This window comes from Bombina bombina, chromosome 7, assembly GCF_027579735.1.
Source record: "Bombina bombina isolate aBomBom1 chromosome 7, aBomBom1.pri, whole genome shotgun sequence".
In the NCBI taxonomy this organism is placed as follows: domain Eukaryota; kingdom Metazoa; phylum Chordata; class Amphibia; order Anura; family Bombinatoridae; genus Bombina; species Bombina bombina.
Window position 1 is genome coordinate 494,890,436 of NC_069505.1, and position 72,089 is coordinate 494,962,524.

Here is a 72,089-nt window from a genome sequence, read left to right on the forward strand (position 1 = left end):
CATGGTTCCACTGGATAATGTATAATGCACAGAATTGAGATACATAACGAACAAGTTGTATATTGTGTAGGACAAGTATATAAAGACAGTTTTAGATACACAACCAACTAAATAAGTCACGTCGGCTCGATGGGGGACCCCAATGTGAGGGAGATACTCAGGTAGGCATCTGTTACAGTTCCTCTTCCTCTCTTTACTTTCTTTCTTTCTCTTTTCTTCTCTTCTTTCATTCTTCACTTTCGTATGGTTACCTCTTCCTTTTTTTTTTCTTCTTTCAAATGACAAGTAAGAACCTGTATTTGATGGTCATACTAATATTTGCCCATTGTGCCTAAATCTAACATTCTGTTATCTTAAAATGACATGCTAACCAGTGCTATAATAAGAGATTTAGCAAGTTTGTTGTCATTGTTTTTTGAGATATTATGATGAATAGACTCATTTACAAACTGATGCCATACACTAGATGACTATAATAAGTTTTGGGTTCTTTTCTTTTCTTTATTTTTTCCTTCTTGTCATTGTTTCTACTATGTAAAACTTAATAAAAATTATTTCAACTTAAAACTAGATTGCAATTAGGAGGGGTTACACAGGTACAGAGAGAAAACTGGCCCAGCTCTTAAAATATCCATTGATTGCAAAAAAATACATATGATGCCCTGATTACATGTTATATTTGCAATTATTCCTGCTCAGAATAATAATACATTTACACTATATACATATAGTGGTATAAATAAACACAGAGATATGAACAACATTGTTTAGAACAAAAAAAAAGGAATTTAGGGACATGTAAATATGTTTGCAAAAGATTTTTGACATAACACACACACGCACACATATATATATATATATATATACATATATACAAGTATGTGCAAAGATATATGTACAAATTCTAGCATTAATAATCAGTTATAAAAAAAAACATGAGATAAAAGCATATCATGACTTCTAGAAATACAAATACACATTAATTTATGTAAAAGTAATATATAACAGATTTTTTTGTATAACAAATAAATATAAAAATAACTTTCTATGAGATATTGTTTGTTGAGGTATAAATGTAGCTATTTCTTGGACATTAACAGTTGAAAAATAAAACAATAGCTTTAGAGAAATGTGCTTGTTCATGGACAGTAATGAAATGGTATAAATAAAGTTGGGAAAAACCTGAATAACCGCAACATCGATGACTGTTAGTTAACAACAGTCAGATGCTCTTTGCACCGTACTTGACGCGCGTGTTTTTGATGTTTTTTTGATAAGTAAGGGTATCTGTCAGGGTGCCAGGAATCAGACTGAAACAAGAAGTGCAAAAATAATCACACCTTTATTAATTGCAAAAAATAATAAAAAGTCCACAAGTCAAATAACAAGTCAGGAGTCAAAACCAGAGCTGGTAGTCAGACGAGCCGAGTCAGGAGCCAAAGCGAATAGTCAGACGAGCCGGAATCAGGAACAAGGAAAACAGCAGAGTCAGGAACAAGCCAGGGATAAGGAACCAGGAAGGACATCAGGCAGCCAGGTAATACACAGGAACTCTCACAAACAGGTCTGAGGCAACGCAAAGACAAAGCATAATGAACAGAGGCCCTTTAAATAATAAGTGATGACATCACAATTCTGAGACTGCATCCTGTCTCACATGGATGATGCACACCAGTCTGGCCATAAAAGGAAGTGTAGGAAATGAGCAGCATCCCCCACAATGCACCATAGTCAGGAAGAGAGGTGAGTAAAATGGCTGCCAGCAGCACATGGCAAACACAACAGGGAAAAAACCCTGACAGTATCGTATTCAGATCCGCGTCTGCAATGTCTGGCAAGCGTATTGACGCCGGCGAATGAACTGAGATTGATGCTTTGATAAATTGACCCCAAACACTCTACGTGTAGTGTTCTTTTTCAAAATTGATCTGGGTTCATCTGTTTTTGCAGAGGATCTTTCATCTCCACTTGGTCTTCTTTAATAAGATTTCTTTGGCTTATTACGGAACCTCGGCCAATTATAAATCTTCTTGTAATAATAGTCCTGTTTGTCCCTGCCAAACTTAATGCCTTTGCATTGTGCTATCTCTTGATCAGCTTTTTTTCAAATGGAACTTCATGTTTTTCTAATGTACAGCATACTGTTCATCAGATTTTTGTGACTTAAGCTCCACCTTTTTACTTTCAATCTGGTCTGTCAGAACAACACATTTTTTTTCTTTGTTTTTTACAAGAACATCCATTAAATTCATGTAGCATATTGTCAAAGCCTCATTCCATTCATTGGTTAGGTTTTGATCAACCAGATTGTAAGTAGGATACTTTTTAATACGTATGCCTCTGGGAATTCTTTTGGCCTCAGCATAATGTTGAAAAGCAGCAATATCCGACATCTGGCATACAGTACAATTTGGACATGACCACTATATGTGGAGTAGGGAACTTTCTCTGTTGCATCCACTCCAGCACTTTGCACTTAAGGAGGGATAGCACTTCTCGTAGGAGTCAAGTACCATCTGCACAGCAGTTTGATTTCTTGGATATTGGATTAGACCAAGGAGTTTGTTGCTAACTCAAAGACTTTAAGCCAAAGTTTGTAATTGTTGTCAATGCCAAAATTCCTGTTCCAAATAATTGACTTGAATAACTTGAGAGTGTTGTGGTATTAGGATAATCTTATATATTAGTGAAATCAGATGTCTTGGTGGCTCAGTCATTGTGCATAGTTATTCGAACAAGGTGAGGTTTCTGATTAAATCTATCTTATATTTGTGGTGTGAGATATAGGCGCCGAATTATCAAGCTCCGAATGGAGCTTGATGCCCCCGTTTTATCATATGCGTATGCTGTCGGCATTTATCAATGTACCGCGGACATGATACGCTACATCGTATCATGTCCGTCCGCACTGTAATAAATCGGCCCTATAGTGTAGAAGTTGGTTGTATCGTAGCCATGATGAGAAAAATTCTTTGCGTTTGTCTTGCATTTGAAGATGGGTACATATTTTGCCGTTGTCTAGTGCATGTTGTAGAGACCCCTCTCTAAGACTATAAGGTCTTAAACGATAATTTGGTGCGTAGTTGTGAGGGCACCCAAGTGAGTGTGCCTACATTATTCAAGCCAAAGATTTGACTATCTAGTTGGACCCAAGCTTTGTGGTCTGTATTATGGGCCCATTCCACCAGTCGTTGTAATAATATAGCTCTTCTATATACTTCCAAATTTGGGACTCCTAGCCCATCCTTGTCTCCAGACAGGTAGATTGTTTTCTTTGGGATTCTAGGTTTTATGCCTGCGCAGATAATTTGCTCTAGTATTTTTTGCATTTGTGGGATGTAACCCGCAGGGAGAGGTATTGGAACAGTCTGCAACAAATATAGCACTCGGGGGAGGATATTCTTCTTTATTACCCCTATTCGAGCCAGGATAATGGTTTGTTCCTCCAAGAAAGCAGATCTTTGGATATGCCGTCTTTTAGCGGAATGTAATTGTATTTAAAAAGGTCTTGAGAGTTCGCTGTAAGTTGTATACCTAGATATTTTAGATTGTGAGCTGTTGCAGTGATATATTTAGTGTGAAGCTGTTGTATGTAATGATGCTGAGTACAGGCAGTCCTCGGGTTACAGACATCCGACTTAAGTACAATTCGTACTTACATACAGAGAAAATAGAGCTTTATCGACAATCCTTCTTTCCAGGATAATCCAAAATACTGAAAATCCAATTGTCACAAGGACAGAAAGTGATGTGAAATTTTCTGAACAGGGGCACAGATAGCAAAACAAACTTTATCCTATGCTATCCAAAACAAAAAAAAAAATGTTTGGCTAGAGTTTCACCTAAAAAAAAGTGCCTGTTCCAACTTACATACAAATTCAACTTAAGAACAAACCTAAAGTCCCTATCTTGTTCGTAACCCGGGGACTGCCTGTATTGATATTTAAGAGTTCTGATTTTGTCAGGTTAAGGAGGAAGATTGATATAACCCATAGGATTCAAACTCTTTTAGTAGTTCAGGGATAGAGGAGTCTGCATTTGCCAGGGTGAAAAGTATGTTGTCCACATAAAGTGCCTGTTTGTATTCAATGTTACCTATCTTTAAGTAAGTAAAAGAAAGAAGTATTTCCAAGGGGTAATAACCATGCAAAATGGATACTCACATAGAGTTTTGCACTGTAAGGTAGTGCAATCAATGCAAACTGGGCTTTTTAGTCTCCAGCTTAAAGAAGTTGCTGCCTCCCTTAAATTCAATGAAAATAAGAGATCACCTAATGGTGCAGAGAAAACAAAACAAAAGATATCCCCAGTGTTTTGCACAGATAAAATGGGTACTCATATAGAGATTTGCACTGTAAGGTAGTGCAAACAATGCAGGTTGGGCTTTGCAGTCTCCAGCTGACTGATTCCCATTAAGTCTCCCAGGGTTGAAGGTCCGGTGCTGGTTCTCTGTGAAAAGTGATTGATCACTCCAGAGGCAAAAGGCAAAGAGGTCAATTGAAGGCAGTAAAGGTGAATAGACTGCTTAAAATTAAAATGATTTAATAAAACCGATAAAAATACATGCAATGTGTTTCTCAGCTATCTAGTTGTTTCATCAGGCATGAACCTATATACCTTATACCTGAGATTTTACTATTCTTTCTAATTTTGTGAGCTAATGTTTCTATCGAAAGGGCAAACAATAAGGGAGATAAAGGGTATGCTTGTTTGGTGCCGTTGCTGATGGTGAAGGGTTCGGATAGTACCCCGTTCACCCTGACTTTTGCGTTAGGGGCCGAGTATAGTGCAAAGGTCGTATTTAGGAAGGAGCTTCCGAGCCCATCTTCTCCCTTACTCAAAGAAGAAATAGCCAATCTATCCTATAAAAGGCTTTCTGCGCATCGGTCGAAAAAAGGTACATAGGGACCCCCTCTGTTTTTGCGTAACTTCTTAGCTGTAGGACTCTGGAGGAGTTGTCTCTGGCCTCTCTGCCATGCACAAAACCCACCTGGTCTGTGAAGATTATATCTGGAGAATTTTGTTCAGTCGGTTTGCTAACTCTTTTGCCAAGGTCTTAAAATATTTGTGTTTAATAAAGATATGGGTTGAAAACTTTGTGCCTCTAACATGCAGCTCGAAAGGTGTGGTTGGTCTTGTAAGACATTAAATAATTTAAGTATAGTGGAAAGGAGTTTATCTTGGAATGGCTTGTAGTATCTTAGTAGTGGGGTAAACCCATCCGGGCCTGGGCTTTTGCCGGTCGAGAGGTCCTTGATATCCTTAATTAGTTCTTTAGTTGATATTGGGCAATCTAATTGGTCTGCAGTTTCCCTATCTAGGCATGGCAAACCCAGGTCTTGGATGTAGTTGTTAGTCAGTTGTAATTTAAGTTTGTCTGGTTCTTGGTGTAATGTGTTTGTATGACGACTGTTGCTGTTGAATTAGGCACTGCAATACGACCGGAAGGCCTTTGCAATCTGATAACGGCTTTTTAATTTTGTACCCTATGTTGTGTTAATGGTGTGTATATATGAATTAAGTTGCTTCTTGTGAAGGGTTCTCGCTAACATTTTTCCTGGTTTGTTGCTCCCTTCGTAATATTGTTGTTTTAGAGTCAGCACTTTACGTTGATGTACCTCTATAAGATGTTATTTAAGTTCTAGTCTGGGGGTTGTTAGTGAGGTTTTGATATCAACATCTGATGGGTTCTTTTTCTGTTTATCTTCCAATGAGGTTAGTTTATTTAATAGGTTGGCTTGTTTTTCCCTGTACCCTTTTAATAGTCTAGCTTGGTGTTTAATAAATTTACCACGTATTACACTTTTATGGGCTTCCCATATAGTCGCTGTAGTGAAGGATATAGGAGTGTTGATCATGAAATATTCATTCATAGCTTTCTGGATGTCTAAAAGACAAGTGTAATTTAGCTTCCATGGTGGGGACAAGATCAGGATCTCAGGCCACTGCATAGAGCAAGTCACTGGTGCAAGGTCAGACCACATTATTGGGCTGATGACGCACGTAGACGTCATTGTCAGTCCTGTCGAGTCAGTGAGTATATAATCACATGTAGTCTTTGTCTGTTTGGTGTAATGTTCTCCAAACATCATGTAAGTTTAGGCTTGTGAGTATGGGCTTGATTGTCTTTATAGTAGATTTAGGAACACTACCTGTGCCCCTCGAGGGGGCTAATGAGGGTTCCAAGGGGACATTAACCCCTTAACGACCAAGGACGTACGCCACACGTCCTCAAAAAATATACAGTTAATGACCGAGGACGTGTGGCGTACGTCCTTGGTCTGGAAAGCAGCTGGAAGCGATCCTGCTCGCTTCCAGCTGCTTTCCGGTTATTGCAGTGATGCCTTGATATGGAGGCATCCTGCAATAACCCCCCTTGGCCATCCGATGCAGAGAGAGCCACTCTGTGGCCCTCTCTGCACCGGACATCGATGGCCGGTATCGTTGGTGGGTGGGAGCTTACGTGGGAGGCGGATGGGCGGCCATCGATGTTCTGTGTGGAGTGAAGGGGGGCGGGATCGGGGGCGGGGCCTACGGGGGCGCGCACAGGAGCGCGCGCGTGCACAGGGGGTGGTGGGCAGGCGCATGCACGGGGCGGGAGCGGGTGGGAACCGCTACACTACAGAAAAAAAAAAGTTAAAAGTTAAAAAAACTAATAAAATTTAAATATTAAAAATGTAATCTAAGGGATCTGGAAGGGGTTGGGGGTTGGTCTTGGTGGGGGGGGGGAAGCTACACTACAGAAAAGTGCATTTTTAAAAAAAAAAGGCACATTTTTTTACAAAACTGGGTACTGGCAGACAGCTGCCAGTACCCAAGATGGCGCCCATTAAGGCAGAAGGGAAGGGTTAGAGAGCTGTTTGGTGGGGGATCAGTGAGGTTGGGGTCTAAGAGGGGATCCTACACATCAGCATATGTAAATATGCTTTTTTTTTTTTTTTTTTAAAAAGGGCCAAATACCTTTTATTTTAGTACTGGCAGAGTTTCTGCCAGTACTTAAGATGGCGGGGACAATTGTGGGGGAGGGAAGAGAGCTGTTTGGGAGGGATCAGGGGGTCTGATGTTTCAGGTGGGAGGCTGAGCTCTACACTAAAGATAAAATCAACCCTGCAAGCTCCCTACAAGCTACATAATTAACCCCTTCACTGCTAGCCATAATACACGTGTGATGCGCAGCGGCATTTAGAGGCCTTCTAATTACCAAAAAGCAATGCCAAAGCCATATATGTCTGCTATTTCTGAACAAAGGGGATCCCAAAGAAGCATTTACAACCATTTGTGCCATAATTGCACAAGCTGTTTGTAAATAATTTCAGTGAGAAACCTAAAATTGAGAAAAAATTAACGTTTTTTTTTAATTTGATCGCATTTGGCGGTGAAATGGTGGCATGAAATATACCAAAATTGGCCTAGATCAATACTTGGGGTTGTCTACTACACTACACTAAAGCTAAAACTACCCCAAAAAGCTCCCTACATGCTCCCTAATTAACCCCTTCACTGCTGGGCATAATACACGTGTGGTGCGCAGTGGCATTTAGCGGCCTTCTAATTACCAAAAAGCAACGCCAAAGTCATATATGTCTGCTATTTCTGAACAAAGGGGATCCCAGAGAAGAATTTACAACCATTTATGCCATAATTGCACAAGCTGTTTGTAAATAATTTAAGTTAGAAACCAAAAGTTTGTGAAAAAATTTGTGAAAAGTGAATGATTTTTTGTATTTGATTGCATTTGGCGGTGAAATGGAGGCATGAAATATACCAAAATGGGCCTAGATCAATACTTTGGGTTGTCTACTAAAAAAAAATATATACATGTCAATGGATATTCAGAGATTCCTGAAAGATATCAGTGTTCCAATGTAACTAGCACTAATTTTGAAAAGAAATGGTTTGGAAATAGCAAAGTGCTACTTGTATTTATGGCCCTATAGTTTACAAAAAAAGCAAAGAACATGTAAACATTGGGTATTTCTAAAATCAGGACAAAATTTAGAAACTATTTAGCATGGGTGTTTTTTGGTGGTTGTAGATGTGTAACAGATTTTGGGGGTCAAAGTTAGAAAAAGTGTGTTTTTTCCATTTTTTCCTCATATTTTATAATTTTTTTTATAGTAAATTATAAGATATGATGAAAATAATGGTATCTTTAGAAAGTCCATTTAATGGCGAGAAAAACGGTATATAATATGTGCGGGTACAGTAAATGAGTAAGAGGAAAATTACAGCTAAACACAAACACATAGACAGTGATTAATGTTATTTGATGGCAATATAGTAACCCGGTTAGTAAAAGGTGGCGGCCCTCAGGGTGTTTTTCAATGTGTGTTGCATTAATAGTGGTTGAGGTAGCGGAATGGTTTTGAAATCTGCTGCTTTTGGAGTACATTTTTGAAATAATAGGGGAAAAGGAGGGGTGGAGAAGAATTCAGATTTTTATCTGATTCAACACTGAGGGGTTTATATAAATGCCTATCAAAAAAAGGTAGAATATAAAATGATGTGTTTGGGTGAGCAAATTAAAATAACAAAACAGGGCAGAGGTAATGTGTCAATATGGTTGAAAAAAGAGCTATTTAGAGTCTTCAGAGTAATACAGACATAGGCCTGTATTTATCAAGGTCTGGCGGACCTGATCCGACAGTGCGGATCAGGTCTGCCAGACCTCGCTGAATACGGCGAGCAATACGCTCACGGTATTCAGCATTGCACCAGCAGCTCACAAGAGCTGCTTGTGCTACGCCTCCCCCTGCAGACTCGCGGCCAATGGGCCGCCAGCAGGGGGTGTCAATCAACCCGATCGTACTCGATTGGGTTGATTTCCGGCGATGTCTGTCCGCCTGCTCAGAGGACAGAAGAAGGAGCGAATAGCATACTCCAGGAGGCTGATGAGAGGAACACCATACTCCAAAAGGTTGATGAAAAAGTAACATCTTTAATACAGATAGGAATTAACATACCCTCCGTGTAATCAACATACCTCACATGTTTGAGGTTAAATAAGGTGAGCATTATTCTTTATTCTTATTATCCACATCAAACTAGTGCTTACATTCTGTTTTTTTGTTTCGTGTTTTTCTCCCTTCTCTGAGCGCTGAATCTGGACACCTCAACTACATTCTTTCATCATCCTTTCCACTGGTGATAGTGGAAATCCCAGATATAGCAGCCACTGAAATACACCAGGAGAAACTTTTAAAAGCAGATTTAATATTTGCGTCTTGTACGGCGCAAGTCAAAATACTTACTGACTATATATATATATATATATATATATATATATATATATATATATATATATATATATATATATATATATATATATATATATATATATAGCAACAAACAAAATGAAGCACTTACTGGACTTTTGTCATCAAGGTGATAAATTTATTTAAGAAAAAACAAGTAGTCCGGAGCTGCAGTTAAAAACTGCTTATCTTTTATTAATCCATAAAAGCATACATGTGTATGATAGACAAAAACATGCCCTTAGTGTCCAAAGCTTACGCGTTTCGGCTGGAATGCCGTACTCATAGCTTGCTGACCACCTTCTCACTAATGGGCTTTTTAAGAGGTGTAAAACAATTTGATTTGCTAGGGTTCATGTTTCAGTTTAACTATTTGATTGCTGTCCAGTTTGTCTGGTGTGTAAAATACCTGTTTGATATTGCATTGTCACTCAGTCAAACATCTGAAAAGCAATTTACATGTACCATTTAGACTATGATTGCAAAAACTTAAAATTACCTTTAGTAGAGATAGCTACCAGAAATGTCCCCTAGATTTATCTATGACATATATGCAAATACTCATTAACAATATTTCTTATTTTTTAAACACTTGTACAGCGTTTGAATGGTGGTCTTATTACCACCACACCGTGCAAAGAGAAAATTATTTCAATCCTTTTAATATGCTTTATTAATCAAAGTGCTGTTTATTTTGCTGCAATTGTCCTACCTACCACAACACTAGGGCCATTCAAAAATATTAAACTGAGTCAAAAACTACCTAGTATGATACTAAGGGATAAGTGGACTACTGCATTCTATGGCCTGAGAGTGAGGGGAAAGCATTATTGCTGCTAAGTAGTTAAATGAAAACATTAATCCTTGAAAAAGTGTTTAACAGTATGGTTCCCTACAACCTAACTTGGTCCAATTAAATTCTAACATAGAATATAAAATTCAAACATAGAATAAAAATGTAAATATAAATATAAGTGAGGTGCACAGGTTCCTACCGCCAAAATTATCCTGGTTTCAAATATATATACCAAAAAGCTTGTTAGATTAACAATCCATATGCTAATTTATCAATAAAATATCCTATGTCTATAAAAATGGCAAGGTGTGTAACCTGTGTATCTCACTTCTCTTGCAGAGGTCACCATTACTTCCAGAAATTTATGAGATCACATGATGAATTTAGACCCTTTGGGTACCTGGTCTGAAGGTGAAAAATCCAGAATACCTCACGCTTTGCTAGAGTCTGATCTCTATCTCCCCCTCTTTTATTTGTATTAACTATTTCAATGATAGTCCATTTAAAACTATCCACCTGTTTATTATGGACCACACTGAAGTGTTGCACCATAGGGGTAGTCAGGACATTGTTTTTAATATCTACGAGGTGCTCCCTAATGCGTTCACGCGTCTCTCTTGTCGTCATACCTACATACTGTAGGTGACAATCTCGACAACCTGCCAAGTAAACGGTATATTTACTTCGACAGTTCATACAACTACTGTGACTATAGGTTCTATTGGTTACTTCGCTTTTAAAGCCTTCGCCTGTTATGACATGCTCACATGCCTTACAAGAGTGTCAGCCGTAAAGGACCAGCTCAGGATTCAACCCAACTGCTAGCGTGAAAAGTAAAAAACACACGCTAGCACACTGAGAAATATCCTGGACGTGACCCACTCAGGATTGAAGAAAGCAAATGTCCTTTTAAGAAGATAAATAAACTAAGTGAAATTCCTTTAGCAAGTAATAAAGCAAATGTCCCTTTAAGCAGGTTAGTAAATAAACAAGGATTCCTTTTAGCAGGTTTGGATAAGCAAGTGTCCCTTTAAGCAGGTTTAGTAAACAAACTGAGATTCCTTTTAGCAGGTTTGGATAAAGTAAATGTCCCTTTAAGCAGGTTAGTAAATAAACAAAGATTCCTTTTAGCAGGTTTGGATAAAGCAAATGTCCCTTTAAGCAGGTTTAGTAAACAAACTGAGGTTCCTTTTTGCAGGTTTGGATAAAGTAAATGTCCCTTTAAGCAGGTTAGTAAATAAACAAAGATTCCTTTTAGCAGGTTTGGATAAAGCAAATGTCCCTTTAAGCAGGTTAGTAAATAAACAAAGATTCCTTTTAGCAGGTTTGGATAAAGCAAATGTCCCTTTAAGCAGGTTTAGTAAACAAACTGAGGTTCCTTTTTGCAGGTTTGGATAAAGTAAATGTCCCTTTAAGCAGGTTAGAAAACAAACAGAGATTCCTTTTATCAGGTTTGAATAAAGCAAATGTTCCTTTAAGCAGGTTAGATAAAGCAAATGTCCTTGTATGCAGGTTAGTAAACAAACATAAAATCCATATTAGCAGGTTAGGCAAACTGGCAGAGAGTATTCAGGCAAGGATTCAGGCAAGGGAGACAAAAAGAATTACTCACACAGGTCCGGTCCGGGAGAATGAACAGAGAAAACAAACGGGCGCCAATTCAGATCTCCCGCCGAGATTTGAAGGCAGGGAGACTCTGACGTCAGGAGGAGAGCCAGATACCGCGTCACGTTGCTAGGCAACGTGACGTGATACAGAGGGGATCTGTGAGCCGCGGCGACACGGCAATGAGCAGATCCAATTCATGACAGCACCCCCCTCTCAAGGACCCCTCCGGGGGACAGGACCAGGCCTAGCAGGATAAGCTTTGTGAAAGGCTTTAATCAAAGCAGGGGCGTGAACATGCCGGGCTGGTTCCCAAGTCCGTTCCGTGACCGGATAACCCTTCCAATGGATGAGATAGTATAGTTTCTTGCCACGAAGTTTGGAATCCAGAATGTGAGCAATCTCAAACTCAGGCTGTCCCTGTACCAAGAGAGGCGGAGGTTTGGGCAGAGATTTAGAAAATCTATTAGATTTCACCGGTTTCAGGAGAGAAACATGGAACACAGGGTGAGCTTTGAGAGTCTTGGGAAGAGCAACTCGATATGCAGTAGAACAAACTTGACCCAGTATTCGGAAAGGACCCACATATCGAGGCCCCAATTTGATAGAAGGTTGTTTGAGATGAAGGTGACGAGTAGAAATCCACACCTTGTCTCCAGGACGAAAATTAGGAGCCTTCTTCCGTCTGCGATCAGCAAAAAACTTGTATCTTTTAGAAGCTTTGGAAAGAAGATCACGTATTTTACGCCAATGTCGAGTTAATCTCCGAGCAGTTTGATCAGAAGCAGGATTTTCAGAAGAGGAAGTATACAGAGGAAATGTTCTGGGTTGAAATCCATAAGCTGCAAAAAAGGGAGAAGACTGAAGAGATGAATTGTAACGAGCATTATGGGCCAACTCCGCTAAAGGAAGATAACGAGTCCAATTAGAATGATGATGGTCCACATAATGTCTAAGGTAAGTCTCCAGACATTGGTTTACTCTCTCGGTTTGACCATTAGACTGTGGATGATGAGAGGTTGATAAAGAGATTGTAGTGCCAAAATGTTTGCAGAGCCATTTCCAGAACCGAGAAACAAATTGTACCCCTCTATCGGAGACGATGTCCAAAGGAAAACCATGTAATCTCACGATATGCAAAAGGAAAAGCTCAGAAAGTCCCTTGGCAGATGGAAGACCAGGCAAAGGAATGAAATGGGCAGACTTCGTAAACCTGTCAACCACCACTAAAATAGTGTTGTTTCCGGCAGAAAGAGGAAGGTCTGTAATAAAATCCATAGATAGATGGGTCCAAGGCTGGTGAGGAATGGGTAAAGGTTGAAGTAAACCAGAAGGGAGTTGACGAGGAGCTTTATTTGTAGCACATTGAGTGCAAACTGAGACATAATCTTTAACATCTTGAGAGAGAGTAGGCCACCAGACATACTGTTTAAGATTCCGAGTCGTGTTACTGACGCCAGGATGTCCAGAGAGAGGACTATCATGAGCCCAATGGAGAATCTTAGGACGGAGACGTTCAGGAACAAATAATAAACCGTCAGGAGATTTAAAGGAAGAAGGAAGATCCTTTTGAGCAGACTGTAACTCCTGTAAACAAGAGGTTGATAATTGAGCTATGACTTCTTGTGGATGAAGTATGGTACCAGATTCTGGAGTAGAGGTAGATTGAAACTGCCTGGATAAGGCATCTGCTTTTATATTCTTAGAACCAGGTATATAGGAAAGATTGTAATTAAAACGTGAAAAGAATAAAGACCAACGAGCTTGTCTGGAATTCAATCGTTTGGCAGTTTGGAGATAAAGAAGATTTTTATGATCCGTGAGTATGGAAAATGGAAAGGTAGTACCCTCCAACCAATGCCTCCATTCGTCCAGAGCCATCTTGATGGCTAATAATTCCTTATTGCCAACGTCATAATTTAATTCAGAAGAAGTAAATTTCTTGGAAAAGAAACCTACAGGATGAATCTTACCCGTGTCAGGTATTCGTTGGGAAAGAACAGCACCAGCAGCAACAGAAGAAGCATCCACTTCTAGGATAAATTGAAAATCCGGATTTGGGTGACGGAGTATGGGTGCAGAAGAAAAGGCCTTTTTGAGAGACTCAAAGGCCTTAATAGCCTCTGGGGACCACTCTTTACAATCTTGCCCCTTTCTAGTGAGTGACGTGAGAGGAGAAGTAATAGTAGCAAATCCTTTGATAAATTTCCTGTAATAATTGGCGAAGCCAAGAAACCGTTGTAGAGCCTTAAGAGAATCAGGTCTAGGCCAATCCAAAATGGAAGAAAGTTTATTCGGATCCATTTCAAATCCAGATTCAGATATTACATAACCCAAGAAGGGTATGGATTTTTGATGAAATGAACATTTCTCCAATTTGGCGAATAGATGATTGTCTCGTAACCGTTGCAAAACCTTCCTGACATGGTGTACATGATCTTGATAATTGTGAGAAAAAATTAAAATATCGTCAAGGTAGATAATGACGAAGGAGTTCAAAAAATCCCGAAAGATCTCATTGACGAAGTGTTGAAAAACAGCAGGGGCATTACACAGCCCAAAAGGCATAACCAGATATTCATAATGCCCAAATCGAGTGTTAAAGGCTGTCTTCCATTCGTCTCCTTTGCGCATGCGAATAAGGTTATAAGCACCACGAAGGTCTAGTTTGGTAAATATTGTAGCTCCTTGAAGATAAGTGAACAGTTCAGGAATAAGAGGCAGAGGGTAACTATTCTTGACTGTGATTTGATTCAAACCCCGATAATCAATACAAGGTCGCAGTCCTCCATCCTTCTTTCCCACAAAAAAGAAACCAGCCCCAAGAGGAGAAGAGGAAGGTCGAATAAAACCTCTAGCCAAACTATCTTGGATATATTCCTCTAAGGCAACATTCTCTGGCCTTGAGAGCGGATACGTCTTGCCACGAGGGTAGGTTGCCCCAGGAAGTAGATCAATGGGGCAATCAAAAGTACGATGTGGGGGAAGACGTTCTGCTTCTTTCTTGGAAAAAACATCAACGTAATCTTGATAAGGTGTGGGTAACGACCCAGAGGTGTCAATAGTGAGAGCAATGGTGAGAGGCACTTTCGTGGGAATCTGAAGACACCTATTTTGACAAGAATATCCCCAGGAAATGAGTTCGCCTTGAGTCCAGGAGAATACAGGATTATGTAACTGGAGCCAGGGAAGACCCAATATTATGGGAAATTGAGGAGTCGAGATTACATCAAAACATATTGTCTCTGAATGAAGAATTCCAACAGAAAAGAGAATGGGTCTAGTAGCAAACTGGATAAGTCCGGGACCCAAAGGATCTCCACTAACAGTGGAGACTGGAATAGAATATTCCTTTTTGCTTAATGGAATAGAGTGAGTAGTTACAAATGTGGAATCGATGAAGACTCCTCCAGCACCAGAGTCAATAAGAGCTTGAGTATGAATCCTGTCTCCTCCAATTTGAAGAGTAACCGGAACAAAAAGTTTATTATTGAGGGAATGAGATCCTATTTGGCTTAACTTAGTTCCCTGGACAGAAGTTAAGCCCTGGCTTTTACCGGTCTGGTAGGACAATCTTTTAATAAATGTCCTTTAAGGCCACAGTATAAACACAGTCCAAGAGATCGTCTCCTCAGACGTTCAGTTTCAGTTAATCTAATGGTGCCAATTTCCATTGGTTCAGTCTGATCGGAAGGTGGAGAAGCGGGAGTTAAAGGGTTAGAGATACGAGGTACCAGACGAAAAGGACGATTAGAAGCTTTCTGATTTCTCTCTCTTTCTTGTTGGCGTTCGCGGTATCTGGAATCGAGACAAATGCAAAGATTTATCAGAGCCTCTAGAGATTCTGGGATTTCACGATAGACCAACTCATCTTTAAGACGTTCAGAGAGTCCTTTGCGAAAAGCTGCTCTAAGAGCTCCCTGATTCCAGGTAGTCTCAGAAGCTAGAGTGCGAAATTCAATGGCATATTGAGATACAGGTTGACCACCTTGTCGTAAGTCTAGAAGAGAAGCTTCAGCCGCGGCAGACCTCCCTGGCTTATCGAAGACATTTGAAAAGACAGAGAGAAATGTTTCCACATCCTGGAGTATTGGATCATTCTTTTCAAGCAAAGGTGATACCCAGGCTAAGGCTCTACCTTTCATTAAGGATATAAGGAAAGTGATTCTAGAGGAGGGAGTTGCAAAGAGAACTGGACTATTCCGAAAATGAAGGCGACACTGATTCAAAAAACCCCTACAATCCTCAGGATTCCCATCATATTTGTCCGGAAGAGGTATCCTGGGACTGAGCTGAGCTTGTGTCTGATTGGTAGGATTCGTAGGGGGAGAGGGATCCAAAGGAATAGGATTAGGAGGTATAGGAGCAGCCATATTCTGAAGTAAAATAGTTATCTGATCCAACTTTGCGTCCAAGGATTGTAAGTGGGTAGCATGAGATCCCAATAACTGTCCCTGGTGGGTCACGGCCATGGATAATTCAGTGGGGTCCATTTTTATGGCCCGTTTGTAATGTCAGCCGTAAAGGACCAGCTCAGGATTCAACCCAACTGCTAGCGTGAAAAGTAAAAAACACACGCTAGCACACTGAGAAATATCCTGGACGTGACCCACTCAGGATTGAAGAAAGCAAATGTCCTTTTAAGAAGATAAATAAACTAAGTGAAATTCCTTTAGCAAGTAATAAAGCAAATGTCCCTTTAAGCAGGTTAGTAAATAAACAAGGATTCCTTTTAGCAGGTTTGGATAAGCAAGTGTCCCTTTAAGCAGGTTTAGTAAACAAACTGAGATTCCTTTTAGCAGGTTTGGATAAAGTAAATGTCCCTTTAAGCAGGTTAGTAAATAAACAAAGATTCCTTTTAGCAGGTTTGGATAAAGCAAATGTCCCTTTAAGCAGGTTTAGTAAACAAACTGAGGTTCCTTTTTGCAGGTTTGGATAAAGTAAATGTCCCTTTAAGCAGGTTAGTAAATAAACAAAGATTCCTTTTAGCAGGTTTGGATAAAGCAAATGTCCCTTTAAGCAGGTTAGTAAATAAACAAAGATTCCTTTTAGCAGGTTTGGATAAAGCAAATGTCCCTTTAAGCAGGTTTAGTAAACAAACTGAGGTTCCTTTTTGCAGGTTTGGATAAAGTAAATGTCCCTTTAAGCAGGTTAGAAAACAAACAGAGATTCCTTTTATCAGGTTTGAATAAAGCAAATGTTCCTTTAAGCAGGTTAGATAAAGCAAATGTCCTTGTATGCAGGTTAGTAAACAAACATAAAATCCATATTAGCAGGTTAGGCAAACTGGCAGAGAGTATTCAGGCAAGGATTCAGGCAAGGGAGACAAAAAGAATTACTCACACAGGTCCGGTCCGGGAGAATGAACAGAGAAAACAAACGGGCGCCAATTCAGATCTCCCGCCGAGATTTGAAGGCAGGGAGACTCTGACGTCAGGAGGAGAGCCAGATACCGCGTCACGTTGCTAGGCAACGTGACGTGATACAGAGGGGATCTGTGAGCCGCGGCGACACGGCAATGAGCAGATCCAATTCATGACAAAGAGATGTTGTGACATTTATAGACCCCTTTAAAACGTAACCATGAGCTCTGGTCACCCCTTTGGGAATCCTTGAGTTGTGTGGGTGCCAGAATATTGCCCAAGGATACTCCTTTTCTAAAGGAGCATTTATATCCTTTTTTGACTGTTTCCTCCAAAGCCCCATCTGCTGCCAATAATCTAAAGTTTTTTTGTATAATGTTGCAAATTTGATGGTATTGCATGCTATAATCCGTTGTAAAGAAGATTCCTCTATTAGTTAGTTTTTTAGTAGTATCTGATTTTTATAACAATGTACCTCTGTCTATTTTGGCCACCTCCTGTCTAGTCTTGTCTATAACATGGTAATTGTAGCCCCTGTTTAGTAGACGTTCAGTTAATTGGTTTGCATGTGTCTCGTACCTAAGAGGATTACTGCAGTTCCTCTTAAGTCTCGAGAACTGTCCTTTTGCCAGAGACCTAAACACTTGTTTAGGATGACTGCTCCTGGCATGGAGGAGCGTGTTACCTGTTATCGGTTTTCTGTAAACCTCTGTTTCTATTCCTACATTAGGAATACCGATCAAGGTTAAATCCAAAAAGTTGATCCTGATTTTATTGAGTTCATAAGTGAACTCCAAACCCACATCGTTTGAATTTAACCAGGCCACAAATTCCATAGCCTGGCATTCAGCACCCCTCCACACCAGGAGCAGATCATCTATATAACGTTTGTAAAAACGTATAGACTGTCGGAAGGGGTTTCCACCCCCATAGATGCGGGACAGCTCCCACCACCCCATGTATAGGTTGGCGAAAGAGGGTGCAAATTTGGCACCCATAGCTGTCCCGCACCTCTGGAGGTAGAAAGCCCCCTCAAAAGAAAAATAGTTATGTGACAAAAGGAACTTTAGCATCCTCAAAATATACTGTATGTACTCATCCGTATAGCCAGTTCTCTGTAGAAAAAAATGGATAGCCTCCAGACCTTTGTCATGGGGTATCGAGGTGTAGCCACACGTCAGATTCCTCCCAGTCGAGATCTTTCATAAGATTTAAGACATGGGTGGTATCTTGGAGAAAACTGGTCAGTCCGCTTACCATCCAGCCATTGAGAGGTTCTCTCCAATAGTGACCCTATGCCACTGACAATGGGTCTACCTGTGACCTCCTCTAATGATTTATGAACTTTAGGTAAATGATTAAATATGGGCATCACTGGATTGTCCACCAAGAGGAAGTCACAGGTAGACTCATCCAAGATCCCCAAATCCTTACCATCATCTAACAATTGGGCTAATTCTCTTTTAAATCTAATAGTGGGATCCCCACCTAATTTCTGATAGAATTTAACATTACCCAATTGTCTTTCAGCTTCTGAGATAAATTGTGTCCTGGACATCACCACAACGGAACCACCCTTGTCGGCATTTCTGATGACCAAATCAGTATTATTTTGAATTTTCTTCAAGGCCCTCCTTTCCTTGGCATTCAAATTATGTAAGCCAGCCTGGGTGGTCCGGTGTAGTGATGTCAGGTCCCTTTCTACTCTTGCTTGAAAGGTTTCCAAGGTGTTGCCCCTACACTGAATGGGGTAAAACCTGGAATCACTTTTAAATCTCGGTGCCTGTATACATGATGGGTGGTCCTCCACCATTCCTTCCTGCCACAGATCTTCCATTGTGGCAATATCACATGCCTCAATAAAAGACAATGTATTCCCCGTGGCTGTCTCTCTGGCCTGATCCCCCCTGCTGTAGTGTGCCATTTCTTCTGTTGTACTGTGATAAAAATATTTTTTCAACGTAAGTCCCCTGATAAGTTTATTAACATCGATTAAAGTGTTAAAAAGATTGAAACTTTGTGAGGGGATAAAACCCAGACCCAAATTTAACACTTTTAATTCAATCTCAGTAAGTGTATAATCTGACAGATTTATAACATTGCTCTCTATTGGTATTTGTTTCTGAATCTCCCTCTTCGGGTTGGATATCTGTTCTGACCTCCATGGCCCTCTAAGACCCCTCTCCCTCGACCCCCTCCTTCTGGCTTGGTCTGGGGGAGGGAAAAAAACCTGTTCAAGATCTGCCCTATCCTCCTGGTTCAGGCTAGGCATATCTCTGTGTCTCTCTTGTGTAATGTCAGGTATATATTTAGACCCTCCTGTTTTTTGTTGTTTCTTGAGAATAGGCTGTACCTCCTTTGGTTTTGTCTTTGGTTTAACCACTAATTCTCCTACTAAGTTCTGTGCAGTTGGGAAGGAGTTGCCAACAGAATCCTCCCCACCTGACGCAGAACTGTCATCGTATGACTCCGCCTCACTTTCAGAGAAAGTGACTTTCTTACTTCCAGAGTCATTTTCCAAAGAATCCATATTTGAACTATTCCTGTTCTTATGACTTCTATTGCTATTGTGATTGTTGCCTCTACCTCTGCCCCTTCCTCTGCCTCTTGTTCTATTGTAGGCTCGTCGGCCTTCAGACCGATCTTTTCTGTTCCAAACAAAAATCCGATTATTATCGTAGTCGGACTGATCCCTTAAGTACTTCTTGTGCTTAACCTCTATCAAGAGTGCCTTGGTTTCAGCTATAGTTTGTTTCAAAATGCCATCATATTTGGCAAACTCCAAGGCACTCCTCCTTAGGTTAAGCTCAACTTGTAGTAATTCTATTTGTTGGATTACAGTATTGAGAGCTTTGGTTTTAAACTAAACCAATAACAATATTAAACGGAGGGAAAAGTCTGAGAGGATAATGTTCCATTCATTGATGAATTCTGTGTCATCTGTCTGGAACGTTGGAAATTTATTTATCCTAAGGCCCCTGGGAATAATTTTTAATTCATGATATTTGTTTAATGTCATGATATCCCACCTTAGCTTGTTCTCCTTAATGAGTAGGAACTCAACCTCTTCAAATAACTTAGCTAGAGGGAATTTGGATCTATCTGTACAGAAGATGTCATCTAAATCCTGTACACAGCTTCCTCTCTCATGAGTAGAAATTAAGGAAAAAAATTCCCCTACTTCATTTACTGTTTCCACTTCCATAGTGGAGATGTGTAAATAGCGTGGTTATTAACCTATAAACAATTATATTGAATAAATTACCGGTGCTGTGCAATAAGCAATAAGCTAAATCTCAATCTAATCTTTAACCACTGTGGTATTAGAATAACCCGGATAGTATTTAGCTAAGAGTGACTACTGGTACCCTTATGATGTAACATATCAACAAACAACAAACAAACAGGAGAAGAAATGAATAAAGAGGAAGGGTGGGGGGAAAAATTGTGGACCAGGTTTTACACAATGTCAAAGTATAACACTGGAAAACATGTGCACTTATTGCAAGGGAAGAATTAGCCTTCCTTAAGTAACTCAAGAGGTTACCCCAGCCAATAAATCATAGGAACTGATACCTTCCCTTTCTTAAATGATTTTAAATCAATCCTATTAGTCTTCTCAAAAATCAGAATTACAAGTCTTAAATCCTAAATGTGAAAATGTGGAAAATTTCTATTATAAATTTAAGACCATAGATTTAAACCGTTTACCAAAAAGTGTTGCACCCTAAGGCCCCCAGGTTTATGTTCAATGAACTGACAAAGAGTTGATTAATACTTAATAAGGGAACTCCATGAACTGGCCTGATGGTGCAGCACAGACAGTAATTCCGGAAAGACAGGAATCTGACTTAGGCAGTCAATAAACCACATAAAGCATAGACATTATAATGGATCATTAGACAAACAAAACATAGTGTTGTAGCAAAAAGTCCATTAGACTAATATGAAAACAGTCAGTATTTGGATGCTGTGATCAATCAATAAAGGTTATTCAACAGGTGTGACCAAAACAATCAGGTGGAGAGTGTTATCGTGACCTCCGTGTATGTAATCCATAGACCAAAAATTTCAAAAATAGTTGCAATCAAGTCTCTGTTAATTACAGCCGATTAATAAAAAGTTCTAGTGAAAATCCTCATAGGGGCAGGAAAGAGAACACTGTTGTGTGGAAGTTCCGAAAATCCAAAGGCAGGACTGTCGGTCTCAGGGTCTAGTGTAGCCAAACACCATAATAATATCAATAAAGATAACCCCAATAAAGAGGCGACCCTTTGGGGCACACATATGCGTCTCTTTTAGGTGTAGAAATTATAAAACTAGCTGGTACTCTGTTTTCTGCGATCACACGTTATGTGTCAATGTCCCCGCTGTTCTGTAGACCCACAATGGGACTTACCCTCTCTTCACGGCCCTTGGCACTTTTGCTCCTTCTCCATGCACCTTGAGTGGAGAGCGGTTTGGGAGACCTCACTCCTGGGCTCTCTGCGGTACGCCGTATCCCTGCTTGGAGTCTGCTCCCACAAGCATGCAGCCGTCAACACGCTGCACTGGCGTCCGTCCGAACACTCTGGGGCTCCGAGAGATGACGTCACACAGACGCGGCCGGCTTACGGATGAGGGAGAATAGCGATACCCAGCAGGGTAAACAAAAACACCAAAAAAGCACAAAAACACCCGCCCCCTAGGGCAGGAACTTCAGAAAAATTAATACCATATAAATAAATAATACACCTAAAACACATAAAAACCTAGGCAACACCATCAATGCACAAATGAATAAAAATAATTAAATAATAATAAAAAAAAAACCTGCTACCGCACACCAACCTTAGTCAACATACCCACACACTCAAGGACATATGTAGGCACGGGGACGGAGTCGTAGGATCAGCCTAAATGTATGTAAATGGATAAAATGTGATAGAGTGCACAGTGTATACATAAAACCAATTATAATACAAATGTAGCAATATAATTAAAAACAAATATGCCTATCCTTGCAGAGCTAGACACTGGTTCCAAAATATAGAACCAATAGTGTATAATCATAGGCACAGACACATTCAGTGGGGGTTAAGTTGATACTCAGAGCCCCAAATAAACTAGAAGCAGATACATCAGTGGGATTGTATTCCAATGCATAATGGAATCATGTACTCTCATATGAAAAATAGATCAAGTTGTGGACTCTCATCAGTTCAAAAATGACCACCTTATGTCATTAAGGTCATTCATCCAAGGAACGCTTGCCAGCCTGAATGTACATTAAGGCCTCTCGGTGCCAGGGTTCCCAACTCATGAATCCAACTGGCTTCTTTCTGTAACAATAACCTTGCCCTATTACCACCTCTTGTCAAGATTGGCAAATGGTCAATTAGACGGAATCTTAAATCAGCCACTGTGTGTCCCTTGTGCGTTCCTTAGATGAATGACCTTAATGACATAAGGTGGTCATTTTTGAACTGATGAGAGTCCACAACTTGATCTATTTTTCATATGAGAGTAAATGATTCCATTATGCATTGGAATACAATCCCACTGATGTATCTGCTTCTAGTTTATTTGGGGCTCTAGGTATTATTATTATTATACTTTATTTATGAAGCGCCAACATATTCCGCAGCGCTGTCCATGGATACAATTCATTTAAATAAAACAATACAAGACTTGTAAAAGACAGGATAAAATTTACAAACACATACAGGAGGGATTGAGGGCCCTATTCCCGTGGGAACTTACCAACTTAACCCCCACCGAATGTGTCTCTGTCTATGATTATACACTATTGGTTCTATATTTTGGAACCAGTGTCTAGCTCTGCAAGGATAGGCATATTTGTTTTTAATTATATTGCTACATTTGTATTTTAATTGGTTTTATGTATACACTGTGCACTCTACTCTATCACATTTTATCCATTTACATACATTTAGGCTGATCCCACGACTCCGTCCCCGTGCCTACTTATGTCCTTGAGTGTGTGGGTATGTTGACTAAGGTTGGTGTGTGGAAGCAGGTTATTTTGTTTTTAATTTTTTTTTTCAGCCAGCTTTTCATCGCCGGCTTTCAAAAATGTAAATGTAATTCCGCTGTCAGAATCGGAATACTGTCAGACCTGGAACGCTGTGTCTTCAGCAGGTTATTTTATTTAATCATTTTGATTCATTTGTGCATTGATGGTGTTGCCTAGGTAGGGTTCTCTCACCCTCTGAATTTTTATGTTTTTTATGTGTTTTAGGTGTATTATTTATTTATATGGTATTAATGTATCTGAAGTTCCTGCCCTAGGGGCCGGGTGTTTTTGTGCTTTTTTTGTGTGTTCTTGTTTCATTTTGTTTTACCCCTTCCTGTGTCTCGTTACACAATGGGGCTCTTTGTGATTGGCCATTTATTATGATGATTTTGGGATATGTCCCAATAATAGAGGTCCCCTATTGGTCGGCCCTTTATGTATAGGAGCTGGCTTGATGAGTAGTGCCACACTGATCTTACCTTGGACTCATGCACAATTGGCTGATTAGTAATATATAGGTGATTGCACCAACCTACATGACATATGATTACAGTGTTACTATGGTGACCGTTGTCGGAAACATGTCTGTTTTATGTTTGACCTATGAAACTTAAGGGGTGTCTTGGAGGCACCTATCAGTTTTAGAGGGACGGCCTCAGATTGAGGTGCTCAGTAAGAAAGCATTATGATGTGTGTACAGCACATCGTAAGCTATACTGTATCTCTTAATAGGATTTAGCGGTTTCATAGGAGATATTATTGAAATCGTACTGGGATGATACTTTATTCAGTGGGGCTTGATCCAGGAGGATTTATTGATATTGCCTATGTCTGATTTATCTTTCTTTCTTTATTTGTTATGATGTAGTGGCCAGTGCTTATTGTGGGTGGCTCATATACAGGCATAAGGGAAGTAGTACCCTGATTATTTTGCTATATGTTTAAGAGTTTGGTGGTGGATCGTTATCCCATGCTGATTGGCATCTTATTAAGGGCGCGGGCACGTAGTGAGGTAAGAGTTCTTCCTATGCACTCTTGGGCATCAGTGATTGTTGTTTTTTTGAAGCTTTCAATCAGATCGTTTCTGTATAGTAACTGCTGTATTGACAAATAGTGACGTTTCCTAATTAAGTGGGTGTGTGGGGTTTTGTCCTATGAGAGAGTAGGTGTGGCTCGGAGGACCTATCAGGTGAAAGGGGGTAGATCCCGTACTTGGATTGACAGGTCCGAGGAGTGAGAGTGTGACTTAGCCCCCGGTAAGACATATTAGACTATTATGTGCATCGGGTGAATGGTTTGTTTGCTTTACTCGTGAGTTGTATCATTTGATTCGTGAACCTTGTGTCATGCCCGGATTGAGGGTGTTTTTGATCTGTAGCTGACAGGGCCGATTGCAATCGTGGAAAGGAAGGGAGTAGCCTTATGATTTATTTATTTACAATTTGTAGCCTTGACAACGCCCCATATCCATTCACATTAGGTGGGTGGTATTGTCTACTGCCAATAAAATAACGCAAGCTCTGGATCATTCCATTCACTCACACCTGGGGTGTGTTAGGTCTGGGGACGGAAGTAGGTTTGTGGGATCAGTTTATATACACATCTGTTCACTTTTAATTTATTTGATCAATATGATAACACAGAATAGGAGTCCTTTTTTACACATCTTTACACATATATTTGTATGGTTTTGTATACATTCTTTTTCGTATGAATTCTGTTGATCTGGGCTAACAGAATGGTTTAGCCCCTTAGTTTTGCACACAATCTCCTGTGATTGGAGTTTGTTCTGGGGAAGGGGGCTGTAGGCCTTTATAAGTTTGTTTGTTTGCACTTTTTGATTGTCAGAAGAAGGGACGCTATCCTGAAATGTCACTAAATAAATTTAATTGGACCAAGTTAGGTTGTAGGGAACCATACTGTTAAACACTTTTTCAAGGATTAATGTTTTCATTTAACTACTTAGCAGCAATAATGCTTTTCCCTCACTCTCAGGCCATAGAATGCAGTAGTCCACTTATCCCTTAGTATCATACTAGGTAGTTTTTGACTCAGTTTAATATTTTTGAATGGCCCTAGTGTTGTGGTAGGTAGGACAATTGCAGCAAAATAAACAGCACTTTGATTAATAAAGCATATTAAAAGGATTGAAATAATTTTCTCTTTGCACGGTGTGGTGGTAATAAGACCACCATTCAAAAGCGCGGGTACGTAGTGAGGTAAGAGTTCTTCCTATGCACTCTTGGGCATCAGTGATTGTTGTTTGTTTGAGGCTTTCAATCAGATCGTTTCTGTATAGTAACTGCTGTATTGACAAAAAGTGACGTTTCCTAATGAAGCGGGTGTGTGGGGTTTTGTCCTATGAGAGAGTAGGTGTGGCTCGGAGGACCTATCAGGTGAAAGGGGGTAGATCCCGTACTTGGATTGACAGGTCTGAGGAGTGAGAGTGTGACTTAGCCCCCGGTAAGACATATTAGACTATGATGTGCATCGGGTGAACGGTTTGTGTGCTTTACTCGTGAGTTATATCATTTAATTTGTGAACCTTGTGTCATGTCCGGATTGAGGGTGTTTTTGATCTGTAGCTGACAGGGCCGATTGCAATCGTGGAAAGGAAGAGAGTAGCCTTATGATTTATTTATTTACAATTTGTAGCCTTGACAACGCCCCATATCCATTCACATTAGGTCTACTGCCAATGAAATAACGCAAGCTCTGGATCTATCCATTTACTCACATCTGGGGTGTGTTAGGTCTGGAGACAGAAGTAGGTTTGTGGGATCAGTGTATATACACATCTGTTTACTTTTAATTTATTTGATCAATATGATAACACAGAATAGAAGTCCTTTTTGTTACACATCTTTACACATATATTTGTATGGTTTTGTATACATTCTTTTTTGTATGAATTCTGTTGATCTGGGCTAACAGAATGGTTTAGCCCCTTCGTTTTGCACACGATCTCCTGTGATTGGAGTTTGTTCTGGGGAGGGGGCTGAAGACCTTTATAAGTTTGTTTGTTTGAACTTTTTGATTGTCAGAAGAAGGGACGCAAGAGGTCCCGAAACGTCACTAAATAAATTTATCACCTTGATGACAAAAGTCCAGTAAGTGCTTCATTTTATTTGTTGCTGTATATTCCTCAAGAGCACCCTGGCAGCTGCAGGACGGTGGTGAGAGTGCATATACCTACGAACATTTGCTTATATATATTGTGACCTGGGATCTTGGAAACACACAGTCCTCAAAGCTGGAAACACCACACAAGGTTGTAGCTTTATAAAATACAGTCTGTTTATTATCAGGTCTGGCAAAAACAGGCAAAATAAAAATAAACAAAACAAAAGAGGCTTGCTCTACTGAGCACATACTAACAAGTACAACTGTCTGCACTAAGTAGCTTTTCAAAAAAGTAATATTGCACAGACCTTTCAAACTTTGTCCTTTAGAGATAATTCCTCTCAGTCTCTCAGGAGAGTGTTTGCAGTTTCCCTTTACTGCTGGCAAATCTACCTCTCAACCCCTGACTGGGGATTTTATTAGCACCTGCTGTCAATTACCACATGCAGGTGAGTAGCTAGCTGAGTCAGACAGAATTCCTGGACTGGACTTTTTGACATAATGTGCTACCTCCAAACTGCGGGGTGGAGCACTGGCCCACCCTACTCTCCAAATACTCCACCTCAGGGACCCAGAAATAAATCACATATTTTCTCTATGTGGCAAACAAACATAACAATTCTCCCTGGGGTTGTCAGACCATACCCCGCACTGCAGCACTTTTGAGGGAATATAGACACCTTCCATTACTATGCCTTGGGTTCTGTCACAATATATATATATATATATATATATATATATATTAATAATGCAAGAGAAAGAGACCACTATTGTCCAGCACTGGACTATAACTCTATCATAATACACCCCACATTTAAACAGAAAAGCAGGAGAGAGAGATATTGGCCATCAGCCAATGCATATTAAAATTTATTATAACAATAGACAACATATATAGATCTACTGCTAGTTAGCAACAGGAACATATCAGCAAATGACATATACATAATCATATGGTTGCCAAGAATTGTTTGGGATACCACCGCTACCTTTATGTCTTTGGATTACAAATACAGCTTTCATGCTGTGGCCTAACATTTTAACTAACAATGGTGGTTTGTGAACTCTAGTTTATTTGTTTCTTGATTGGACATATTGATACCTGAACGCTTGATATTGAGACTAAGTGTACCAAGAGACCAATATTGACTAATTTCTTTTGGAACGATATAATAGATGAATTGATGTATGAACCATATGATTATGTATATGTCATTTGCTGATATGTTCCTGTTGCTAACTGGCAATAGATCTATATATGTTGTCTATTGTTATTATAAATTTTAATATGCATTGGCTGAGGGCTAATATCTCTCTCCTGCTTTTCTGTTTAAATGTGGGGTGTATTATGATAGAGTTAAAGTCCAGTGCTGGACAATAGTTGTCTCTTTCTCTTTTTTGCATTATTAATTCTTATTACTACCACTACCGTGCACCATTAGTAATGTATCTCTAGTTTAGGGAACATTATATTTGTGACTACTCTCAAACACATTATACGGGTTGTGCTGATTTAAATATAGTTATATATATATATATATATATATATATATATATATATATATATATATATATATATATATATATATATATATACATACAGTTCCATTAGTCCCAGACGAGTAAGAAATTGCTGCGGGCAAGTTTTACATTTGACTTTTTCCTAACAAACATTTTTACATATTAATATGACTAAATTACGAAAAAGTTAGCACATTATGGAAAATGCAAAAAATAAAAAGAGTGGGGGCAGTCAACTGTTTACCACTGTGTAACATCACTTTTTTCTTTTAATAACACTTATTGAAGACACGAGTTGGTTAAAGGGCCATAATACCCAAATGTTTAAACACTTGAAAGTGATGCCGTATAGCTGTAAAAAGCTGACTAGAAAATATCACCTGAACATCTCTATGTAAAAAAGAAAGATATTTTACCTCAAAAGTTTCTCAGTAGCCACATCCCATTGTAAAGGACTTCTAAGCAGCAAATTAGCATGTCTGTCCCGGGACAGCGGAAGAAGAAGAAGCGAGCTTACGTGCACTCTCATCTTATTTCTCTATTCAGCTTAAGGAAGTTTACAATGAAATTTCATGAGAGTTAAGTGAAATCTCATGAGATCACAGTAAAAGAGTTCATGACCTCAGCACTGTTGATGCTGATTGGCTGCTGTTCATTTCTTCATTTTTTTTTTTTTTACCTACAGCTGAGCTGAACTTACTCTGCTGAGCTGAGGAAAAATACCTTTTTTACATAGAGATGCTCAGGATATATTTTTCTGTCAGCTTTTTAAAGTTATACTGCATCAGTTTCAAGTGATTTAGCATATGAGTATTAAGTCCCTTTAAGTTTAGCAGGCAAAATTTTCCCCCATTCATCCATTATGCATGTCTGTAGCTGTGCAACTGTACAGGGCATTTGTTGCCTTATTTTGTGCTTCATAATGCGTCACACATTCTCAATCGGAGACAGGTCAGGACTGCAGGCAGGCCATGCTAGCACCCGCACTTACACAACCATGTCCTTGTAATCCGGGCAGGATGTGGTTTGGCGTTGTCCTGTTGGAATATGCAGGGACATCCCTGGAAAAGACGACATCTGGATGGCAGCATATGTTGCTCTAAAATGTATACATATCTTTCTGCATTAATGGTGCCCTCACAGGTGTGCGAGTTACCCATGCCACGGGCACTGACACACCCACATGCCATGACAGATGCTGGCTTTTGGACCTGACGCTGATAACAGCTTGGATGGTCCTTTTCCTCTTTGGCCCGGAGAACATGACGGCTATTTTTTTACAAAACTATTTGAAATGTTGACTCGTCGGACCACAAAACACGATTCCACTGTGCTACTGTCCATGTCAGATGAAACCGAGCCCAGAGAAGTCGGCGGCACTTCTGGACAGTGTTAATGTATGGCTTTTGCTTTGCATAGTAAAGCCTTAACTTGCATCTGTGGATGCAGTGGCGAATGGTGTTGACTGACAAAGGTTTACCAAAGTATTCCCAAGCCCATGTCAGGATTACAGACATATGACGATTTTTGAAATAGTGATGTCTAAGGGATTGAAGATTACGAACATTCAGAAGTGGTTTTCGGCATTGCCTTTTATGCACCGAGATTTGTAGAATTCTTTGAATCTTTTAATTATATTGTACACTGTAGAAGGTGAAATGCCCAAAATCCTACAGATTTGTCTTTGGGCAATGTTTTTCTCAAAGTGTTGGATTATTCGCTGTCGCATCTGTTGGCAGATTGGTGAACGTCGACCCATCCTTGCTCTTGAAGGACTAGGCCTGTTTTGGAGGGTCCTTATATACTACTGTATGATTACACGATTGCCCCATCTGTTTCACATCATCTTCTTATTTCAACTTGTCACATTTCTATTAGTCCTAAATTGCCCCTGTCCCAACTTTTTTGGAACGTGTTGAGGTCATCAGATTTGAAATAGTGTATATTTTCAAAAATACATTAAATTCATAAAGTAAAACATAAAAAAATGTGCTATAGCGAACCTTGTCCGCTGCACATCGATAAATGCTGACAGCATACGCTGACGGCATTTATCATTGCACCAGCAGTTCTTGTGAACTGTTGGTGCAATACTGCCCCCTGCAGATTCGCGGGCAATCAGCCGCTAGCAGGGGGTTTCAAGCAGCCTGATCGGACATGATCGGGCAGATTGCTATACGCTGCCTCAGAGGCGGCGTATGCGTTTAGGAGCAGCGGTCTTAAGACTGCTGCTTCTTAACTCCTGTTTCCGGCGAGCCTGAAGGCTCGCACGGAAACAAGGGGAACAGGGGCCATTCAGCCCTTGTTAAATAGACCCCATTGTGTTTGCAATATAGTACAGGGTGAATTGAATTTTCAAATGACTCTTTTTGTTTTTGCATTATATATATGCGATGTGCACAAGAAAACAGTTTGTTGCATCTGAATTTATAAAAAAGTAATTTTGTTTTAGTTTATTTTCGTTCATGGTTGCATTAGTTTCAGACACATTTTGTCTGAAATGTAACAAAAAACATGTTGGCCATTTTGAAGTTGTAATCAGCTTTATTACCTTCAGTTTTGTAATTCTTTGCACTTTTTAACTTTTTTTTTTAATTTTTACATCAAATTTTCGTGCACAGCACTATTGGTAAAACTAAAAAAATTAGTTAGGGACTACTGCTGACTGTGGCACTGAAGGCGCGGGTGGAGGGACTGGAGGAGGCTAAGGCTATGGACACTTCCAGTGGTTTAGTTACAGTGCTACTTTTTTTAAGTGGGTCGGACTCAGTAATAAATCATTTACCTGTAACAGTGGCCGCAGGTCGGGACCCAAACATTCCAAACACTCTGCCAGTTGTTACACTAGTTTTTGTCTCAGCTGGTGGCTGTGGCTGAGATTCAAGAAAGTAAGAACGCTTCTGAAGGGTGGGGTTCTACCACCAAGACTGCTAGCCCCAGCCACTGAAATAGCACGCCGTCTACCTCTGTCTCTAGAACTACTGCTAGCGCTGGTGGCAGGGTGTTGCACCATTATTGCTGTTGTGGCTTAGTCTGTAGTGGGGGGGGGGGCTGCAACTGATGATGTTGTGGCTCCTGTAGTAGCTGGGGAATGAATAGGTCTGCTGAAGCTGCGCTTGGAGGAGGCAGGGCCCTTATTGTCAGGTTTAGTTTTATGCATTTTTTTTATTTTTTATTGAAATTAAAAGAATTGTTTGCTGCTGGGACATTATATGCCACGGTCACAGTGTACTGAAGACACAACCAGTCCACCATCAGACTAGCAGCAATGTAAGAAGAACTTATAAGTAAGTAATATAACTAAGTAAAAAAAAAGAGAACTTTATTTTAAATTAATAATTAGCATTAGAATATTATATATTAGCAAATGCACTGCTAGCACGCTGGTACATACTGGTCTGAGACTGAAAACATTAGGCAGTAACTTAAAATTCCCTCTTTGACTTCAATCCCTCCCCCTGAGAATGCTGAATGGGCAGAAAATGTCACAAGATTTGACCGATAGCCTGATAGAACCTGTCAATCTATTTAATGCTTCATCCTGGTTTTCATTCATTGCACAATTATTTTCTGTATGGTTTCAGTTTTGTTTTCGATATTTTCTTTCCTTCCGAATACGAATGCACATCCCTACTCATATATATATCTCTGATGAAGAGCATGTGAGCATGCGCGAAACGCGTCAGATCTAGCACCCCTTGCACACCTGTGATAGTGCTACTCACCTTTGTGTATTCAATAAACCACTTTGGCATCAAGTTCCTGGCTCCTCGTTTCCTTTTCTGTGTATCCTATATATATATATATATATATATATATATATATATATATATATATACAGAGAGAGAGAGAAAGAGATAAAAATGTAGAAACACTATCAAAGGAATATACTAATATAATAACAAGGAGCAATATAGCATTATGTAGAAGCAGACAACGAAATAATGATTAAGAAATATATACAATAATATGCAGTAATATACAAAGATACAACAAAAGGCAGGAATATAAAAGATACAGACTGTCTTATTGTTATAAGAAGCAACATGTTGCTGACTGGGCAGTAATGAGTTAAGAGGGTGTGTCAGGAACTGCTCTGCAAAAAGCCTGGTCATTGATAACTGCTTTCTATACAATAACATATAGTGTCTGTCCTTGGTTATCCACAGTTTGCCTTAGCTATGGAACTGACTGGCTTTTTGCTGCTCTTTCTATTATCTGTCCTCCTGATACTTCTGGCTCAGAGGTTCTTTAGTAAACAAGGAAATCTTCCACCAGGTCCTACCCCACTCCCTCTGCTGGGAAACCTGCTGCAACTAAAAAGCAGAGAGATACACACAGTCATGTTACAGGTAACTACAGTACCCAGTGAATCACTTTGTGGGCTAAGCTGATGCGAGGACAGGACCTAATCTTACTAACAGTGACATGTTTATGGGCTCAGTACCTGCTAGGACTAAAGTGTACTAATTACAGTGACATGTTTATGGGCTCAGTACCTGCTAGGACTAAAGTGTACTAATTACAGTGACATGTTTATAGGCTCAGTACCTGCTAGGACTAAAGTGTACTAATAACAGTGACATGTTTATGGGCTCAGTACCTGCTAGGACTAAAGTGTACTAATTACAGTGACATGTTTATAGGCTCAGTCCCTGCTAGGACTAAAGTGTACTAATGACAGTGATATGTTTATGTGCTCAGTCTCTGCTAGGACTAAAGTGTACTAATTACAGTGACATGTTTATGGGCTCAGTCTCTGCTAGTACTAAAGTGTACTAATGACAGTGCCATGTTTATGTGCTCAGTCCCTGCTAGACTAAAGTGTACTAATGACAGTGACATGTTTATGTGCTCAGTCCCTGCTAGACTAAAGTTTACTAATGACAGTGACATGTTTATGTGCTCAGTCTCTGCTAGGACAAAAGTGTACTAATGACAGTGACATGTTTATGGACTCAGTCCCTGCTAGACTAAAGTGTACTAATGACAGTGACATGTTTATGTGCTCAGTCCCTGCTAGGACTAAAGTGTACTAATGACAGTGATATGTTTATGTGCTCAGTCCCTGCTAGGACTAAAGTGTACTAATGACAGTGACATGTTTATGCGCTCATCCTCTGCTAGGACTAAAGTGTACTAATGACAGTGACATGTTTATGTGCTCAGTCTCTGCTAGAACTAAAGTGTACTAATGCCAGTGACATGTTTATAGGCTCAGTCTCTGCTAGGACTAAAGTGCACTACTGACAGTGACATGGTTATGTGCTCAGTCTCTGCTAGGGCTAAAGTGCACTAATGACAGTGACATGTTTATGTGCTCAGTCCCTGCTAGGACTAAAGTTTACTAATGACAGTGACATGTTTATGGGCTCAGTCTCTGTTAGGTCTAAAGTGTACTAATGACAGTGATATGTTTATGTGCTCAGTCCCTGCTAGGACTAAAGTGTACTAATGACAGTAACATATTTATGTGCTCTGTCTCTGCTAGGACTAGAGTGTACTAATGACAGTGACATGTTTATGTGCTCAGTCCCTGCTAGGACTAAAGTGTACTAATGACAGTGGCATGTTTATGGGCTCAGTCCCTGCTAGGACTAAAGTGTACTAATGACAGTGACATGTTTATGGGCTCAGTCCCTGCTAGGACTAAAGTGTACTAATGACAGTGACATGTTTATGGGCTCAGTCCCTGCTAGGACTAAAGTGTACTAATGACAGTGACATGTTTATGGTCTCAGTCCCTGCTAGGACTAAAGTGTACTAATGACAGTGACATGTTTATGGGCTCTGTCTCTGCTAGGACTAAAGTGTACTAATCACAGTGATATGTTTATGGGCGCAGTCTCTGCTAGGACTAAAGTGCACTAATGACAGTGACATGTTTATGTGCTCTGTCTCTGCTAGGACTAAAGTGTACTAATGACAGTGACATGTTTATGTGCTCAGTCTCTGCTAGGACTAAAGTGCACTAATGACAGTGACATGTTTATGTGCTCAGTCCCTGCTAGGACTAAAGTGTACTAATGACAGTGACATGTTTATGTGCTCAGTACCTGCTAGGACCATAGTGTACTAATGACAGTGACATGTTTATGGGCTCTGTCTCTGCTAGGACTAAAGTGCACTAATGACAGTGACATGTTTATGTGCTCAGTCTCTGCTAGGACTAAAGTGCACTAATGACAGTGACATGTTTATGGGCTCAGTACCTGCTAGGACTAAAGTGTACTAATTACAGAGACATGTTTATGGGCTCAGTCTCTGCTAGTACTAAAGTGTACTAATGACTGTGACATGTTTATGGGCTCAGTCCCTGCTAGGGTCAAAGTGTACTAATGACAGTGACATGTTTATGGGCTCAGTCTCTGCTAGGACTAAAGTGTACTAACGACAGTGACATGTTTGTGTGCTCAGTCCCTGCTAGAACTAAAGTGTACTAATGACAGTGACATGTTTATGTGCTCAGTCTCTGCTAGGACTAAAGTGTACTAATGACAGTGACATGTTTATGTGGTCAGTCCTTGCTACGACTAAAGTGTACTAATGACAGTGACATGTTTATGTGCTCAGTTGCTGCTAGGACTAAAGTGTACTAATGACAGTGACATGTTTATGGGCTCAGTCCCTGCTAGGACTAAAGTGTACTAATGACAGTGACATGTTTATGTGCTCAGTCTCTGCTAGGTCTAAAGTGTACTAATGACAGTGACATGTTTATATGCTCAGTCCCTGCTAGGACTAAAGTGTACTAATGACAGTGACATGTTTATGGGCTCAGTGCCTGCTAGGACTAAAGTGTACTAATGACAGTGACATGTTTATATGCTCAGTCCCTGCTAGGACTAAAGTGTACTAATGACAGTGACATGTTTATGGGCTCAGTGCCTGCTAGGACTAAAGTGTACTAATGACAGTGACATGTTTATGTGCTCATCCTCTGCTAGGACTAAAGTGTACTAATGACAGTGACATGTTTATGTGCTCATCCTCTGCTAGGACTAAAGTGTACTAATGACAGTGACATGTTTATGGGCTCAGTGCCTGCTAGGACTAAAGTGTACTAATGACAGTGACATGTTTATGGGCTCAGTGCCTGCTAGGACTAAAGTGTACTAATGACAGTGACAAGTTTATGTGCTCAGTTGCTGCTAGGACTAAAGTGTACTAATGACAGTGACACGTTTATGTGCTCAGTTCCTGCTAGGACTAAAGTGTAGTAATGACAGTGACATGTTTATGTGCTCAGTCCCTGCTAGGACTAAAGTGTACTAATGACAGTGACATGTTTATGTGCTCAGTCCCTGCTAGGACTAAAGTGTACTAATGACATTGACATGTTTATGGGCTCAGTGCCTGCTAGGACTAAAGTGTACTAATGACAGTGACATGTTTATGGGCTCAGTGCCTGCTAGGACTAAAGTGTACTAATGACAGTGACAAGTTTATGTGCTCAGTTGCTGCTAGGACTAAAGTGTACTAATGACAGTGACATGTTTATGGGCTCAGTCCCTGCTAGGACTAAAGTGTACTAATGACAGTGACATGTTTATGGGCTCAGTCCCTGCTAGGACTAAAGTGTACTAATGACAGTGACATGTTTATGTGCTCAGTCCCTGCTAGGACTAAAGTGTACTAATGACATTGACATGTTTATGGGCTCAGTGCCTGCTAGGACTAAAGTGTACTAATGACAGTGACATGTTTATGGGCTCAGTGCCTGCTAGGACTAAAGTGTACTAATGACAGTGACAAGTTTATGTGCTCAGTTGCTGCTAGGACTAAAGTGTACTAATGACAGTGACATGTTTATGGGCTCAGTCCCTGCTAGGACTAAAGTGTACTAATGACAGTGACATGTTTATGGGCTCAGTCCCTGCTAGGACTAAAGTGTACTAATGACAGTGACATGTTTATGTGCTCAGTCCCTGCTAGGACTAAAGTGTACTAATGACAGTGACATGTTTATGTGCTCAGTCCCTGCTAGGAATAAAGTGTACTAATGACAGTGATATGTTTATGTGCTCAGTCCGTGCTAGGACTAAAGTGTACTAATGACAGTGACATGTTTATGTGCTCAGTCCCTGCTAGGAATAAAGTGTACTAATGACAGTGACATGTTTATGTGCTCAGTCCCTGCTAGGACTAAAGTGCACTAATGACAGTGACATGTTTATGTGCTCAGTCCCTGCTAGGACTAAAGTGTACTAATGACAGTGACATGTTTATGTGCTCAGTCTCTGCTAGGACTAAAGTGTACTAATGACAGTGACATGTTTATGGGCTCAGTCCCTGCTAGGAATAAAGTGTACTAATGACAGTGACTTGTTTATGTGCTCAGTCCCTGCTAGGACTAAAGTGTACTAATGACAGTGACATGTTTATGTGCTCAGCCTCTGCTAGGACTAAAGTGTACTAATGACAGTGACATGTTTATGGGCTCAGTCCCTGCTAGGAATAAAGTGTACTAATGACAGTGACAAGTTTATGTGCTCAGTTGCTGCTAGGACTAAAGTGTACTAATGACAGTGACATGTTTATGGGCTCAGTCCCTGCTAGGACTAAAGTGTACTAATGACAGTGACATGTGTATGGGCTCAGTCCCTGCTGGGACTAAAGTGTACTAATGACAGTGACATGTTTATGTGCTCATCCTCTGCTAGGACTAAAGTGTACTAATGACAGTGACATGTTTATGTGCTCAGTGTACTAATGACAGTGACATGTTTATGTGCTCTGTCTCTGCTAGGACTAAAGTGTTCTAATGACAGTGACATGTTTATTGGCTCAGTGCCTGCTAGGACTAAAGTGCACTAATGACCGTGACATGTTTATGTGCTCAGTGCCTGCTAGGACTAAAGTGTACTAATGACCGTGACATGTTTATGTGCTCAGCCTCTGCTAGGACTAGAGTGTACTAATGACAGTGACATGTGTATGGGCTCAGTCCCTGCTAGGACTAAAGTGTACTAATGACAGTGACATGTGTATGGGCTCAGTCCCTGCTGGGACTAAAGTGTACATGTTTATTGGCTCAGTACTTGCAAGGCTAAAAATTTACTAATGACAGTGACATGTTAAGGAACATTTTTACAAACAGAAATCTCTCTGTATTAGCTCAGCTGAAATCCTCTGGCCCATAAATAGTTAAATGTTTTTAACTATAAACAAGGAATTTCTGCAGCTGGCAAAACGTCTCAGACATGTATACATGTCTCTAATATTAGTTCCTCTGCATATCTTTTGTATCAACAAGCTGTGTAATGTTGCATAGTTTTGGTAACCACTGCCAAGACAGGATACAGTTGTAAGTTTGCAGTGAAGAATGTGCTGCATAATGTGTTGTTAATGAGTGCTTTTATGGTTTGCCTTGTATGGGCGAGTCTGCACACAACCCTACCCAGAATACACCCACATGGTGCTGGGCTAAGGAACTGTGTTTACATACAATAGCAGCACGCTCATACAATGAAGTCCTGGCTGTGTATGCTGTAATGTTATGTCATAGACATGAGCACTCAGACATTACGCAATAATAGTGACAGATAATGTAGGAACAGAGTGACCTAATGACAGTGTCATATATTTCATGGGTTAAAAGGGCAATCCCATGACTGTGAAGCATTCAACCCTTTTACTGCTGAGAAATTTCAAATACGTGTGATAAAGCTCATTTAGACATCCATTTCTGTGCTTTTTCATGTGAGGTACCTGCACAAATCTTACTTAAAGGGACACGAAACCCAATTTTTTTCTTTCATGATTCAGATAGAGAAAACAATTTTAAACAACTTTCTTATTTACTTCTATTATCTAATTTATTTCATTCTCTTGGTATCATTTGTTGAAGGAGCCGCAATGCACTAATGGTTTCTAACTGAACACATGGGTGAGCCAATCACAATTGATATATATATGCAGCCACCAATCAACAGCTAGAATCTATGTTCTCTGCTGCTCCTGAGCTTGCCAAGATAAACTTATGGCGGGGGAGGGTGGTCCCTATGGATGATAATTTTTTTTAAATTAATATATATTTTTTTTAAATAATACAATTTCTATAAACTGGGTACTGGCAGATAACTGGCTGCTACTAGGAAGAGAGGGGAGAGAACTATTTAGGAGGGATCAGGGAGGTTTGAGGAGGGATACAATTATACCAAAATGGTCCTATATGAGTACTTCGGGTTATCTACTAAAAAGTATTTATAGTTTTGAAAGGTAAAAAAAAAAAAGGCTCTATTTCTGAATAAATGGAGTGATACCAAAAATGCTAAAAGGTCTTTGGTATGTTGGGCAAATTTTTCTTTTTCCGGTAGAAAAGGGGCTAATGATAATGACATGTTTAATAAGTTAAAGGATCAGCCCACCATTGGGACCAAGTAACTACATGATAATTACGTCTGGTAGCTGAAAGATATGAAATATACAATGTTGGCCAGCAGGAACATAGCACTATACATTATGTTAAAAACGCCTCTTTTACAACATACTGATCTCACCTCAATATCTCTTCCCTACAGCTCAGCAAAAAGTATGGCCCTGTATATACTTTGTACATAGGCCCTTTCCCTTCAGTGGTTCTCTGTGGCTACAAAGCTGTGAAGGAGGCTTTGGTGGACCAAGGGGAGCAATTCAGTGGCCGAGCTATACTGCCCGTAGTGGATCTAACCAGCCAACAATATGGTAAGTTCATGAATAAGAGTAGAAAGAAAATGTAATATTTAAATACTCTGCCTTGCTATGTATACAGACATGGATGTCAAAATTCAGCTTTCATGATTCATATTTAGTGCCATGCTATCTAGGCAACATGTTAAGATGTAGGGGCCGATTTATAAAAGTGCGAACGGACATGATACAATGTAGCGTGTCATGTCTGCAGCACATCGATAAATGCAAAAAACATAGTGCTGCTTCATAACTGCTGTTTCCGGCGAGCCTGAAGGCCCTTGTTAAATCTACGCCATAACGTTTATTTTCTGCTACAAGGAAATATTTGATGTTACTTTTCTTCCACAGGTATAGCTTTTAGTAATGGTGAGCGGTGGAAAGAGCTGCGACGCTTCTCGTTGACCACCCTACGTAATTTTGGGATGGGAAAGAGGAGCATTGAGGAGAGAATTCAGGAGGAGATTCACTACTTATTGGATGCATTTCATGAAACACAAGGTCAAATACAAATTGCAAGACATACAAAAAAGCATAGAAGTGATAGAGAAGTATGAATGTTTAATGTTACAATACAGAATTTGGTGACGATGATGGAAAGAAGAAAATCCATCTGGTATGTAGAAAAGAATAATGCCAATTTTCTTCTCTCCAGGGTCACTATTCAGTCCGGCTTTCTTTATCCGACGCTCAGTTTCTAACGTTATTTGTTCTGTGATCTTTGGAAAGAGATTTGAATATACAGATCAGAAGTTACAAAAGCTACTAGACCTGATGTCAGAAAATCTACGTCGTGTGGACAATGTCTGGGTTCAGGTAAGTCATGCTAGATGCATAAAACTTCCCTGTCACCTTTTTTTATGAACCAATCGTACAATCTTGCACAGTGTGTAAGAAGATCCTTCATAATGTGCCATCATCTCCAGCAGAAGGAAATCTATGAAATGCATTTATCTTTGTTCCACAGCTGTACAATTTCTTCCCATTTATTCTGAACCTACTCCCTGGGCCTCATCACAAGCTGGCAGAAAATTACCAGGAGCAAATGCAATATGTTGAAGAGATTGTAAAAGAGCATGAAGCCACACTAGACCCATCATCCCCCAGAGATTATATTGATGCTTTCCTCATAAAAATGCAGCAGGTAAGATTCTAATGGGAAGATCCATATCCATTCAATAGAAATGCAATATATTTTGGGGATAAATTTATGGGAGTTTTCAATTATGGTCTTCATGTTTGGCAATTGACTTTGGTTCTACATGAAATATTCTAAAACACATTGAATGGTCCATGTCATTGGGTTACTTTTCTCTACCATGGGACTTTGAGTCAATGAGCATGAAACAAGATAGTGGTCTAGATTCAATAAAACCTTGCCACAATATTGCACCTTAAAAATTACAGAAGTCCATTATAATCAATGGTTGTATATTTTATAGGGTAGTATTGTAAACTGACTTTGGTTTTACATGGGATATTCTAAAACACATTGAAAGATCCATGTCAGGGATACTAGCATCACAAAACATTATAGAACAAATATGTTAAAACGGGAAAATATACACTCTCTATAAAACAGTCAACTTAAACATATGCATAAAAGAAAACCATAAAAAAGGAACAAGAAATAAAAGAAAAATTAGACAACAGTGTCAGTTTTAATATAATAACATGACTGTAAGCTGAGATACTTTACCGTGGCAAGGGGCAATATAGTCTTCATGTTTGGCTAAGATGTAGGAGAAAAAACCCTGATCATGCCTCCAGAGGGCTACAGAACACTTATGGCACGATTGCTGAGATGCCTCTCATCCTATTCAACATGGCTACTATATCCTAATCAAAAGACACCTGAAAATTTTACAATTACAAACAATTCCATAATCAATTTTAAAAAGTTTTGTTGTAATAATGATTGCTTTTCCACGACATTGGTTCTTATTTGATGGGCAAGATATCACGCACTGGGGCGCTTAACAGAAAAAAGGGATATGAAACAGTGCTCCTTTAGTAAAAAAAACCCCAAATATGTTAAATTAAAATAAACATGAAAAGAAACAGATTTAGTTGTTTCCTTGAAAAATGAGCACATAAACTCTCAATGTAGCCACTGCCCTCAGGGAGATAAGAGAGGAGACATCTTTTGAACCTATGTTGCATTCTGCCTCTTCTGAGCATGAGCAAAACATAGTTGCTATCTCTCTATCTGAATAGTAAACCAGCTCATATTACTCTAGAAGTTTTATGACCTCAAAATAGCTATGCCTGTATGTAGAGACCCAGGAAAGTGAATTTTTATTAAGTATAACCACTGCTTAGTGCTTTTTTTTATTACAATTAAACAGACTGTTTAATATTCTTTTAATGGCAAGACCTCCCACTAACTAAACTCTGGAAAAGATAGGTAAAGTGATGCTTAATAGCATTTTAAACACAATCTTGCCTTTACAACAAGGACCTTTTGTAGACTCACAAACTTCCATGGATCTTGCCCAGTGTTATGATGGCTTAAATCACTAGAAGATCATTATTTTCTCTTATACCTCTTTCCTGAAACATCATAAACGTTTAATTTCCATCTCTATCACTGTTTTAGTCTCCTTGCATAAACCGTCTTCTTTTTTTCCCCTCCTTCACTTACCTTAAAAGTTGCTCTCTTTTTTAACTCCTTTTCACAGTTATCTATAATCAATTCCAAAACAAAAATCTCTTCACAGTTATCCTATTATATCCCCCACCCCACAAAACTATAGAATCAGCAATCCATACAATAACTTAATCATTCAAAAATATAATCGAGAAGGCTGCACTCTGACCTAAATAATGCCTCTTTATTTAGGTCATAAGCAGCAATGTTTCAGGGGACCTGCCTCTCCGTTAATAAAAAATAATATATTATTTAATAGGGATGTGCAATATGCAATCATAAGGGTTCGAATTACAATGTATTGTGAATTTTATTTAAGAATTAAATATATATATTTTTTTCTCTCTTTCCAAACCCTTATGATATTGGAAAATGTATGTAAAGAATTGAACTAATATAAATAAATTATTTTAAAATTAAATAATGAAGGTATATATTAAAAATTGGATACAATAGGATTCAAACTCTAATCCTTTAGTTACCATTTTATTTCTCTGCCAATGTACTATATATTTTAACACAATTTAAGGGGATATAAATAATATTTATCAAATGTATATTGGAAAAAATTGTAAATTATATCTATTGGGAATCAAACCCTAGTGTTTTGGTTCATAGCTCAACGCTCTACCATTGCACCAAATGTTCCCAAAGGAAGACATAGGGGCCGATTTATCATGGCCCGAATGGGGCCAAATACCCGTTTCCGTGCGAGCCTTCAGGCTCACAGGAAACAAGAGTTAAGAAGCAGTGATCTTAAGACCGCTGCTCCTTAACTCGTCTGCTGCCTCTGAGGCTGCAAACATCAATCCGCCCGATCGCATACGATCGGGATGATTGACACCCCCTGCTAGCGGCCGATCTGCAGGGGGCGGCATTGCCCAAACAGTTCACCAGAACTGCTTGTGCAATGATAAATGCTGATAGTGTATGCTGTCAGCATTTATCGATGTCTGGCGGACATGATCGCTACAGCGGATCATGTCCGCAAGACAAATGATAAATCGGCCCATAGAGACAAAAAAATATATATGGGGATTAAAGAATATGTTTAAAATGTTCTTGTTATAAACTATTGTTATTAGATCTCTTCATTATAGCTTTTTAAACATATTTTAAAATGGGTAAATTCTTTTGTTTCACCAAAACTACACAAAGCTTTCTTGAATATGTGTATCATAATCTATTATATATGTCTTTTTCTTGTATTGTCTATAGGAAAGCAAGAATCCGCAAAGTGAATATTCCAAACAAAATCTTTTCTCAGCTGCTCTGGATATATTTTTTGCAGGGCAGGAATCCACTAGCAGTACTTTGGGATATGGACTGCTAATCCTTATGAAGTACCCTCATATTAAAGGTATGACAATTGGGAAAAGGGTTTAATAAACTTACCCATATCACAGTAATCTTATACACACATTTTTTGACATACTACAATTAAAAGACACTGATTCTGGTCTAAAAAGCCACTTCTTTGGAACGACAATAAATAAACATGTTCTGAGTTATTATTACTGTTTTAACAACCAGAAAAGGTCCAGGCTGAAATAGAAACTGTTATCGGAAGGTCTCGAAGACCTTGCATGGAGGACCGAGCCAAGATGCCTTATACAGAAGCTGTTCTTCATGAGATCATGAGGTTTATTGACTTCCTACCTATCGGAGCCCCCCGTTCAGTGACAGATGATACTAAGTTCAGAGAATACACCATACCAAAGGTAATGATGGCTGCAGCTAAAACCTTTGTAGCACTTTTCATTCAGATATCTACTTGTGTCAAAACGTTTTGACCTGGATTTTCTTCTGTCCTCACAGGGAACCACTGTCTTTGCACTTCTCCATTCTGTGCTCTATGATCCATCTCTGTTTGAAAACCCTGATGTGTTTGATCCTCAACATTTCTTAGATCAGAATGGTTCTTTCAAGAAGAGTGAGGGCTTTATGGCATTCTCTGCAGGTTGGAAACCATCTATTGCATCTCTTTCTTTCAATATTTACCATTTTACTACTACAGTATCTACACACCACAAAAAATAGTTTCTTTATCATCATGCACCTCATGTTTTTCCTTAACCACCTCTGCCCCTTCTTCAAAGCCTTTTATTTTTCTTCTACCCTGTCCATACAAGCTTATTCTCTAGTCTGTCTGTATATATATATATATATATATATATATATATATATATATATATATATATATATATATATATATATATATGTGTGTGTGTGTGTTTTTATATAGTTTTTTTTTATATATATATGTGTGTGTATATATATATATACGTTGATTGGAGTAGCCATGTTAGTCCAGAGATTTAGATATCAAAATAACAAGAGTATTGCATTGAGCAATGATACTTTTTTTATTGGACTAACTATACATTTATAAGATGACAAGCTTTCGGAAGAGTTCCTTCCTTTATCAAGTCTGAAGCAATACTGACCTATTCAATTGGAATTTACAGATTGTATCTTAAAACACAGAATAGCTAAGAAGACAGTGCAGGGAGAGGAGGAGGTGTCGTAAAAATCATGAGGGGGGCTTAGGCTTACCTAAGCCCCCCTCATGATTTTTACGACACCTCCTCCTCTCCCTGCACTGTCTTCTTAGCTATTCTGTGTTTTAAGATACAATCTGTAAATTCCATTGAATTGGTCAGTATTGCTTCAGACTTGATAAAGGAAGGAACTCTTCCGAAAGCTTGTCATCTTATAAATGTATAGTTAGTCCAATAAAAAAAAGTATCATTGCTCAATGCAATACTCTTGTTATTTTGATATATATATATATATATATATATATATATAATCTCCAAATATTTTGGTTTCTTCCACTTATCGTTTCTCATATTTTCTACTCCCTTGTGTTTTTCTCACCCCCCACCTTTCTCTTTCATTTATTTTACTACAACGTTTCAGCACTTTTCCCCCATTTCTCACACTCTCATAAGCATTTCTGATCTGTTATATTAACTGACACTAAATCCAGAAATGCATTCCCCATCTTCACCACAACAGGTAAACGGATCTGTCCTGGGGAGGCCCTAGCTCGTATGGAGCTGTTCCTGTTCTTTACCTCAATCTTACAGAAGTTTGACCTTGATCCTTTCGGCACCCCTGAAGATATTGACCTTTCTCCAGAATATAGCGGGTTTGGGAAAATGGCTCCCTCTTATAAACTGAAGCTTATTGCATATTAAATAGTGCATCTCTATGTGTTTAAAATCAGCAGTATTCAAAGTTCTGTGAGGGAATCGGCATACTACCTCAAATGTCTAATGACATGTCTAATCTTTTTCCTTTACTTGGTTAAAACATGCAGAACAGAGAGAGCTCACTGCCTGTCAAATAGTACAGAATACATAAGCCAGTCACTGAGTGCCACCTCATGTGTATACGCCACTATAATGAAGTTATCTTGCATTCTATTGAAATGATATTAAAGGACCAGTTCACACTAGAGCTGCAAATGCTTAGCTGCATTAGCACAGTCTTACAAATTAAAATCAATGTATAAACAATAAACTTAGCAATATAAAAAGTTTTTTTTTTTTTACTTTTTAGTTTGTATTTTACCTATTAATCTCAATGCCACTGGAACTCCCAGTTAAAAGGGCTGGACAACAAAGATCTATTATCACGCCCCCTGACCAATTAAATATAGCTATTTTAATCTATGCAAATGTTATGAGTGTGTATGCAATGTGATGAGCTTCACCTGCATGTATCCTAAATAAAAATGTATTTGGTATTTATACCCTTTATGTGTTACAGTAGAGTAGCAAAGGGTTAAATGGAGAGTGATTTGACCTACGTAAAACATTCTGCTCATAAAGCAGAGCGGCAGGAAGCCTTAAGAAAGAAAGCCGTCAGGGGATCAAACCCAGATCAGAGCACTCACTAATTATCTTGACGACGGGTGTGCTGCTAAATATGCAGAGCTACAAATGTTGGCAGTTGATTCCATTCTGTGGCAGGAGGGGTACGATGAGCATGTGATTTAGTAACATGTATAACCTCTCTGACCCCCAAGCCTGTAAATTACTGGGAATTGTACTTTACAGCAGAGCTCCGTCTCATTAAAATGTCACTGTTATCCCAGCAAGAAAATAAACTGTTTACAGTTGAACACGGACTAGCTTCCTTGCCATGACACCACAGTTGGGGGAGGCACATGGGCTCTGCTGCACTGAAGTGAGTGAAAGCAGACTGGCCGCATGGCCAAAAACTATGTCAATGGGTATTGGTAATGTAGTTTGAAAACTGATATTTCAAAAAAATGGGTAAACTGTCCCTTTAATATAGGATGGACAAAAAAAATAATAATACTTTGCTTGTGTGTAAAAAATGTTGCTTGTCCCAGGCTCCGATGAGCCAAGTTCTGTGACCTAGGTTTTGTTCAAAATTCTGCAAATTGCTTAGATTAGTTATTGATTATGGGCATTTTGAAGAAAGCTTAGGTCATAGAATTAGCTTTTTGGCCTCTCTATGTAGAATGGAACAAGCAAAATGTTCACATAAAAACAAAATATGTTCTTTTAACAGGCAAGGGTATTATTTTTATATTTAAGGCCCCCATTTATCAAATGCTGGGCAAACAAGGTTTGCTCCAGGGACCCTGTTGGTCCAGCATTGTGGTGAGTCTGCAGTTATCATTGCACAAGCAAATGCTCACGCCGCCATGCCCCCTCCTCTCGCATGAGAGCAGGGCTTGCCAGCCAATCAGATCTGATCAGGATAATTTAAATGGATAGAAAGGTCAACAGTGAGATGTGCATGGGTGCATTTAAGTAGAAACATTTATGCAATATGCTTCCATTAGCAAAAATGCTTTGAGCAAAAGTTTTTAGTGTTTTTAGAAGCATGTGCACATATGCGGTGAGAGTCTGTGCACCAGTATTCAAACCACACCTACTGAGAGTCCAATTGGCCTCAAATCTGCAGGGGGCGGCATTGCATAAATCGGCCCCAAAGAGTTATTCCAGTCAAATCTGAAATGCACATAGATGAATTACATCTTTGAGTAGAAACATATTTACAATATATATATATGTGTGTAACAAAAGCAAATGCACTCTCAGGACTTCCACAAAATTCTTTAATGGAACGTTTTCGGGGTTCACAACCCCGAAAACGTTCCATTAAAGAATTTTGTGGAAGTCCTGAGAGTGCATTTGCTTTTGTTACATATGCTATTTATACTTGCACCCAGGCTGCTGTCTCTTGGTGGGCTGAACTGGAGATTATCTGGATAATATATATACAGTTGTGCTTATAAGTTTACATACCCTGGCAGAATTTTTTGATTTCTTGGCCATTTTTCAGAGAATATGAATGAATGGTTCAGTTTGATAACATACTGTATTCATCTTGCCATCAATTCTCACCAAATTTCCTGTGCCTTTGTAGCTCACACATCCCCAAAACATCAGCGATCCACCTCCGTGTTTCACAGTAGGAATGGCGTAGCATTCATCATAGGCCTTGTTTACTTCTCTCCAAATGTAGCGTTTATGGTTGTGGCCTTTTATGACTTTGTGCCAGAAGGTTTGAGGCTTGTCTCTGTGCTGTTTGGCGTATTGTAAGCCGGATACTTTGTGGCATTTGCGTAGTAATGACTTTCTTCTGGCGACTCGAACATGCAGCCCATCTTTCTTCAAGTGCCTCCTGAAACAGCCACACCACATGTCCTGTATTTCACCTGAAGTTATTTGTGGGTTCCTGGCAGTTGTGGTTTGGTTTCAACAGAACTCCTCATTTTCAACAGAACCCCTCATTTTCCACTTCTTTATTAGAGTTTGAACACTGCTGATTTGCATTTTCAATTCCTTGGATATCTTTTTTATATCCCTTTCCTGTTTTATACAGTTCAACTACATTTTCCCGCAGATCCTTTGACAATTCTTTTGCTTTCCCCATGACTCAGAATCCAGAATCGTCAGTGCAGCACTGGATGAAAGATGCAAGGGTCTGTCAGGAGTCCAGAAACTCATTGACCTTTTATACACACACACACTAATTACAAGCAAACAGATCACAGGATAGGATGGTTACCTTTAATAGCCTGTCAAACCCCTTTGCGTCAACTTGTGTGCATGTTATCAGGCCAAAATCACCAGGGTATGTAAACTTTTGATCAGGGTAATTTGGGTAGTTTCTGTTGTCATTATGATTTAAAAAGAGTAAACACAGTTGATTGATAATAAATGGCCTCAGCCAAACACTAACCATGAGTGAAAGAAAAGTTTTTGTGTTATCATTCATATTCTCTGAAAAATGGCAAAGAAATCATAAATTCTGCCAGGGTATGTAAACTTATGAGCACAACTGTATATATATATATATATATATATATATATATATATATATATATATATATAGATATATATATAGATATATATAGGCAAAAATGCTTCTAGTAAAATTTATTACTGTTTTAGTATTAGTATTTTTTTGTGCACCAGCATTTTAAATACTGCAGCTGTTCAGAGCACCAGTGGGGCTTGTATCATGTTAGCGATGATGAAAATTGAGTCATTACCAAATGGTACAAGCACCTGAGGCTCTCTGGGCAAATGCTGGTGCATGGAGCATACTTAAAAATACCCTCTTAAAAAAGCTATAGTTTTTACTAGAATCATTTTTACTTTTACATGTATATTGCAAAAATGCTTCTATTGAAAACTGAAATGCACCATGTCCTTTAACTAGCATTTCAGGCCTCCAAAGCTGCGTCTGTCATAAATGAAGACTTATGTTTCAGGTTATTCTTAGGTTATTGTTTTCTTAAAGTATGAATATTAGACAAAACATCTTGATATATATTTTCCAATAAAAACAGTGTTAAATGACAACAAGTTATATTATGTGGATGTGTATTTACAGTGTGTGTATTAAATATAAATATGTGCATAAACTTCTCAGTGTAGCAGGAGGGTTAATTAGACCTCAACTAAAAATATTGCAACTGGTTATTTTAAGCCTTTACCTTTGATCTTTAAACACACACAGGAAGTGCTGATAACATTGGATAACAAGAAATGTGATTTTACAGCAAGCTTAAAGGGATATAAAAGTGCAAAAGAAAATACTTTAATATGCTAAAGCATTTTACTATTATTTACTATTGCTTGCATATATTTGTGTGTTTAGCACCCTACAAAGGGATTAAACTCATAGTTACATTCATCTCCAGAGCACAAATGCACTACTAGGAGCTAGCTGAGCCAATAAGAGACAAATGTGTGTAGCCACCAATCACCTGGTTGCTACCAGTAGTGCATTGCAGCTGCTAAGGATATGTACATAAGCTTTTCAACAAAGGATACCAATAGAACAAAGTCAATTTGATACCAGAAGTGAATATAACTCCTTAGCAACACGGACGTACCCTGTATGTCACAATGAGACGTGTTATTACTACATGCCTTGCTCTAGGACGCAGTTGAATATAACACGGTCTTGCTGCACTATTTAACCCCAATGGGTAAACAGACAGTCTACATACAGGGTATGCCAGCTATATAAGTGGTTAAAAGTGTCTTAAAATGAAATGCTCTGTTTCTTATAAGCTTGATTTCTGACTTTCCTTTCCCTTTAAGAGCATACCTCCCAACATTTGTAACTAGGTATTAGGCACTCAGAAGTTAGAGCGTTGCAGGTGAATAGTGGAGGGGGTAGTGGGCGTGTCTTGACTGTCAGTGGGTGTGCTGTGTAGTTTATGGGCGTGTTTGGGTGGTATTTAGCCGAGGCTCAGGGTAATTGCAAATTGGGACATATGGTTGTCTCAGAAGGTCCGCAGGACAGAGTTCTGAACTGGGGACACTTGGTAGGTCTGTAAGAGATATCAAATAATATCAGGTCTGATAATTCCCACAATGTACAATACATGAGGTAATCACCTCACACTGTACAATACAGGATCTGATCTCCCTCACACTGTACAATACAGGGTCTGATCTCCCTCACACTGTACAATACAGGGTCTGATCTCACCTCACACTGTACAATACAGGATCTGATCTCCCTCACACTGTACAATACAGGATCTGATCTCCCTCACACTGTACAATACAGGGTCTGATCTCCCTCACACTGTACAATACAGGGTCTTATCTCCCTCACACTGTACAATTCAGGGTATGATCTCTCCAAACAGTAAAATAAAAAAATACAGGGTCTAATTGTCCCCACACTGTATAATACAGGCCCTGATCTCCTTACTACACTGTGCAATACAGAGTCTGATTTCCCTATACTGTAAAGACAGGGCCTTATATCCCCACAATATTCAATAAAGGGTCTGATCTCTCCATACTGTACAGTACAGGGTGTGATCCTCCTCACAATGTACAATACAGGGTTTGATCTCCCCTACACATAAATACCAATACAAAGTGATTAATTGTAGCATTGTAATCATAGTATAAATCCACGATTAGTCTAAATCATGATTTAGTCACAATGAAAACATACAGGACTTATAAGTAGATAAAATGTCCATTGTATTTCAACAAGGTAAAAACAGCATACAACATTTTCACACGGCATACAGACTTACAGAATTGATATGTTATAAAACTGATGTACAAGCCAAAACACTACAGTTTGTATACAACATTTGATATTTCATTTACAATGTATGCCTTTCTGTTAATTATACAATAAAGCTTGTTTAAAACCCACCCCCCAAAAAAACACCCATACAACTGTGCATTTCACATCAACCAACGCATTTAGCTTCCGATTCTTTATTGGCAACTGATTTCCCCAATATTCCTATTGCTAGTTAACTGTGTATATAAACAGCGTCACTTCTACCAGATTTATTATGTATCGGATCACCCTCCAATCACGTTGGCTCTATGGAAACTTAAATATGGATTTTGCAACTTGAAGCTGTGATGACAGATGGGTACAAATCTCATTTAAAATGATGGTGAAGGAATGAAAATGCATATTTTCTTTTTTTTTAAATTGCTTTTTCATTCAAACTACGATTCATTTACCCCTGAAGCTTAATGTTTATAAATATGTAACACACTTTGAGGGATACTATCATTAGCTTCATTCTGTAATTTTTTAAGTTTCAATATTAAGTCCATTTTTTTTTTTTAAACTAGAGATTTATTTCACAAATGAGTTTTATTGAATCTAGGCCAATGATTGAATGCTGGTGCATGGGAAATGCAAAGCATATCTGCATACGTTGTTGAAACAGTAAAAGCATTTACTAGAAGCATTTTCACCAATAGAAATATATTGCACATACACATAAATGGCAAGATTACAAGTCACGCAGTATGTATTTTCCGCGTGCCAATATAAATAAAAAAGAAGAAAGAGTGCTAACACAAATTTCTTCTAGAGGGCGCTCTTCACAAATATACAATGTCAAAAATAAAAGGAAAAAATATATATAAAAATCAACAAAAATTCACCAAACCATTAAAAAACAAGTGTTCATAACAAAGTCAAAAAAGTGTTCCAAGGGGAGTCAGGGAAGCTCTCTGTCATAGGAAGGTCAAGGTCCTGGTTATGCAAGTGATCTAAAAAGATCAGGATATGTATGAGAATAAAGGGCTACTCACAAATGAATAGCACCAGATAGGTGCAAGCAGGCAGACTGGAACCACACAGTGTCCAGCTAACTGTATTGGAACAACCAGGTATCAGCAGTGGTGTCCCAGAAACATATATCAGTGTGTTCCTAGATGAATACAAAACGAAACCAACATGGCCCAGCACAGTATGGTTCAAAGGAGCAAGTAATGTGAAAAAAAAACATAATTTATGCTTACCTGATAAATTCCTTTCTCCTGTAGTGTGATCAGTCCACGGGTCATCATTACTTCTGGGATATTACTCCTCCCCAACAGGAAGTGCAAGAGGATTCACCCAGCAGAGCTGCTACACAGCTCCTCCCCTCTACGTCACCCCCAGTAATTCGACCAAGGACCAACGAGAAAGGAGAAGCCAAAGGGTGTAGTGGTGACTGGAGTATAAATTAAAAAATATTTACCTGCCGTAAAAAACAGGGCGGGCCGTGGACTGATCACACTACAGGAGAAAGGAATTTATCAGGTAAGCATAAATTATGTTTTCTCCTGTTAAGTGTGATCAGTCCACGGGTCATCATTACTTCTGGGATACCAATACCAAAGCAAAAGTACACGGATGACGGGAGGGACAGGCAGGCTCTTTATACAGAAGGAACCACTGCCTGAAGAACCTTTCTCCCAAAAATAGCCTCCGAAGAAGCAAAAGTGTCAAATTTGTCAAATTTGGAAAAAGTATGAAGCGAAGACCAAGTTGCAGCCTTGCAAATCTGTTCAACAGAGGCCTCATTCTTAAAGGCCCAAGTGGAAGCCACAGCTCTAGTGGAATGAGCTGTAATTCTTTCAGGAGGCTGCTGTCCAGCAGTCTCATAAGCTAAACGTATTATGCTACGAAGCCAAAAAGAGAGAGAGGTAGCAGAAGCTTTTTGACCTCTCCTCTGACCAGAGTAAACGACAAACAGGGAAGACGTTTGTCGAAAATCTTTAGTTGCCTGTAAATAAAATTTTAGGGCACGAACTACATCCAGATTGTGCAGAAGTCGTTCCTTCCTTGAAGAAGGATTTGGACACAAGGATGGAACAACAATCTCTTGATTGATATTCCTGTTAGTGACTACCTTAGGTAAGAACCCAGGTTTAGTACGCAGAACTACCTTATCCGAGTGAAAAATCAAATAAAGAGAATCACAATGTAAGGCTGATAACTCAGAGACTCTTCGAGCCGAGGAAATAGCCATTAAAAATAGAACTTTCCAAGATAACAACTTTATATCAATGGAATGAAGGGGTTCAAACGGAACGCCCTGTAAAACGTTAAGAACAAGGTTTAAACTCCATGGCGGAGCAACAGTCTTAAACACAGGCTTAATCCTGGCCAAAGCCTGACAAAAAGCCTGAACGTCTGGAACTTCTGACAGACGTTTGTGCAACAGAATGGACAGAGCTGAGATCTGTCCCTTTAAGGAACTAGCGGATAAACCCTTTTCTAAACCTTCTTGTAGAAAAGACAATATCCTAGGAATCCTAACCTTACTCCAAGAGTAACCTTTGGATTCACACCAATATAGGTATTTACGCCATATTTTATGGTAAATCTTTCTGGTAACAGGCTTCCTAGCCTGTATTAAGGTATCAATAACTGACTCAGAAAAAACACGTTTTGATAAAATCAAGCGTTCAATTTCCAAGCAGTCAGCTTCAGAGAAGTTAGATTTTGATGTTTGAAAGGACCCTGTATCAGAAGGTCCTGTTTCAGAGGTAGAGACCAAGGTGGACAGGATGACATGTCCACCAGATCTGCATACCAAGTCCTGCGTGGCCATGCAGGCGCTATTAGAATCACTGATGCTCTCTCCTGTTTGATTCTGGCAATCAATCGAGGAAGCATCGGGAAGGGTGGAAACACATAAGCCATCCTGAAGGTCCAAGGTGCTGTCAAGGCATCTATCAGGACCGCTCCCGGATCCCTGGATCTGGACCCGTAACAAGGAAGCTTGGCGTTCTGTCGAGACGCCATGAGATCTATCTCTGGTTTGCCCCAAAGTCGAAGTATTTGGGCAAAGACCTCCGGATGAAGTTCCCACTCCCCCGGATGAAAAGTCTGACGACTTAAAAAATCCGCCTCCCAGTTCTCCACTCCCGGGATGTGGATTGCTGACAGGTGGCAAGAGTGAGACTCTGCCCAGCGAATTATCTTTGATACTTCCATCATTACTAGGGAGCTCCTTGTCCCTCCCTGATGGTTGATGTAGGCTACAGTCGTGATGTTGTCCGACTGAAACCTGATGAACCCCCGAGTTGTCAACTGGGGCCAAGCCAGAAGGGCATTGAGAACTGCTCTCAATTCCAGAATGTTTATTGGTAGGAGACTCTCCTCCTGATTTCATTGTCCCTGAGCCTTCAGAGAATTCCAGACGGCGCCCCAACCTAGTAGGCTGGCGTCTGTTGTAACAATTGTCCAGTCTGGCCTGCTGAATGGCATCCCCCTGGACAGATGTGGCCGAGAAAGCCACCATAGAAGAGAATTTCTGGTCTCTTGATCCAGATTCAGAGAAGGGGACAAGTCTGAGTAATCCCCATTCCACTGACTTAGCATGCACAATTGCAGCGGTCTGAGGTGTAGGCGTGCAAAGGGAACTATGTCCATTGCCGCTACCATTAAGCCGATTACCTCCATGCATTGAGCCACTGACGGGTGTTGAATGGAATGAAGGACACGGCATGCACTTTGAAGTTTTGTTAACCTGTCTTCTGTCAGGTAAATTTTCATTTCTACAGAATCTATAAGAGTCCCCAGGAAGGGAACTCTTGTGAGTGGAAAGAGAGAACTCTTCTTTTCGTTCACCTTCCATCCATGCGACCTTAGAAATGCCAGTACTAACTCTGTATGAGACTTGGCAGTTTGAAAGCTTAAAGCTTGTATCAGAATGTCGTCTAGGTACGGAGCTACCGAAATTCCTCGCGGTCTTAGTACCGCCAGAAGAGCACCCAGAACCTTTGTGAAGATTCTTGGAGCCGTAGCCAATCCGAATGGAAGAGCTACAAACTGGTAATGCCTGTCTAGAAAGGCAAACCTTAGATACCGGTAATGATCTTTGTGGATCGGTATGTGAAGGTAAGCATCTTTTAAATCCACTGTGGTCATGTACTGACCCTTTTGGATCATGGGTAAGATTGTCCGAATAGTTTCCATTTTGAACGATGGAACTCTTAGGAATTTGTTTAGGATCTTTAAATCCAGGATTGGTCTGAAAGTTCCCTCTTTTTTGGGAACCACAAACAGATTTGAGTAAAACCCTTGTCCCTGTTCCGACCGTGGAACTGGATGGATTACTCCCATTAATAAAAGCTCTTGTACGCAGCGTAGAAACGCCTCTTTCTTTAATTGGTTTGTTGACAACCTTGACAGATGAAATCTCTCTCTTGGGGGAGAGTATTTGAAGTCCAGAAGGTATCCCTGAGATATTATCTCTAGCGCCCAGGGATCCTGGACATCTCTTGCCCAAGCCTGGGCGAAGAGAGAAAGTCTGCCCCCCACTAGATCCGTTCCCGGATCGGGGGCCCTCAATTCATGCTGTTTTAGGGGCAGCAGCAGGTTTCCTGGCCTGCTTGCCCTTGTTCCAGGACTGGTTAGGTCTCCAGCCTTGTCTGTAGCGAGCAACAGATCCTTCTTGTTTTGGAGCAGAGGAAGTTGATGCTGCTCCTGCTTTGAAATTCCGAAAGGAACGAAAATTAGACTGTCTAGCCTTAGGTTTGGCTCTTTCTTGAGGCAGGGCATGGCCTTTACCTCCTGTAATGTCAGCGATAATTTCTTTCAATCCGGGCCCGAATAAGGTCTGCCCTTTGAAAGGTATATTAAGTAATTTAGACTTAGAAGTAACATCAGCTGACCAGGATTTTAGCCACAGTGCTCTGCGCGCCTGAATGGCGAATCCGGAATTCTTAGCCGTAAGCTTAGTTAAATGTACTACGGCATCTGAAATAAATGAGTTAGCTAACTTAAGAGCTTTAAGCTTGTGTGTAATCTCATCTAATGGAGCTGATTCAAGTGTCTCTTCCAGAGACTCAAACCAAAATGCTGCTGCAGCCGTGACAGGCGCAATGCATGCAAGGGGTTGCAATATAAAACCTTGTTGAACAAACATTTTCTTAAGGTAACCCTCTAACTTTTTATCCATTGGATCTGAAAAGGCACAGCTATCCTCCACCGGGATAGTGGTACGCTTAGCTAAAGTAGAAACTGCTCCCTCCACCTTAGGGACCGTTTGCCATAAGTCCCGTGTGGTGGTGTCTATTGGAAACATCTTTCTAAATATTGGAGGGGGTGAGAACGGCACACCGGGTCTATCCCACTCCTTAGTAACAATTTCAGTAAGTCTCTTAGGTATAGGAAAAACATCAGTACTCGACGGTACCGCAAAATATTTATCCAACCTACACATTTTTTCTGGTATTGCAACTGTGTTACAATCATTCAGAGCCGCTAACACCTCCCCTAGTAATACACGGAGGTTTTCCAGCTTAAATTTAAAATTTGAAATATCTGAATCCAATCTGTTTGGATCAGAACCGTCAGCCGCAGAATGAAGCTCTCCGTCCTCATGTTCTGCAAGTTGTGACGCAGTATCTGACATGGCCCTAACATTATCAGCGCACTCTGTTCTCACCCCAGAGTGATCACGCTTACCTCTTAGTTCTGGTAATTTAGCCAAAACTTCAGTCATAACAGTAGCCATATCCTGTAATGTGATTTGTAATGGCCGCCCAGATGTACTCGGCGCCACAATATCACGCACCTCCCGAGCGGGAGATGCAGGTACTGACACGTGAGGCGAGTTAGTCGGCATAACTCTCCCCTCGTTGTTTGGTGAAATGTGTTCAATTTGTACAGATTGATTTTTATTTAAAGTAGCATCAATGCAGTTAGTACATCAATTTCTATTGGGCTCCACTTTGGCATTAGCACATATAGCACAGATGTCTTCCTCTGAATCAGACATGTTTAACACACTAGCAAATAAACTAGCAACTTGGAAATACTTTTCAAGTAATTTACTATAATATGAAAAACGTACTGTGCCTATAAGAAGCACAGAAAGAGTTATGACAGTTGAAAGTTAATAAACTGAAAGGTTATAGCATCAAATCTTTGTAAAAAACACAATTTTAGCAAAGGCTTGTTCCCATTAGCAAAGGATAACTAACCCTGATAGCAGAAAAAAAGTTACAGAAATAAACGTTTTTTATCACAGTCAACTACAATCTCACAGCTCTGCTGTGAGTGATTACCTCCCTCAAAACAAGTTTTGAAGACCCCTGAGTTCTGTAGAGATGAACCGGATCATGCAGGAAATACAATGAGCTTCTGACTGAATTTTTTGATGTGTAGCAAAAGCGCCAAAAAAGGCCCCTCCCCCTCACACACAACAGTGAGAGAGATCAGTAAACTGTCATAAATTAAACAAAACAACTGCCAAGTGGAAAAAATAGTGCCCAAAACATTTTATTCACCCAGTACCTCAGAAAATGAAACGATTTTACATGCCAGCAAAAAACGTTTAACATAAATAAATTGTTATTAAAAAGCCTGTTGCTAGTCCCTGCAAATTAGGCTAAAGTCTTATGCACACAGTATAATTCCAGTGAAGTGCCATTCCCCAGAATACTGAAGTGTAAAATATACATACATGACAGCCTGATACCAGTTGCTGCTACTGCATTTAAGGCTGAATTTACATTATATCGGTATGGCAGAATTTTCTCATCAATTCCATTGTCAGAAAATAATAAGCTGCTACATACCTCTTTGCAGATTAATCTGCCCGCTGTCCCCTGATCTGAAGTTTACCTCTCCTCAGATGGCCGAGAAACAGCAATATGATCTTAACTACGCCGGCTAAAATCATAGTAAAAACTCAGGTAGATTCTTCTTCAAATTCTACCAGAGAAGGAATAACACACTCCGGTGCTATTATAAAATAACAAACTTTTGATTGAAGATGTAAAACTAAATATAATCACCATAGTCCTCTCACACATCCTATCTAGTCGTTGGGTGCAAGAGAATGACTGGGGGTGACGTAGAGGGGAGGAGCTGTGTAGCAGCTCTGCTGGGTGAATCCTCTTGCACTTCCTGTTGGGGAGGAGTAATATCCCAGAAGTAATGATGACCGTGGACTGATCACACTTAACAGGAGAAACTCACTTATTCCAAAGCACCTCTAGGTGCAATACAAGCAGGCTGGAGCTTCTCAGCCGCCCAGCTAACTGGACCCAGGTGGTAAGCAGGTTACACAGCAATAACAGGATGTAAAATATAAAGTGCAATCCAAACAGCAGCAAGTGTATCGTATAAAATAACATTTAATAAAAGCAACGCGTTTCTCAGCCACATAAGGGCGGTATCTTCAGGCTATTGTACAAAAAATAAAAATACACTTGCTATTTAAAACACATTGTGAGCTATGATTGGAGGTGTGGTGATTGATACCAGGTGTATGGAATCCTCATTAGCTTGGTTTCCATAGAGACCTTAGTATATACAAAAAATAAAAGCTGTTGATGTTTAACACAGCACAATGTGACAGACATACACATCTATAAGTATTGCATGATACATAATACATAATATACAAATTAATTAATGGCACAGTCCCTATATGGGAACACACATTCATCCAAACACATCCTAGTCCCAATAATTAAAAAAAAAAAAAAAATATATATATATATATATATATATATATATAAAATATATATATATGTATATATATAGACAAATAAAGGGATTCCTATTGAGATAATGTAATTCATCAGTGCCTCCCTAAGCATGGAAAAAGAGCATAGTTACTAATGTTACCTGTTGGCCCTCTATGTATAGGAACAAAATTGTCAACTACACAATAGATATTTAGGAAATCTCTTATTTGTGATTGCTGTTCTAATTCACACAACTGTTATATTACCTATTGGCCGTCTATATGAGAAGAACAAATCCTTAGATAGATGAATGTGAGATGCAAAAATGAATGAATGAATGAACCTATGTTGAATTTGTAATATCAGTTCCGGTCCACAACACTGCCGTAGCCCACAGACTCAGACGTAGTCGGACCACCCACGAAGCATGTCATCCAGGTCAACCAATCACGGCGCAAGATAGCGCTAGTGTCAAATGACTCACAGGCTGTTATTTGGAGTTATGTGCAGTCTAAACAATATGGATCGTGTACGTGCCCGCTATAACAATAACGCATATTAAGATTGGCCATATTATTTATACCCACATGATCATAAAATAATAAAGTGTAGTCCAAAAATTGTGGTAAATAGACTACAAAGTTAAAATCAATTGATTAAATAACATTAATATAGCAATAACTAATGAGATGGTTAAAAATATGAATGTAAGTGATATATTACAGGAGAATCATGTGACCTAGTGAAAGACAACAGGAAAAAATAAAGATGATGTGTGGTGGATCTACACTCAGCATAATTAATGTGTATATATATATATATATATATATATATATATATATTAAAATCTATATACTGTATAATGGTATGGTTATTTGCTATAATATAAACTATATAGTGACCAAACACATGATTATATGAAGGCAGCCATATCCATATTCTCATTAAGTTCATTAAGTTCATCTGGTTGGAGTGTTTTTCACTTCGTCTAAGTGTGAGAAAAGGGTTGGGATCTAGATAGCTTTTCTATCGGAATGATTTTCATAGGATTTTATGTCTCTTATGTGAGTATGCACAGTGTCGAGAGACATTGTGTGACATTAGATTTTTCTTAATGTTGTAGGCATATTCGAACTACCTTTTTTTTTACCTTTCTACAGGTGCGGCCAACGTACTGCACCCCACATTTACAATACAATAGATATATAACAAAGGTGGATTCACACGTCATATGTTTCTTGATGGGAAATTGATCACCAGTTGTATATGATTTGAAAGAGGATGACCCATGTTCTATATATTTACACATGCTACAAAGTTTCCTAAAACACTTAGAGACTGTATTCTTTTTTGGCTCTCATGTTTATTTTTGTTTTTGAAATAGGAAATTATAGTATTTTGTTTTTTGTCCCTTTCTATCTTGCTAGGTGCCAGAGAGGTCTTTAGAGTTAATGCTCTCCTATTTCTAAGTATCGGGTCACTAGTTAACACAGGCCAGTGTTTACACAAGATCTTGGTGATTTCCCGATGATTCGAATTATACTTTGTGATAAATAATGGTGAGTTAGAGTCCTTAAATGTTTCTTGTGTTTTATTTTTCTTTATAAAGTACTGATCCCTAGCTTCTGCCTGCTGGCACCTATATCTGGTGCTATTCGTTTGTGAGTAGCCCTTTATTCTCATACATATCCTGATTGTGTTGATGGTACTAGGCCATTGGGCGTCTCTGTGTTTTTTTCTCTTTTTAGACCGCGTGCGATATAGTCTTTTCGCAAGCAACGTTCATTGCACTGATATATTGTACAGCAAATGCTGATGCCAATCATGGATTATGGGGATGTAGTATATGCACCTGCACCGCAAACTCACCTTAATAAACTTAATACACTGTATAACTCGTTCTGCTGCTTTGTGCTACAATGTAACTACAGGACCCACCATTGTGCTAAAAGAACTAAATTGGCTGACGCTGGAATCCAGACGCACCCTCCATCTTTCCAGCCTTTTGTTTAAGAGCTTTTCTGGGAAGCTCCCACCCTACCTGAGCAGAATGCTCTCCCCGGCTGTTCCCACCTCCCATAACCTCTGATCCAGTACTAGCAAATTATTTAGTCTGCCTCCATACAAAAAGAAAGCAGCTTGATCCTCCTTTTCCTACAGAGCACCACAATTATGGAACGACCTCCCGCACACTTTAAAACCTTCCCCAAGCCTAAAATCCTTTAAGAGATCCCTCTCTGCATATCTCAAAACAGAATGCACCTGTCATGGTTGATTATATATTTCCTACCTGTTCTATGTTACATTTTGCATATATTATATATTAATATTGTTTCTCTTGTAAGATGTATCAAGTCCACGGATTCATCCATACTTGTGGGATATTCCCCTTCCTTACAGGAAGTGGCAAAGAGAGCAACCACAGCAGAGCTGTCTATATAGCTCCTCCCTTAGCTCCACCTCCAAGTCATTCTCTCTGCCTACTCTAAGTACTAGGAAGGGTAAAGTGAGTGTGGTGACAAAAATGTTAGTTTTTAATTTCTCAAGCAAAAGTTTGTTATTTTAAATGGTACCGGTGTGTACTATTTACTCTCTGGCAGAAAAGGGATGAAAATTTCTGCAAGGAGGATGATGATCTTAGCACTTTGTAACTAAGATCCACTGCTGTTCTCACAAGGGCTGAAGAGTACAGGAAAACTTCAGTTGGGGGAACAGTTTGCAGGCTAAACTTCATTGAGGTATGTTCAGTCTATTTTTTTCTAGACAGACTGTGATAATTCTAGAAAAGGCTGGCAATATCCCCATGATGGAAGGGTAAGCTGTATTCAGACACTTAGTAGGAATCCCAGCTTGCATAAAGGGCTCATTAGTTACTGGTGACACTGATAGGAAAAAACTTTTTTTATTGCAAATATAACGGGGTAATTGTGGCTTGTTTAAGGGTTATTAACCCACATGGCTAGTTTAAGAAACACTCTGTTATGCTTCTTTTAGGCCCCATAACATCGAGTGAGGTGGGAGGGGCCTATTTTTGCGCCTCAGTTGCGCAGTTTCTTTTCCTCAGAGACATCCAGCTGCTTCTCCAGAGGTTCCTACTGTGTTTGAGGGCTTTAAAGAAGTTTTTTCCCCACAAATCGTTCCTAAAGGGCAGGTAGGCGCCACAGCAGAGCTGTGGCAAGGTGCTGAACGTTTTTTTACCGGTTTTTGACGTTTTGTCAATCCGGTTTTTACATTAAGGGGTTAATTGTTTATTTGCATAGCTGTGCAAAGTTACTAAGGCTTTATGATGCTACTGTAAACATTTCGTTGAGTTTACTGCTTTTTTACACTGTTTTGCAGAGTTTGTGCAGCTTTTTTTGTCTTAAAGGCACAGTACCGTTTTTTTCTAAGTGTTATTTGCTTTGATTAAAGTGTTTTCCAAGCTTGCTTGTTGCATTACTAGCCTGTTTAACATGTCTGACATCAAGGAAAATCCTTGTTCAATGTGTTTAGATGCCATTGTGGAACCCCATCTTAGAATGTGTCCCACTTGCACTGATATGTCTATAAATTATAAAGAGCATATTTTAGCACTTAAAAATATTGCAATAGATGATTCTCAGACAGAAGGAAATGAGGGTTTGCCATCTAGCTCTCCCCAAGTGTCACAACCAGTAACGCCCGCACAAGTGACGCCAAGTACCTCTAGTGCGTCAAATTCATTTACTTTACAAGACATGGCCACAGTTATGAATACAAACCTCACAGAGGTTTTATCTAAACTGCCTGGTTTACAAGGAAAGCGTGACAGCTCTGGGTTAAGAACAAATGCTGAGCCGTCTGACGCTTTAGTAGCCGTATCCGATATACCCTCACAATGTTCGGAAGTAGGGGTAAGGGATTTGTTATCTGAGGGAGAAATTTCTGATTCAGGAAAGACGCTCCCTCAGACAGATTCTGATATGACGGCCTTTAAATTTAAGCTTGAACACCTCCGCTTATTGCTCAGGGAGGTATTAGCGACTCTAGATGATTGTGACCCTATAGTGGTCCCAGAGAAATTGTGTAAAATGGACAAATACTTAGAGGTTCCTGTTTACACTGATGTTTTTCCAGTCCCTAAGAGGATTGTGAATATTGTTACTAAGGAGTGGGATAGACCAGGTATTCCATTCGCTCCCCCTCCTGTTTTTAAGAAAATGTTTCCCATATCTAACACCATGCGGGACTCGTGGCAGACGGTTCCTAAGGTGGAGGGAGCTATTTCTACTCTTGCTAAGCGTACAACTACAGGGAGTGCAGAATTATTAGGCAAATGAGTATTTTGACCACATCATCCTCTTTATGCATGTTGTCTTACTCCAAGCTGTATAGGCTCGAAAGCCTACTACCAATTAAGCATATTAGGTGATGTGCATCTCTGTAATGAGAAGGGGTGTGGTCAAATGACATCAACACCCTATATCAGGTGTGCATAATTATTAGGCAACTTCCTTTCCTTTGGCAAAATGGGTCAAAAGAAGGACTTGACAGGCTCAGAAAAGTCAAAAATAGTGAGATATCTTGCAGAGGGATGCAGCACTCTTAAAATTGCAAAGCTTCTGAAGCGTGATCATCGAACAATCAAGCGTTTCATTCAAAATAGTCAACAGGGTCGCAAGAAGCGTGTGGAAAAACCAAGGCGCAAAATAACTGCCCATGAACTGAGAAAAGTCAAGCGTGCAGCTGCCAAGATGCCACTTGCCACCAGTTTGGCCATATTTCAGAGCTGAAACATCACTGGAGTGCCCAAAAGCACAAGGTGTGCAATACTCAGAGACATGGCCAAGGTAAGAAAGGCTGAAAGACGACCACCACTGAACAAGACACACAAGCTGAAACGTCAAGACTGGGCCAAGAAAAATCTCAAGACTGATTTTTCTAAGGTTTTATGGACTGATGAAATGAGAGTGAGTCTTGATGGGCCAGATGGATGGGCCCGTGGCTGGATTGGTAAAGGGCAGAGAGCTCCAGTCCGACTCAGGCGCCAGCAAGGTGGAGTACTGGTTTGGGCTGGTATCATCAAAGATGAGCTTGTGGGGCCTTTTCGGGTTGAGGATGGAGTCAAGCTCAACTCCCAGTCCTACTGCCAGTTTCTGGAAGACACCTTCTTCAAGCAGTGGTACAGGAAGAAGTCTGCATCCTTCAAGAAAAACATGATTTTCATGCAGGACAATGCTCCATCACACGTGTCCAAGTACTCCACAGCGTGGCTGGCAAGAAAGGGTATAAAAGAAGAAAATCTAATGACATGGCCTCCTTGTTCACCTGATCTGAACCCCATTGAGAACCTGTTTCCATCATCAAATGTGAGATTTACAAGGAGGGAAAACAGTACACCTCTCTGAACAGTGTCTGGGAGGCTGTGGTTGCTGCTGCACGCAATGTTGATGGTGAACAGATCAAAACACTGACAGAATCCATGGATGGCAGGCTTTTGAGTGTCCTTGCAAAGAAAGGTGGCTATATTGGTCACTGATTTGTTTTTGTTTTGTTTTTGAATGTCAGAAATGTATATTTGTGAATGTTGAGATGTTATATTGGTTTCACTTGTAAAAATAAATCATTTAAATGGGTATATATTTGTTTTTTGTTAAGTTGCCTAATAATTATGCACAGTAATAGTCACCTGCACACACAGATATCCCCCTAAAATAGCTATAACTAAAAACAAACTAAAAACTACTTCCAAAACTATTCAGCTTTGATATTAATGAGTTTTTTGGGTTCATTGAGAACATGGTTGTTGTTCAATAATAAAATTAATCCTCAAAAATACAACTTGCCTAATAATTCTGCACTCCCTGTATACCTATCAAAGACACTTGTGCTTTCAAAGATCCTATGGATAAAAAATTAGAGGGTCTCCTGAAGAAAATTTTTGTTCATCAAGGTTTTCTTCTCCAACCTATTGAGTGCATTGTTCCTTTAACTACTACAGCTGCTTTGTGGTTTGAGGCTCTAGAAGAGGCTCTTCAGATGGAGACTCCATTAGAAGACATTATGGATAGAATTAAGGCCCTTAAGTTGGCTAATTCTTTCATTACAGATGCCGCTTTTCAACTGGCTAAATTAGCGGCAAAGAATTCAGGTTTTGCCATTTTAGCAAGCAGGGCGTTATGGCTTAAGTCCTGGTCTGCTGATGTGTCATCAAAATCTAAACTTTTGAACATCCCTTTCAAAGGAAAGACCCTATTTGGGCCTGAACTGAAAGAGATTATCTCAGACATCACTGGAGGGAAAGGCCATGCCCTCCCTCAGGATAAAACAAATAAAATGAGGACCAAACAAAATAATTTTCGTTCCTTTCGGAACTTCAAGGGTGGTCCCAGTTCAGCTTCCCCTGCTGCAAAGCAAGAGGGGAATTTTGCCTAATCCAAGTCAGTCTGGAGACCTAACCAGGCTTGGAACAAGGGTAAACAGGCCAAGAAGCCTGCAGCTGCCTCTAAGACAGCATGAAGGGGTAGCCCCCGATCCGGGACCGGATCTAGTAGGGGGCAGACTCTCTCTCTTCGCTCAGGCTTGGGCAAGAGATGTTCACGATTCCTGGGCTTTAGAAATTGTGTCCCAGGGATATCTTCTGGACTTCAAAGACTCCCCCCCAAGGGGGAGATTTCACATTTCTCAATTGTCTGCAAACCAGACAAAGAGAGAGGCGTTCTTACGCTGTGTAGAAGACCTACATACCATGGGAGTGATCTGGCCAGTTCCAAAAGAGGAACAAGGGCTAGGGTTTTACTCAAACCTGTTTGTGGTTCCCAAAAAAGAGGGAACTTTCAGACCAATCTTGGATCTCAAAATTCTAAACAAATTCCTCAGAGTACCATCATTCAAGATGGAGACTATTCGGACTATTCTACCGTTGATCCAGGAGGGTCAATATATGACTACCGTGGACTTAAAGGATGCGTATCTACACATCCCTATTCACAGTCACGGCTCCCAGAATTTTCACAAAGGTGCTAGGGTCCCTTTTGGCAGTTCTAAGACCACGGGGCATAGCAGTAGTACCTTATCTAGACGACATCTTAATTCAGGCGTCGACTTTCCAGCTAGCCAAGTCTCACACGGACATCGTGTTGGCTTTTCTGAGATCTCACGGGTGGAAGGTGAACTTAAAAAAGAGTTCTCTCTTCCCTCTCACAAGAGTTTCCTTCCTAGGGACTCTGATAGACTCGGTAGAAATGAAAATATTTCTGACAGAGGTCAGATAATCAAAACTCTTAACCACTTGCCGAGCTCTTCATTCCATTCCTCCGCCGTCAGTGGCTCAGTGTATGGAGGTAATCGGACTCATGGTAGCGGCAATGGACATAGTTCCTTTTGCCCGCCTACACCTCAGACCACTGCAACTATGCATGCTCAAACAGTGGAATGGGGATTATGCAGATTTATCTCCTCAACTGCATCTGGACCAGGAGATCAGAGATTCTCTTCTCTGGTGGTTGTCTCAGGACTACCTGTCTCAGGAAATGTGTTTCCGCAGCCAGAGTGGCTCATAGTAACAACAGATGCCAGCCTACTAGGCTGGGGTGCAGTCTGGAACTCCCTGAAAGCACAGGGCTTATGGTCTCGGGAGGAAACTCTCCTCCCGATAAACATTCTAGAACTGAGAGTGATATTCAATGCGCTTCAGGCGTGGCCTCAGCTAGCTGCGGCCAAATTCATCAGATTTCAGTTGGACAACATCACGACTGTGGCTTATATCAATCATCAAGGAGGAACACAGAGTTCTCTAGCGATGATGGAGGTAACCAAAATAATCCGATGGGCGGAGGATCACTCTTCCCATCTCTCAGCAATCCATATCCCAGGGGTAGAGAACTGGGAGGCGGATTTCCTAAGTCGTCAGACTTTTCATCCGGGGGAGTGGGAGCTCTATCCGGAGGTATTTGCCCAGCTGACTCAGCTATGGGGCACACCAGAATTGGATCTGATGGCGTCCCGTCAGAACGCCAAGCTTCCGTGTTACGGGTCCAGGTCCCGGGATCCCCAGGCGGTACTGATAGATGCTCTATCAGTGCCCTGGTCCTTCAATCTGGCCTATGTATTTCCACCGTTTCCTCTCCTCCCACGTCTGGTTGCCAGAATCAAGCAGGAGAGAGCTTTGGTGATTCTGATAACACCTGCGTGGCCACACAGGACTTGGTATGCAGACCTAGTGGACATGTCATCTGTTCCACTGTGGACTCTGCCAATGAGGCAGGACCTTCTAATCCAAGGTCCATTCCAGGATCCAAATCTAACTTCTCTGCGTCTGACTGCTTGGAGATTGAACGCTTGATTCTATCAAAGCGTGGTTTCTTTGAGTCGGTCATAGATACCCTGATTCAAGCTAGAAAGCCTGTCACCAGGAAAATCTATCATAAGATATGGCGCAAATATCTTTATTGGTGTGAATCCAAGGGTTACTCATGGAGTAAGATTAGGATTCCTAGAATATTGTCTTTTCTCCAAGAAGGATTGGAGAAGGGATTATCTGATAGCTCCTCAAAAGGACAGATATCTGCTTTGTCTATTCTTTTACACAAACGTCTGGCAGATGTCCCAGACGTTCAGGCATTTAGTCAGGCTTTAGTCAGAATCAAGCCTGTGTTTAAAACCGTTGCTCCGCCATGGAGTCTAAACTTAGTTCTTAAAGTTCTTCAAGGGGTTCAGTTTGAACCTATGCATTCCATAGATATTAAGCTTCTATCTTGGAAAGTTCTGTTTTTAGTAGCTATCTCTTCGGTTCGAAGAGTTTCTGAGTTATCTGCTTTGCAGTGTGACTCACCTTATCTTGTTTTCCATGCAGATAAGGTGGTTTTGCGTACCAAACCTGGATTCCTTCCTAAGGTTGTTTCTAATAGGAATATCAATCAGGAAATTGTTGTTCCTTCGCTGTGTCCTAATCCTTCTTCAAAGAAGGAACGTCTTTTGCACAATCTTGATGTGGTTCGTGCTTTAAAGTTCTACTTACAAGCAACTAAAGATTTCCGTCAAACATCTTCATTGTTTGTTGTTTACTCTGGTAAGCGGAGAGGTCAAAAGGCTACGGCTACCTCTCTTTCTTTTTGGCTGAAAAGCATCATCCGTTTGGCTTATGAGACTGCTGGCCAGCAGCCTCCTGAAATGATTACTGCTCATTCTACTAGAGCAGTGGCTTCCACATGGGCTTTTAAAATGAGGCTTCTGTTGAACAGATTTGTAAGGCGGCGACTTGGTCTTCGCTTCATACTTTCTCCAAATTTTACAAATTCGAAACTTTTGCTTCTTCGGAGGCTATTTTTGGGAGAAAGGTTCTACAAGCAGTGGTGCCTTCCGTTTAAGGTATCTGTCTTGTCCCTCCCTTCATCCGTGTCCTAAAGATTTAGTATTGGTATCCCACAAGTATGGATGAATCCGTGGACTCGATACATCTTACAAGAGAAAACATAATTTATGCTTACCTGATAAATTTATTTCTCTTGTGATGTATTGAGTCCACGGCCCACCCTGTTTATTTAAGACAGGTAGTATATTTTTATTTAAAAACTTCAGTCACCTCTGCACCCTATAGTTTCTCCTTTTTCTTCCTAGCCTTTGGTCGAATGACTGGGGGGTGGAGCTAAGGGAGGAGCTATATAGACAGCTCTGCTGTGGATGCTCTCTTTGCCACTTCCTGTAAGGAAGGAGAATATCCCACAAGTATGGATGAATCCGTGGACTCGATACATCACAAGAGAAATAAATTTATCAGGTAAGCATAAATTATGTTTTTTGTATTTTATTGTACCCTATTGTATCAATGCAATGTTTTGTGGACCCAGGACATACTTGAAAACTAGTATCCTTCCTGGTAAAATATTTTATAAATAAATAATATTACAAGTCTTATATTTACACAACAATCCTTTCCATGCTCGAAGAGCTGTTAATGGTTTTCTGAAGTACAGTTACACTCATATTAACACTGTCTAATAAAAATTATTTACATTTTTTTACACAATAGAGAAGGGATCAAAGATCTGTGATTTCGGGTTTTAGAAAACAAAACAAAACAGGCAAATGGCTTTAACATTAAGACATACACATTGCTAAAGATATATTTGTGTGTATATTTATACATATTATATACACATATAAAAACATTAATATATATGTACATATATATTTTATATGTGTGTGTGTATATATATATATATATATATATATATATATACAAGGCTCAAAAATTCCACTCGCCAACTCGCAATTGGCGAGTGAAATTTATGCAGTGGCGAGTTAGTTTTTTTCATCTTTGCTTTTAGTTAGTTCGTGGCGCTCATGCTCCAGATCTGTCTCATTAACTTTGTGTCTCAGACACTGTGGCGACTCTCTGAAGCAGCCGCCTAATTAGAGAGCCGCCACTGAGTCTAACAGTCTCTCCAGACCTCTCCTACCCCCTTCCATGCCTCACATCACCCTTCATGTTTGTTGATTGGGGTTGGGGGCGGGCCGGGTCACGCCCACTTCACTGTCGGGTCTGGATGCAAGGCTGAGCGCGGCCAATTCAAATTGTCATGAGCGAGTGGACTGGAGTCTGGACCGGTGATCGTAGGCTGGGCACAGATAACTAAAAGCAGGCCTTCTGATAAGTGTCGTGAGTTAGTGCTCTATGTGACTGTCAGTCTAATCTGTGCTGTGTGTGTCTGCATCCTGCATGTATGTGTGTGTGTCTGCATGTATGTGTATGCTGTGTGTGTGTCTGCATGTATGTGTGTGGGCTGCTGCTGGCACTACCAGTCGATGAAGAGAGAAACTCAGGCAGGGATTTATTTATACAGAGGAAACTTCTGCCGAGACAAGGAGGAGGAGGGACTGAGGCAGCTGCTTCAGCAACAGTATGAGTAACAAGGGCGAGGACAGAGGTTGGTACTGGGGCAGCAGGAGGATCACTGCTGGGGGGAGTCAGGCAGACGTCTATGGGGACGCAATGCTAATGAGCTGGGGCAGCTGCTTGTTTAGGGTCCCTGGGTTTTACTGTCATGAGGGCTTGCAGTGCCTGGGGATATGCGGCTGTGCGAATGCGTCTTTACTATAAAGTACATCAGTGGCAAGCAGTAATGATTGTGTATCTAGCGCTGTTTGCTGTGATCCTCAGCTTAGGGTGTCCGGGCACACAGCGGTTTCACGGCTTCCAGCTGGGAGTTAGGGTTTCCTACCTAGACAAGGGAGGCAGCTATATAGTATAGTGACTAGGGTTTCACTTTTCCTCTTATGTTATTTATTGCTGACGGTGTCTACTGTAAACTCTTTAGGCTCTCAACATATTTTAGTGGCACATGCTATATAAAGTATCACTCCATATAGCAGAAAAGTATATGTGTGTGTGTGTCTGCATGTATGTGTATGCTGTGTGTGTGTGTGTCTGCATGTATGTGTGTGTGTGTCTGCATGTATGTGTATGCTTTGTGTGTGTGTGCATGTATGTGTATTCTGTGTGTGTCTGCATGTATGTGTATGCTGTGTGTGTGTGTCTGCATGTATGTGTATGCTGTGTGTGTTGTGTGTCTGCATGTATGTGTATGATGTGTGTGTGTGTAGGCTGTGTGTTTTTTGTGTAATTGAGACTGTGTGTACATGTGTGTGAGTTTTTTAAACTTGCTAACGATTATTATTTTGAACTAGCCCAATTTAGTAGCCTAAATACAGATACTCATATTGTTTACTTGTAACAGGTGTCAAATTGAAACAAGAAGGGTTGAATTAGTGGGCGTGATGTGGATATGCAGTGGGCGGGTTAATGGGCGTGGATTGGGTATGAAGTGGGCGAGTGATGGGTGGGATCAGAAGTGGCGAGTAACATTTTTGGCCTGGCTAGTAGCTTAGGATCTGAAATTTTGAGCCCCGTATATATATATATATATATATATATATAAATGCATTATAGCCATTTGCCATTAAGCAGATATAAACATGATGAAACATATCTATGCAATAATCATATTTAATAGAGATTTGAAGTATGTATTTATTGTAAATGTATCACATTTGTTAAAGCAAATATGTGTTGTATGCGCAAAGGTATTTTTTTTTTTATATATATATTTTTTCTCCATTAACTTCTATTGGAAGTGGAAGGCCCTCTAGTGGGCCTGTAGCAAAATTAAGGGATTACTGAGTTGAAGTCTGGAAGGTACTAGATGTTACATTGTTGCAAGTGGAGGGGCGGGTGTTTCTGCTTACCTTTAAAGGTCCTGACTGCAGTGGATCCGGCCCTCTTTTGTTCCTGGTTCCAGACTTCAAGGAAGCTTTCTTCTTCTGTGATGGAGCGTGCTAAGAGGAAGTCTGTACCGCCAAAGCGTTACAGTGAAGTGGTGAAGGTGGTTCCAGGCATGCGAGGAGCTGCAAGAGACAACAGAGGATCAGAATCAGAGGATGTGGTACCCCCCTCCCCTGTAGCTAGGCCCAGGGCCTCTCCTTTATTGCGAGCCTCTACTTCAAAGGGGGGGGCTGGGGGCCAGGGCCCCTGCTGCGGGCTCTGGGTCCCAGGGTCCCCCTCCTGTCTCTCCTCCGCAGATCAATGTTACCCCAGGTGTTCAGGGGGCGCAGGGTGGCGTAGTTTTGGCGGGGGGTTCAGGCCATGTTGAGGCCGCATGCCCCCAGCAGTCTACCCCATTAACCCCCCCTAGGCAAATCCCTCCCTTTCCAAGTTCCCCACTGCTATTTGCGGAGGGCCAGGAGCCCTCCGTTTTTCTCAATTATATGGCCCAGGAGGATAGGCCGCACAGGGAACAGGCTGCTGCCAGGCAAGCGTCCTGGCAGCAGCTTCAGTCCCTTCCGCCTGCGGCCTTGTCCTCTGTCTTGTCGTTAGCACACGCCCTCTGGGATGATACTTCCCCAGGGGGCTTGGGTAGCGTGGGAGCAGGTCAGGCTGGAGGGCGGGGCGCCCACGTGGTCCGGGCTCTTCAGGTGCCCGGTCTCGCGTTGGGTCATAGCCCCTTCCGGCGTAGCGTTGTGCGCTTCCTCCCCTAGTGATGTATCGGATGGGGAGGAGCGCGGGCGTGCCAGACAGTGCGCCACTTCAGAACGGAGCAGGTCACCGCACGGAGCTCACGCTAGTAAGTTGGGGAGTCTCCGTGCGGGTGGTCGGGCTCCGGAGGAGGTAGGGGGCGGCCAGAGGGGTCCCAGGCTGGGTCAGGCTCATAAGGCAACAGGGAAATCTGTGGGCGGTAGACGTGCAGCACTTGTTAGGCAGAGGGGGAGGCGCACATCGGGCGGCCAGATTGCTCAGGGCATAGCTTCTTCTGGGATCCACAGGGGTATAACTGTGGTTAGTCAGTGTGACACGATGGGGGACACAGAGTTTTTAGATGTGGCTGGTACTGCTTCAGGGGTTCCACGGCGAAGGGATTCTAGTATGCATGTCAATCAGGGTATCAGGTGTGAATCTGCTAGTGCTGTGAGTGGGCCCCAGGGCCAAACTTCTGGCGTGACTGAAGAGATGATAAGAAGGGCTGTGGCTGCTGCGTTGGGTGTGTGTTTGCCTAGGGATTAGGTTGGGAGCCCCTCAGGGGTCCAATCATCAGCACGGAGTACTCCCCAAACTGCTTTGTTTCCACAGGGTTTCTCCATGGAGCAGACTGTAACAGCAGTGACAGCTCCGTCCAGCCAGGGATCTGTGCCTGCTACGGCCTCATCTACAGCGGTCTCGGAGGACAGAAATCAGCGGTCGGCGACAGGAGCAGCGCCACCATTGGCCCCCAGCGGTGAGTTTCTTTTGCACACATCTGCACACACTGAGCTAGGTCCATCCTCTAGTGAGTCAGGATCTGAGAGTGAGGGGAACTTAGGGCTAGTGGGTAAGGGGCAGAAAGAAATGTTCAAAATGATAAAGAAGTTGGTAGTGGCGAAGGGGAAAGATTCTGCAGTGGGGAGTAGCCAAGGGGTTCTCGCCCCGCAAGAAGCCAGCTCTGCTTCAATTCCCATGGGGTCGCTTCCATTGTCTAGGAAGGTAGCGTTGCATGGGGACACTTATCCGTGTCTGGTGCACTCCTTATACGGGCATTTAAAGTCTAAGGTGGTTAAAAAGATTCAAGATGGACGGTATATCAACATCTTTGAACTCTCCCCTGAGGCTTGTAGGGCAAGAGAGCGCACGGCGGACGGAACTGGTCCTAAGAAGGTCCAGCGGCCTGAGACATTCGAGGAATGGCAGCGGTGCTTTCGGGTGCTACCTACTTGTTATGCGGACAAGGGGCCGTCTCAGGGCCATAATCTTTTTAAATACGAGGATACCATTGATGATATCCGCTCCAGGTTTAAGGAAGGCGCATGGCGGGAGTACGATATGGCCTTCCGCAGGAAGATGGTGGGTAACCCTCTCCTGCATTTTGGGACTAAGGATATTGACCTGTGGTCCAAATTGAGTGTGGAAGGGGGTGTAATCGGCTCCTCGGGACCACGCCAAGGTGCCAATAGACTGGCGCCGAAGCAAAAGCGTCGCGGCAGGGAATGCTGGAAGTTCCAGGATAAACTGTGTGACAGGGGGGCTAGCTGCTCCTTTCGTCACATCTGTAAATTCTGTAGCGGACCGCATTCTGGGGCAGACTGCAACAAAAGCGGAGGGAGTCTGGCGCGGACAAGCCAGCCCCCAGAGGGGGTCCTGGCTTCAAGGGCCCCAACCCCTCTTAGAGTGGCAGCCATGGAGCCATGGCTGGCACAGTATCCAGATCAAGGGGCAGCGCGCCTGCTCCAGTCGGGGTTGAGGGAAGGGTTTTGTATTCAGGTGGGGGGGCCGTGGTGGGTTCTGTGGTGCACAGGAACCTCAAGTCGGCATACGAATTCCCAGGGGTGGTCCGGGAAAAACTGAA

General features: G+C 40.6%; 1 protein-coding gene across 1 annotated transcript; it reads left to right on the plus strand.

Annotated features, from left to right (window-relative positions):
- The first annotated feature begins 31,773 nt into the window (after positions 1–31,773).
- On the plus strand, positions 31,774–45,131 carry LOC128666841 (cytochrome P450 2G1). Its single transcript, XM_053721643.1, has 9 exons — positions 31,774–32,030; positions 38,202–38,364; positions 38,701–38,850; positions 39,005–39,165; positions 39,317–39,493; positions 42,218–42,359; positions 42,533–42,720; positions 42,818–42,959; positions 44,021–45,131. The coding sequence occupies exons 1-9, from the start codon at positions 31,860–31,862 to the stop codon at positions 44,200–44,202; spliced, it is 1,476 nt and encodes a 491-aa protein (XP_053577618.1). The 5' UTR covers positions 31,774–31,859; the 3' UTR covers positions 44,203–45,131.
- The last annotated feature ends 26,958 nt before the right edge of the window (positions 45,132–72,089 follow it).

Bases quoted from the DNA above. Each gene is read 5' to 3' on its own strand.
- LOC128666841 (XM_053721643.1), top strand. From the start codon at position 31,860: ATGGAACTGACTGGCTTTTTGCTGCTCTTTCTATTATCTGTCCTCCTG. The intron at 38,365-38,700 runs GTAAGTTCATGA...TTTCTTCCACAG, and splicing joins TCTAACCAGCCAACAATATG to GTATAGCTTTTAGTAATGGT. The intron at 42,721-42,817 runs GTAATGATGGCT...CTGTCCTCACAG, and splicing joins GAGAATACACCATACCAAAG to GGAACCACTGTCTTTGCACT.